This window comes from Lontra canadensis, unplaced genomic scaffold (genome assembly GCF_010015895.1).
Source record: "Lontra canadensis isolate GAN:19392208 unplaced genomic scaffold, GSC_riverotter_1.0 scaffold218, whole genome shotgun sequence".
In the NCBI taxonomy this organism is placed as follows: Eukaryota; Metazoa; Chordata; class Mammalia; order Carnivora; family Mustelidae; genus Lontra; species Lontra canadensis.
The window spans coordinates 641067-711229 of record NW_022631212.1 but is presented as its reverse complement, the minus strand read 5'-3'; the positions used below and the strand labels follow the sequence as shown (position 1 = coordinate 711229).

The 70163-nt window shown below is 52.1% G+C and overlaps 1 protein-coding gene and 1 long non-coding RNA gene across 2 annotated transcripts; one reads left to right on the top strand and one right to left on the bottom strand.

The window, feature by feature from the left end:
- The first annotated feature begins 34316 nt into the window (after nt 1-34316).
- On the top strand, nt 34317-36692 carry LOC116862031. Its single transcript, XR_004381582.1, has 4 exons — nt 34317-34379; nt 34577-34679; nt 35513-35867; nt 36428-36692. It is a non-coding gene; the product is annotated as an uncharacterized LOC116862031 (long non-coding RNA).
- A 198-nt stretch (nt 36693-36890) lies between these two features.
- On the bottom strand, nt 36891-56929 carry MEOX1 (mesenchyme homeobox 1). Its single transcript, XM_032849052.1, has 3 exons — nt 55996-56929; nt 40249-40421; nt 36891-38874 (listed from the first exon to the last, which is right to left on the bottom strand). The coding sequence occupies exons 1-3, from the start codon at nt 56462-56464 to the stop codon at nt 38752-38754; spliced, it is 765 nt and encodes a 254-aa protein (XP_032704943.1). The 5' UTR covers nt 56465-56929; the 3' UTR covers nt 36891-38751.
- Between the last annotated feature and the right edge of the window lie 13234 nt (nt 56930-70163).

Here is a 70163-nt window from a genome sequence, read left to right as displayed (position 1 = left end):
TTGAACGGAATTCAAGGTCCTGCTCTGCAACGCACGCCCCACCCCCAACCGCGGAAATTCCCGTATTCCTTTGTTTCTAAAGAGCACGCCTCATTCTGTATTGCCGTCCTTTTTCTGTCTGCCGGACCGTTAGGTTGTAAGGATCTGGAGGCCAGGGATCGTGTCCGAGGCAAACAATGCCTGACAGCAGCTAGCATAAACAACTCTGCAGTGCCTGCCTATTATTGAATGAAAGAATGAATAAATGGACACATGAATGAATGATTTGGGTCTCGGTTTGGGCCTAGCTCTTTCAAATCTGCATATAAACTACAGTGGCGGGCGCCTGGGTGGCTCAATCGGTTAGGCGTCTGCCTTCAGCTCAGGTCATGATCTCAGGGTCCTGGGATCGAGCCCGGTGTAGTCCTGTAGTCAGGCTCCCTGCTCAGTGGGAGGGGTCTGCTTCTTCCTCTCCCTCTGCCCTTCCCCCCCACCTCATGCTCTCTCCCAAATAAATAAAATAAAATCTTAAAAGAAAAGAAAGTTTGCACAAGCCTTCCCAGCTGCCCGGTAGCATGGGATTTCCCAAAAGACAGCATGCCCAGATCTGATAGACCTTTTGGTCGGAGTTGCTTGTTGGAGTTGCGGGTCAGCATGGAGCCCTCGGCGCACGTGAACTCAGACGGCTCTCAAGCAGAATTCAAGTGGGCATGTGGATCTCTGTGGGCTGGAGGGCCCCTCACTGGGGCTCGTAGTCCCAGTAGGAGCTCTCTTTGGCCACCCCAGGTCTAGGGTGAGGGGAATGAGGCTCAAAATGCAGTGGGGCACCAAAAAATTTCAGTCACCTGGAGCAATTCAGTGTGACACATTGTTTTAAAAAACCAGGCCGGCATCCTATTTTTTATTTTTTACTTTTTTTTTTTTTAAGATTTTATTTATTTATTTGACAGACAGAGATCACAGTAGGCAGAGAAGCAGGCAGAGAGAGAAGGGGGGAGAAGCAGGCTCCCCGCTGAGCAGAGGGCCCTATGTGGGTCTCGATCCCAGGATCCTGGGATCATGACCTGAGCAGAAGGCAGAGGCTTTAACCCACTGAGCCACCCAGGCTCCCCTATTTTTTACTTTTAAAAAATATTTACTGATTTATTTTTTTAAAGTAAGCTCTACACCCAGGGTGGGGCTCAAACCCCAAGATCGAGCATTGGAAGCTCTATCAACTGAGCCAGCCGGGCACCTGTGGCTGCCAGTTTTTTAAAATTTAGGTTTTTTGGGAACCAGAGTTGGAATTAGGGTGAGGTGGAAGAGGCAGGAGACTGAATAAGAGGTCGGATCTTTATTTAAAATTTTCTTTTCTTTCTTTCTTTTTTTTTTTTTTTAAAGATTTTACTTATTAATTTGACAGAGATCACAAGTAGGCAGAGAGGCAGGCAGAGAGAGAGGGGGAAGGAGGCTCCCTGCTGAGCAGAGAGCCCGATACAGGGCTCGATCCCAGGACCCTGAGACCATGACCCGAGCCGAAGGCAGAGGCTTAACCCACTGAGCCACCCAGGCGCCCCCAAAATTTTCATATTTTTTAATCATAAATTTCTGCATTAATTTTGGTTTTAAAAATACTGCATTCAAATATTGTCTGTCTTGATTTCTGAGTTTTGAGCCTTACAAATGTCATGCCCCAGACGAGTGTCTTACTGGAAACCCTGGGTTCCAGGACAGGTCAGGGCTAGGCCACTGAGATTCACCTCTCCTGGGTCCCTGGTTGCCTGTATGAAGCAGGCTCAGGCCTAGATGCTTTCTGTTCTTTGGACGCTATAGCCTGAGGTTTTGCTCTGGATCCTCTAGGAAGTTAGGTCTCCTCTTGCCCACCCATGTCTGATTGCTGAACTCCCATCTGCCAGACGCTGTGAATATTCTAAATGGGATTGCAAATGTCCTCTAAACCCAGCCCTTCCCCCCATCTCTGCTGTCTTATCAGCCCTCAGGCCCTCTACCTCCAGCCTGGCCCCTTTACACCCCAGCTTCCACAGTGCCCCCAAGGTCACCTGGACAAAGCACCCATCTGACCCCAGAGGTCCCCAGCTAAACTCTCCAGCCCCTTTGGCGTAAGTCCCAGCAGCCTGAACAAACCCCCTTCCTGAGCCAGCCCGGCTCTCAGATCCTATCTCTGTCCCAGGCACACCAGACTCCTCGGGATGTGGGCGTGGGTCTGTCCCCTTTCTTTCCTGCGTCTCTGTCTTTGCACATGTGGTTCCTTCCCCTTGGATCTACTTGTCCCCTCATCTTGTCCCTTGCATCTACTTTCAGAGCCAACCGGAGGGACTTCTCCTCTGTGCTTTGACTCTCCGGGCTTACCTGGGTGCTCACATCTGCTTTATCTATCGGGCTATGTCCCCCCCCCCCCAAATGTGAGCGCCTCCAGGGCAGGTCATGCCCATTTTGCATCCTCCCTGTCCCATACCACACCCCATGCCCAGGGCCAGGCACAAGATAGGCTCTCAGGGAATGAAGGAACGCACATGGGCAAAGGACGTAATTTTGTTCGGCCCTTTAAGACTTGCCACACTGCAAGACTTCGAGCAGAGCTCTAATCCCTGCCTTTCCTCTAGGGCTCATCGCACCAGATTTGGGGCCCCAGCACCAGGGAGGACCGATGAAGAGCCTGCTTTGGGCAGCTGGGCCATTTCAGGGGAGGAAATTAAAACTAAATTGAATTAATTAGTGTTCCTATCGAATCCTACTTCTTGAGTGTGCTACATCTGATTAAACAAACAACAAAAAAGAATCACTTTGCTAACTTTGCTATCCTTTTTTTTTTTTTTTTTGGTAAGAGAAAAGGAAAAAAAAAAAAAACAATAACAACAAAGATGTTGATTTAAGATATGGCCCAGGGCTGGGGGCCTGGGGAACCTGGTGAAGGCTCCTGTTGTTTGGGGTCGGAGGTCGCAGGAGCAGCCGTTGCCTGGGGATCAAGCTCAAGGTTCTGGAGTGATGGAAAAACCTGGCCTGACGCTTTTCCTCAGCGGACCCTTAACTCGCTAACAGGAGCCAGCTGAGCGAGCGCAAACAGAGGCGCTGGAACGGGCGCAGATCCCAGCTTCCTCTGAAATTTCCAGGCCTCTTTTTTCCTGTCGGATTCCAGACAGATGAAATTTTCCTGGCCCCAGCCCTGTTCCTGGCGGCATCTCCCCTCTGAATCACCATAAATCAGGGCTAGGGGTGAGCAGAGGGATTTTCCTGATTGACAAGCGGCTGCCCCCGGGGTAAAATGGGGGCTCCCTTACCTAGGCTAAAAATAGCTCTGGGGTGCTTGCCCAAAGCCCTCTTCATCCCAAGGTCCTGCAGGTATCTGCTTTGGATTGGAAATGTTCGTGTCTGCCTATGATTACTATTTCCTCGAGAAGGGCTGTGGACGTGCGGATGGGAACCTCCGGGGGCCTTGGTGGTCTTAAGCGACACCATTGTTCGTGTGATCACAAGGCGGGCTGTGCATTCCTTGAAGCCTTCATCATCCGTGGAGCCCCCAATTAATTTCAATACAAACACCGGATTTGGCTTCCCCTATGCCTTTGCAGCCATAACACATGAGGTCATGCCGTATTCGTTAAGTTTTGGGGAGACGGGTGGGGGAAGCTTCCATGGCCCCAGGGGTATGTGTCCTGCGTGGCTCAGGCTGGAGTGTTTACTGAAGGGGGTCCACCTGCCCATCTCAGTTTCCTTTCTCACCTTCCTTCCATCAGAAGTCCTGAAATCTTTTACTCTTTCTTTTCTCAGTCCCTCCAGTCTCATCAGCAGCTGCTTGACTGCTCACCCACGACTCCCGACTTCTATAAATTCTTCAAAGACCCCCAGAGCCCCCTACCCTTCTGTGAATTATGCATGCACAGCTTCGTCTACCTGGGACAGCTTTTTAACCCCTTCACCTGGCACCCTGTTCTGGAAGGCTCCGCTGAAGGAATTTCTTCTTTCAGGAGGCCTCCCCATCACCCCATTCAGGGCAAAGTACCACTCTCTCTTCCGTATTCCCATAGCTCCTTGATTCTCGAACACTGTAGCCCACATCGGAATCACCCAGAGGGCTTGTTAAACCACAGATTGCTAGGCTCACCCCCAGTTTCTGAATAAATAGATCTGGAGCGGGACCTGCAAATTGGCATTTCCAAAGAGATCCCTGGAGATAGCCGAGCTGCTGTCCAACCCCCCCGCCCCCACCACTGTGACCACCTCTACCGACAGAACCCAGAACCGCTGGGTTGCAATGACCTGTTTGTCCTTTCCTTCCCCAAGGAGGGCTGGGGCTGTCTTTTTCGTCTCTCCATCCCGATGCTCAGCACAGCCCCTGTGCCACAGTGGCTGTTGATTGAATGAACCGTGCAGACGTTTGTGCATAAGAACGACTTGCTGGGCTGCAGAGCTCAGCGGACGGAAGGAGGGCAGCAGACAGAGCCTTCCCTTTCAAGGACTCGGTTCCTGTCTTCCAGTGGGACGTTGCTGGGCAAGACGGCCGGTTACTGGGGCTCTCGGGCTCATGAGTGGGAATCACCAGTCAAGGTAAACGGTGCAACCCCCTTCACCCAGAGAGCGGGAAACAGGCGAGCCACTGATTCAGCTTCGAGCCAGAGATGCCAGAAGGAGGGATGGGGAGTCAGGACATCCATTTCACTTTCTCCCTCTGGGCATGCCCGAATGCAGAAGGATGTCAGGGACTATGTCCCTTCCCTTGAGCTGGGTCAGAATCCCAGCAGTCTTTCCTGTTACTTTATGTTCCAGCCACACAGTGGGCTGAGATCTCACCCTTTTCCTCAGACTCTGAGGACACATCCTATGTCTCAATCACTTCTGTAGCCATCCCTTCCCCTTCTGCACTTAGAACTGTGTTTTGTGCAATTTCTTTAATGCACCCTTTCTTCTTATTTATTTATCCATTTGAGAGAGAGAGAGAGAGAGAGAGACAGCCAGGGAGAGCATGCACAGGAGGAAGGGTCAGAGGGAGGAGGGAGAAGAAGACTCCTGGCTGAGCAGAGCCCGGAGAGCCCAATGTAGGACTCGATCCCAGGACCCTTGGATCATGACCTGAGCCGAAGTCAGACTTAACCAACAGCCACCCAGGTGTACCTTGAATGCACCCTTTCTTTCCGATGCCCACACCTTTGCTCATGCTGTCACCCTGCTCAGTGCTCCCTTTGTTTCTTCTTTGCTAGGGGACATCCAATGCAGTCAAGGCTAAGTCAAGGCTAAGTCCAAACGTGGCCACCTGTGTGCAGGTCAGAAGCTCACTGTCTCCCCTGGGCTCGCACACGGCAGCAACCTGGTGCCTCTTGTGCTAGTTCAGATGGGTTTGGTTTCAGCCCCATGTGGGGAGTCTTGCCGGTGCCTCTGCCTCTGTCCTCCCGCCTGGGGTTCCAGCGGGTGCTCAGGGCACATTGAATCAGATTGCATCTGCTCATCTTGGAGAAGATGTGGGAGTGCAGGAGGATCAGCTTGGGGCATCACTCATGCTTTCACTGCCAGGGCCGCTTGGCTGATCAAGGCGTCTCCATTTCATGGGCATCCGTGTCTAGACATGTGCTCAGCTGAAAGGGATAACAGATTTGGATGGAGGGGGAGCTAGGGTCCCACAGCTGGTGTGTCTCAGAGAGCAGGCATGCCGAGTCCAGTGGGAGAGGGTTGGAAACTTGGTTCTGCTTCTTACCACCTCTGTCAACTTGAACATGTTGCTTGTTGTTGAGCCTCAGTTTCTCCTTCTGTAAAATGGGGACAACAACCCTCACTTTCAAGGCTGTGGCAAGGAATAAAGAGGATAACGTACGCCAGGCTTTAGGCATAGGCCTTGGCATGGGTGCCTTCCCCCTTCTTCAGGATAGGGTCCCTAAGCTTTCTCTTGGTATGTCCCAGAAGTGGGCAGCTTTCCTCAGATCCCTTCTTTCATTTTCATGTGGTAATAGAGGACAGCAGTCTGAGAAGGGCTGGGAGCAAGCGGTTTCACCCAGCTGATTTCAGCTGGAAAACCAGCCCTTAGATAGGAGGGAGGAAAAATTATTAAAGGATTAAATCCCAAATAATCCTATAAGCCCCAGGAGGCTCAGAAAGCAATAAGCCACAGACTTAAAATCTGATCTGTGAAGTCACGGGGGCGGAATCAGCATCCGAAGGCTGGGAGTGGGTTTCAAGTGCGCAACGTGCGCGGTCAGACCTCTTCTAAAAAGCGGCCTCATTTTCGTTGCTCGGACAGCATTTTTCTTTTTCTTTTTCTTTTTTTCTCATCTTGTCATGGTTTTTAATAACAATGGGTGAGCTGTAGGAGTAAGGGAACTTTAGCTAAAATTGCATAAAAATAAAAATTTAATTAAAATACACAAGTCGTGAAATTCCATCCTTGTAAAGTGAGATGTCTTGGGACTCTGCCCCAGCAGATCTTGCTCCCTGGGCCCCAGGTTCACACTGGCTCCTCCTCGACCCCTTCGAGGAGGAGAGGCTGAGAGACTGAGAGGCCGGCAGCCTGGCCTCCCACAGCCAGAGGAGCTGGAGGAACTTCTGGTCCCTCCTCCCCCACGTCTCCCAGGTGAAGGAGATCTCGACTGGCCAGAGAGGCTGGCGGGTGGGCGCTGGAGTGGGGGCCATTTTTCAGGACTGAAGGCAGTCCGCTGTGTGTGGGCTGTGGGAGGGACTGACCACCCTGACCTTTTGGGGCAGAAAGTATGTTTTTCATATTTTCCCAGGCAGACAGAAGAGCATAGACCCAGCCACTGGAGCCCAGGTGTCATACATTCTAGTCCCAGTGATGTCATAACTCGGTGGACCACTTGAGCAACTCACTCCTTTGTGGGCCTCAGTTTCCTCATCTGTAAAATGAATTGATTAGGCTAGACCAGGGATTTTCCAAAGTGCAGACTGAGAAGTCTTAAGGATTTCACAAAACCTCTCTGGGTTCTTGGAGGATTTCCCTCGATGGCTTCCCACTTTTGTCTGTCTCACAAACTGGGTTTTTATTTCTCCCTTTCTCTCTCCCTCCCGCCCTCCCTTCTTTTCTTTATTATTATTATTTTTAAAGGTTTTATTTATTTATGACAGAGAGATGGAGAGCTCAAGTAGGCAGAGCAGCTGGCAGAGGCGGAACCAGGCTCCCCACTGAGCAGGGAGCCCAATGCGGGACTTGATCCCAGGACCCTGGGATCATGACCTGACCTGAAGACAGACGCTTAACCTACTGAGCCACCTAGGCGTCTCTCTTTCTTTCTTTCTAAGATTTTCATTTATTTATTTTAGAGGGAGAGAAGGCACGTGTGTGAGAAGGGGTGCAGAGGGAGAGACAGAATCTCAAGCAGACTCCCTGCAGAGTGCAGAGCCCACCCGGAGCTCAATCTCACGACTCTGAGATCATAACCTGAGCCAAAACTGAGAGTTGGAAGCTTAACTGACTGAGCCACCCGGTGCCCCACGGATTAGGTTTCCTTGTTAAGATTTAGTTTGAACAAAGAGTGCTGAGCCTGAAAATGTTGAAACACATCTGTCTCAGGGCTCTTCTGATTGGAACAGCCTGTGATGTGCCCATTAGGGCCTGAGCCCAGCTTTCTTTGCCTGGCAGTGTGCTCCTCCCTCCTGCGCCTGTGCGTGAGGCCTCCCAATCCCCCGCTCCCCACTCCCATCTCCTTTCCCACCCCATCTTGTTTTCTGAGTCATGGGATTCTTCGAGAATTAAATGAAAACTACCAATGCTCCCCCCAGAAAAATACACATAGAAAAAATATATACGTGCTATGAAAATATAACTATTTTACCATCCAGGCTCCTTTTTTTCTTTAAGATTTTATTTATTTCTTTGTCAGAGAGACAGAGAGAGCACAAGCAAGGGGAGCGTCAGGCAGAGGGAGGAGAAGGCTCCTCGCCGAGCAAGGAGCCCGATGTGGGTCTTGATCCCAGGACCCTGGGATTTCAGACCTGAGCTGGGAGCAGATGCCCAATGGACTGAGCCACCCAGGCGTCCCCAGATTCCTTTGGAGGAAGAAAACACCTTTATTCAAGATTAGCTGATGGGGTTGTAGGCCCCAGGTCAGGGTATGAAAGATGGGAGTGAGCAAAGAATCAACTATCTTGCATGAGAGAATGGCTCAGTCTGTGAGCCTCTCACCATCCGGCAGGTACCTCCCTCTTTCTGCTCTGGTTGGCCTAGACATGGAATCAGCCCTTCCCCATGACCTCAGTACCAAAAAATGTGTTGCAGACTTGGCTAAAGGTTTGAGGACCAGCAAAGTAGAGTAGACGGAAACCCTTCCTGTACTCAGCCTTTTGGTAGCAAGTGATGAAACATCAACTCAAATTTCTTTAGGGAAAAAAAAACCCCAAAAACCCAGGAGAAATGAAATATATTGGCTCACTTGACTGGGAAGTTGGCAGTGGAACCCATATCCCACTGAGTTACAAAACTCCAGGGAACACCATTAACCCTGTGGCTGTTCTCACATTGGCTCAAGGGGATCCAGGACACATCGTTTCTCATCTCCTTGTCTTTCTTGGCTTGGCTTCTCTTGGAATTGGCTTCATTCTCTTTCCTGGAAAAAGGCCTCTTCCATACAGTTGGGAAGATGGTCCCGGTATTCCCAGGCCTACCTCACGCCAGCTAAGGCACCTCAGTATCTGGGGATGGGTGTCTTAATTGGATTGGGGTGGGCCTGGTCAGGGGCTTACCCCTGGCTGATGGCTGGGACACTATATTGAGCGACATTTCCAGAAACATGGAATTAGGGAAAAGTAGTTCTCTGGGGATTTTTTGTTTGTTTGTTTTGATTTTTTTTAGATTTTATTTATCTATTTGACAGACAGAGATCACAAGTAGGCAGAGAGGCAGGCAGAGAGAGAGAGAGAGAGAGGAGGAAGCAGGCTCCCTGCTGAGCAGAGAGCCCAATGTGGGGCTCGATCCCGGGATCCTGGGATCATGACCTGAGCCGAAGGCAGAGGCTTTAACCCACTGAGCCACCCAGGTGCCCCTGGATTCTATTTTTGTATGTAATCTCTGCACCCCACGTGGGGCTCGAACCCACAACTCTGAGATTAAGAGTTGCATGCTCCACCGACTGGGCCAGCCAGGCGTCCCAGCAGTTTCTTGTTTTTACTGGGTGGTGGAAGGGACACTGGGCAGATAAAACAGACACACACACACACACACACATACAACAACATCAAAACAAAACAAATGTCTCATCTACCTTTCTGGTCCTTGAGACTTTACCCATATAACATTCTTCGTATGGGGGCGCCTGGGTGGCTCTGTTGGTTAAGCATCTGCCTTCAGCTCACGTCATGATCCCAGGGTTCTGGGATCGAGTCCCGAATTGGGCTCCTTGTTCAGCAGGGAGCCTGCTTCTCCCTCTCCTGACGCTTCCTGCTGCTTGGGGTCTCTCTCTCCCTCTCTCTCTCAAATAAATAAATAAAATCTTAAAAAAAACCCAACCATGCTGTGTATGAATGATTCCGTGTGTGTACTGAAGTCATGGAAGGAGGCTGATTTCGACCTCTGGGTGAGTCCAGTTCCAGCAGGGTGATGAGATGATCCACAAACCAAACTAATTTGGAAGAGGGAAGATTCTTGGGAAAGTCATAGGCAACATCCCAGTGTCCCTGGTGGGGCTGGGAGGAGTGCATGTGGGAGGGGCAGATACTGACTTTAGTCAGACTCAGGGGACTGGGGGGTCTTAGCTGGAGACACCGGGATCACACACACTAACTATTGCCTACAGTCCTGGGGACTTGGGATGCCTTGAAACCCATCCGGTGGTGAGCCCCCATCTTGGACCCTGCTTCCTTCTGGCTGTTATCTTTTTTCTTCATGCTCATTCATTCACTTAAAAAAAAAAAAGATTTATTTATCTATTTGATAAATAAGAGGGAGCATGTTTCTCCGAGCACCAGTGGAAGGAAGGGCAGGGGGAGAGAAGTTTCAAGCAGACACCCTGGCTGACATCTGGGCCAGACTCAGAGCATGACCTGAGCCGAAATCAGGAGTCAGATGCTCGACCCGCTGAGCCATGCAGGTGCCCCATCCATGCGTTTTTTCTCAGGCAGCAGATTCCGAGTCTGTAGCCCCAACCTCACTTGGTTGCCTCTAACTCCGCACTGAGTTGTGATACCTACACTCCCACGAGAATTTTCTAGGCGGTTCTCAAAGGACGACTCAGCAAGCCCACCTGCTGCATTTGTACCAGATTTCCTGGGGCTCAGGATGAGGTACTAGTCCCAGGAGATTAAAAGCATCCCGATATCCCATCCCTCCCACCCCCACGGCTGTGAACCTGTCCTTCCCGATGATGTCTTCTCTGGCCCCCGGAGGCGCCAGCTGGAATGAGCAGCTACAGATGATCTGTGACAGGCAGCGCCAGGCAGGAGAGCTGCCACAACGTGGTCTGGGACCTCGGGGTTTACTGCTACCTGTTTTCTTTGGGACCAGGCAACTGGTCCCAAAGGATTAGAGACAAGACTTTGCATTTGTCACAAGGAAATAATTCAAAAGACACAGGCAAGAAGGGGTCCACTGGTATGATAGTGACATTGACAAGTGACGTGCTGAAGGTCCAGTAATGAGGGGAGCCCAATTTTGCCCTGCCGGTCACGTTTCTCCACCTGCCCTCCCAGTTACGTCACGTGCTAGGTAGGCACTCAGCCCAGGCTTCTACAGTGAGTGAGAGGCAGAGCTAGACTTTAAGCCTGAGCTCTTTCAGCTGCCTGTGATGTGGGAATCAAAGACTAAAGAAAAATTAAATTTCTGTACTATTCACAGCCCATCAACAGGTCCTTGAGACAGACAGACTGACCTTCCCTTGGGAACTCAGGGCAAAAGGCAATCTTAGCCCAACACCCAGGATCCTGTAAGTCTAGTTTAACATGTAAAAATTCCTTTGGAAACTCCCTTTATCTCCCCCCGCCCAAGATATATGTTGGTAATCATCCTCCAAGCAAATGACCCATCGATATACATCAGAAGGGTCTTGTGACTACGGTTTTATTGGACAGTAATAAATGACATTTTCCTAACAATAGCTAGCCCCCTCAAGGTCCTGGAAACCTTGATCCCAAATTTCCTTAGAGACTTATGCTCTCCCTAACCCCCTCCCAATAATGGGCCTTTCCAGCTCTTTCTGCCCACAGGTTCTGTCCCCAAACTTTCATAAACCCACCTTTTCCCACCAAAGACCTCTCAAGAATTCTTCCTTGGTCGTCGGCTCTGAACCTCACCATCTTTCCTACATCACCTGCTCCAGTTAGATTCCCTCTGTCCGGTTTTACACTTGCCTTGCACAGTGCAGGTGAGCTAAGAATGTCTTCGATTTAAATTTTTTTTTTTAATTTTAAAAAGATTTTATTTATTTATTTGTCAAAAAGGGAGAGAGAGGCTGTGCAAGCAGGGGGAGCAGCAGGAGAGGGAGAAGCAGGCTCCCCACTGAGCAAGGAGTCTGAGGCAGGGCTCCATCCCGGGACTCTGGGATCATGACCTGAGTCAAAGGTAGACACTTAACCGACTGAGCCACCCAAGCATTCCAAGAATGCCTTCAATAGATCATGTTTTACTTGGTGCCAGACACTGTACCAGACACACTGCATATGTGCTCCCATCACATCTTCTCCAGACCTTGTGGGATGGATGTTATTTTAAAGATGATGAAACAGCCTCAGAGTGGGTAAGCCATTTGCCCAGCATCACAGCTGTCTCTGTAGCACTTTCCGGAATCTAGCACTCACTCTGAGCCAGGCCTCAAGTTTCTGGTTGTCTTGGAGGGCTGTGGGTAGAGGCTGAAAGCACAAGGAAATGGGGAGAGCTGATCTGGTTCTCCTGGTCTGCAGAGCCCTGTGCTGAGCTGCCCCTCGCCCAGCCGCAGCCACCAGCATAGACTGACTACGATGTAATGCTTACTGTAGGGCCCTATTTAGCCAGAGCTATTCCATCCGGTTAAACAGTGATTTTGTTGTTTATACAGTAAAACTTAAACTGTCCCTGCCCCCCTCCCCCCCAGGGGACTCACTTAAAAACAAGTCCTAAAAACCAGTCCCAGGTAACAAAGCCCAAATACAAGGGCGGGTCAGGCCAGGTGGAGGTATCCAATCAGGGGGGCGCATACTGTCTCCCTAGTTACCAAGGATATGGGCCCTGCCCTTTGGGCGCCTTTTGGGTGCCAATTCTGACCAAGGTGATAGGCTAGTTTAAATATCTACTATAGGGTAAATTGTAATTCAATTGGTCACTTATGTGTGACATAGCATGACTGTGCAGCTTTCTCTGTGCGTTACAATCTCATTGACCACCTGTGTGTGGCCAGGCCTAACCACGTGGCCTTTGCTCTATAAAAGTTAGTCTGTAAGGCAGAGAGAGGTTCCCTCTTTGTAAGGGGTGGCCCCGGCCAGTCGGTTTGATTCTCGATGCTTGGTGTGAAATAAAGCTTTGGTTGACCTTCCCTTTGTATCAGTCTCGCTCCTTTGATTACGGACCCAACACTTACCATTCCGTTACATTGCCACACCTCTCAACAACACAGTTCTCCACGGGCACTGAGCGGGCGTCCCCCGGATAAGCCTCAGTTCTGACACTGTGCATCTGGAGATAGCATCAGATCCCAAAGGGTAAGGGCCCAGTCCCACGAGACGGTGGCTCCCACATCCACCCCCATGCCAGACCCCAACAGCAAGTCTTCCTGCGCTTCTGACTTAATAGATCAGAGGTTCCCGTCACTCCCTCCTTGGGTTCAATTAATCTGCTACAGCGGCTCCCGGAACTCAGGGAAACATTTTACTTACTAGATTACTGGTTTATTATAAAAGGATATATCATGTAGGAACAGCCAGCTGGGAGAGGTGCATAGGGCTCAGTATGGGGGAGGGATTGTGGACCTTCCCTGCCCTCTGAGTGAGCCAGTTTCCGGGATTGATTCAATCATTGGTTTTTGGTGACTGAACTCAATCTCCCACCGCCCCCCTCAGATCCTCCCCAGATGTCAGGAGAGGAGGGACCAAAAGTTCCGACCCTCTATACCTGTGGTTGGTTCCTCTGGTGACTGGTGATGAGTCCCCTGTCCTCAAGAGGCCCAGGTGTTTCCTCAAAGTAGCTTGTTAACATCACAAAAAAACATGCTGATCACTCTGGGAGCTTAAGAAATTCTAAAGGTTTCAGGAGCTCTGAGTCAGGAAGGGGACAGAGACCCTGTATGTTTCTTCTTAGAAATCACAGTATCATACCATGTCATAGTGTCATCATTTATTTATGTATCTGTCCCCCTCCTTAGACTGGAAGTGCCTCGAAGTTTCTGGAGCCCAGCACTTGGACCAGCGCCTGGCACATGACAGGTGGCTAGTAAATGACTACTGATTAAATAAATGAGTTAATCGGAGGAAGTGTGGGTAAGAGGAAGGATGGGGACAGGATCACGGATGAGAGGGAACCAGAGCCTTTGGGCTGGTTGGTTTTGCTGCAGTAACACCCCAGAATAAGCCAACCCCACACAACTAGCGTTCGCATATTTCCAGGCTCACAGCTGTACTCAATCCAGGCTGAGGGTCATCTTCTTGGGCAAGCTGCTATTTGGGACATGCCCTTTTTGTAGCGAACAGCAGGAGGAGAAATTGTGCCTGGAGGCTGTTGCTTGGCACTGGCTTGTCACTTCTGCTCATATTCCACTGGCCCAGACTGGTCGTACGTCCAAACCCAACATTACCACGGTGGACAAATATATATACATACATTTTTAAAGACTTTATTTATTTATTTGACAGACAGAAGTCACAAGTAGGCAGAGAAGCAGGCAGAGAGAGAGGAAAGGAAGCAGGCTCCCGCTGAGTAGAGAGCCGGACGCGGGGCTCCATCCCAGGACCCTGGGATCATGACCTGAGCCGAAGGCAGAGGCTTAACACACTGAGCCACCCAGGAGCCCCGGAGAAATATATTCTGCCTGCAGGTCACAAGGAGGGTGAGAGCAGAGCTGAGAACAGTCTACTGCACCCTCCCTTCAAACCAAACCCAGAACCTTCCTTATGCCTTCAGTGAGAATCTAGAAGTGTGCCCGCTGATACCAGAGTTCCACTTGAGTTCCACGTAATGCCCCCCCCCGCCCCATTTCTCTTCAGGTTTATGGCAGAAAGTGACAATTGCCCCCATCATCCATTGCCCCTTTCTTGTTTTTAGTGATAGAACACCAGATTTTATGTAGATGAGCACATGGTGCTCACTGGAGGCCATGCTTCCCAGCCTTCTTTGCGGCTAAATGTGGCCACATAAAGGTGTGGCCAATGGGTGAGCGGAGAAGCTGCAGGCACCTTCTGTCGCCACCGGTGTGAGGAGGCTGTCTGTCCTCCCCTCCTCTCTCCCCCATGCCTTGGTGAATCACAGATGGAAAATCAACATCAGTTGGCGAGTATTCCAAGACTTTGCCCGTGGCAGTGCCAGTTGGAGCTCTGTCCTACCATAGGTGACTCACCCCATGGGCCCCTCCCCTTCTCACCCTCACCTTTCAGACTTTCCAACTGGTACAGCTCTGTGGCCACTTTGTGGAACTTCTTGATCCCCGGCTGTCAGCCTGCTTCTAGCCAAGCAGCACCATCTTGCTTCCTGCCCTCTCAGGCCTGGGGTCCTGGCCACACTCCTCTTTCTTTCTTGGCCAAGACTGGGGAGGTTCCTTTTAGCCCCCCGAACCCTTCTTCTCCTTCTTCTTCTTTTTAAGATTTTATTTATTTACTTGACAGAGAGATAGAGATCACAAGTAGGCAGAGAGGCAGGCAGAGAGAGAGGAAGGGAAGCGGGCTCCCTGTTGAGCAGAGAGCCTGATACAGGACTTGATCCCAGGACCCTGAGATCATGACCTGAGCTGAAGGCAGAGGCTTAACCCATTGAGCCACCCAGATGCCCCGCCGAACCCCTCTTCTAAATTCCGGCTTCAGTTCACAGTGACTTGTGTCAGCCCTGGGCCATGTCAAGACTCTGATGATGAAGACAGCGGGTAAGCTGTGACCCAGAGTCCTGTGCGAATTTGACATTTGGAAATCCCAGGAGCTCACAATTCCTTCAGCACACAATAGCCTTTGCTTCCACAAGAAGGAATGGAGAAAGGAAATACCGAATGAGCATCTACTCTGCCCTAGGCATTTCCCGATTTGCTTTCTCCTCTAGCTGCCAGATAATACGGAGACAGCAGAGGCCCAGAGAGTTGAAGGCACTTGGCCTGCACCACCCAACCAGTAACTGGAAGGGCTGGGATTTGAACTGAGGTCTCTCAGACTCCAAAGTGTGGGCTCTTCCTCTGTGGAATCCCCAAACAAGAATGTGCCCAGACACTCAGGGGTGCGGAGGGGGAGTGTTTGGCCAGAGATGCAAGAAGATAGAGGGATCAAATGGGACCTGGGGGCCAGATAATGGAGGACCGAGATGATGGAGAAGGAAGGTGACAGACAAATGGGGGAGCGAGGTGACGGGAGGGTCAAAGGGTTCTGCTTTGACAAGGGACTTAGGATTCAAAGCATGAAGCCTTTTTCCACGCTTGCTTTGCTGGAAACTCCTTCTCTCTCCACATGCGATGAGCTCACCCTATTGCTGGCACCGACCCACCTCTCTTCCTGGCCCCGGCGCGGACACACCAACATTTCTGCAGGAGGGATAAAGCAATAACAGGAATCTCATTTTTCTCCCTAAAATAATACTTCTCAGTTCTGCCAGCAAGCCGGGAGCCACTCCTGCCAGCAGTCCTGTGGGAAGCCCATTCCCAGTCCTACGGGCTTATTCCGCTGCTGGCTTCCCAGGGGTCCTCAGCAAGCGAGGCAGCCCTCGGGCCTCCTGAGCTCCTGGTGACACATCCCTGCCACCTTCCTTAGCCCTGGAGGATCACTCACCTCTGTGACCCTGGGCCAGGTTCTCCAGGGCCAAGGGACATGGCTCTCACGAGCGTGGGCCTCAGGCTCCAGTAGCTGGTGGTTTCTTAGGCATCTCTTTAGGATCTAAGCAATTTCCTACAAGGAAAGGATCATTGGAAAAACCATTTTGAACAGGAAGAATTTAATTTTTCTGCAACAGGCTTTTTTTCCTCTTAAAAAAAAAAAAAAGAGTCCTCATTTACCTAAAGGTCTGAACGCCTGGAAATTTCTTCCCTATGTGCACATTATCCACTTCCTGGCTTCAGGGATGGAAGGACTCGCAGAATTTGGAGGATATTAAACAGATTCATAATGGGCCTGGCAATATAAACATGTCTCAAGTGCAGACAGAAATGCCACAAGCTCCTAGTCGGTTTAATGTAAAACATACACCAGTTGTGTCTGCGTTCCCATTTTACTAATAAACAAGGTGAGGAGATGGACTCGAAATTGTCCCCAGGGATCCAGGTGCCTCCATTCCTTGCAATTTCCAGGCTGCTTCTGCCCACAAACAACTCAGAAAAGAACGCTTAATGTAGCCTGGGGCACCACTGCCAAAAGGCAGAGCAAATGGGAGGGGCCCAGCCAAATGGTCTACAACCCTTCCTATCCTTTGCAGGGATACCCCAGTGGCTGGGGGGCTCCGAGCCCCTGAGAGCCTATTACCAGCAGGATGGGCCGAGCCGCCGGTAAGGAGCAGGTGCATCAGGGGACCTGGGTTCAAATGTCGCCTCTGTCCCCTCCGCCAGCAGGCTGGGAGATCCCAGGCAGGGGACTGTCCTCCTCCACTTCCCCCTGTGAAATGGGGAACAGTCCCCCACCTGTGTACCTCACTTAGCAATGGTGAGTGCCTCCTGAGACAAAGTGGGTCAAAGTCCTTAGTCAAGAGGTAAATGATCCTGGCCATTTTCCCATTTTAATTCAAAAGCAGTATTTCCTACCACTGATTCTTTCAAACCCAGAGGTGGAGGGACGTGTCATTGTCAGAAAGTCTAAACACATCGAGGCAGGATCATTGACTCAGGGGCCAAAATGACTAATTTGGCTCCGTGACTAGCTCGGCGTGGGGAAGAAGAGCCAAACCAATGAGCCGGCTGGATTGACCAGAGGTTCTGTCCGATCGCGCTGCCCCGGGGCTCCGGCGGGGGCGTGGCCCACATCTGGACAGGGAAGGATAGTAGATGAGACATTGGAAGGATGGACTGTGGAGCCAGGCTGTCTGGGTCTTGCTGGGTGGCACAGGGCAAAGTCTCTAACCCTCCTAGGTCCCGGGTTCCTCATCTGCCAAATGGGGAATAATCAAAGGGCCCTCAAAGGCCCCCGAAGGAGAGGGTGGGATGACGTCGTGTGGCTGAAGTGTTTGAGAGGGTGCCAGGCCTCCAGCAGGTGCTCTGCAAACGTTAGCTATGACTTGTGTCAGGAGAATTCTGGACATTAATAGTGAGATGTGTGTTTTTTTTTTTTAAGGTTTTATTTATTTATCTGACAGAGAGATGGAGAGAGGTCACAAGTAGGCAGCACGGCAGGCAGAGGGAAAGGGATAAGCAGGCTCCCCACTGAGCAGGGAGCCCATCGCAAGCCTTGATTCCACAACCTTGGGATCATGACCTGAGCCAAAGGCAGACACTCAGCCGACTGAGCCACCCAGGCATCCCTGCTTTTAGAGAATAAAATAAATTCAGATGAGGCAACCAGGGCGTATCAATGGGACATGATCTGCTGAAAGTCATATAAGGTCAACCACCATGTGACAGACATTTCCCAGGCCTTGTGATCATGGTAACAAGCATGTGGTTAAGCTTTATTGATCCTTTGCTCCATTCCAGGCACAGAGCTAAGCACATCTTGGGCTTTACCTGATTAAATCTGCACCAGCATTCTGTGCGGAATACATCACTATCTCATTTTATAGATGAAGAAATTGAGGCTCAGAGAGGGATAGGACTTTACCTGAGCTTGAACAGCTGGTAGCTGGGATTAGGAGAGCTGGGTGTAGGTCTGGGGTCTCAGAGTCCATGTTCTTCCTCTTCTTCTTTAAAAAGATTTTTTTTTAAATTTAGTTGAGAGAGAGAGAGCATGCAAGCAGGGGAAGGGGCAGAAGGGGAGGGAGAAAGAATCCTTGAGCAGACTCCCCCTGAGCACAGAGCCCGACATGGGGTTCCATTTCACAACCCTGAGACCATGACCTGAGCCGAAATCAAGAGTCTGCTGCCTAACTGACCGAGCCACCCAGGCACCCAGAGTCTGTGTTCCTCTTCCCCAGAAGGCTCACCAGCCCTTCAGCCAGACCCAGGCACGTGGTTCTTGAGTCTTGATGCAGACTGTGGTCCTCTCTGAATTGCCCCTGTGACCTCTTCTTATCTCACCTAACGGAGGGGTTTGAGACAGGAAGTCTTCATGCCCAGCCTTGGGCCTGGATCTCCTCTCTGGGGTGGGGGAGGACATGTGTCACCATGTCCCCAAGTGTCCTTGTCCAGCACTGCATTTTCCACTGTGCTCCGTGAGTGCTTGGAGTAACCCTCTCCCTCCAGGTTTTGCTCTGCTCTTATCTAAGGCTCTAAAGATTCTCTGTTTTCAGACAATCCATTAGAAGCCTCAAAGCCTTTCAGAGATGTGGGAAGGGAGATGTTAGCAGCTCTGAGGCCTGAGGAGGCCTTAGACCTCACCCAAGAGTTCCTGGCCTTCTGGTTCATACATCCCCAAGGACGTCTAATCTCCCACTTCTCTGACTGGGTCGTGTGTGAATTATCCCCAAATTTGTCCCGAGGAAAATAGAAGAGAGAGGAGCAGAGAATGAGAGCGAGAAAGTGAGGTGAGAAATCTCAAAATCTTGGGGAGAGAAGAGGGATCCGTCCACCTTACTATCACTTTGGAGCAGTACCTTCTGCCTTCATTGGGCAAAGGGGCCCTTGACTTGATGGCCGGTTCCTCCAACCACACCTGGATCCAGGGGGTGAGCTGTGGGCAGGGTCAAGCGAAGGTGTCTGCCTCGAGCCAACAGCCCCTTCCTCCACCACGCTGGATGTCCCTGGGGCCTGGGGGCCTCTTCCAGGATCTGCACGAGGTTCTTCCCAGAATCCATTGTTGCCAGCCATGCTCTACTTCTAGCTCTACAGCCGTTTGGGTGTGTGTGTGCGTGTGCACGTGAGTGTGCATGCTCGCGTGTGCATGGGTTAGATCTGACAGCTGGGCTATGCTCATGGGTCTGCATGACGCCCTTACACAGCGGTGGGAAGAGGAGGGAGCTCTGGGTGGTGGGCCAAGGGGGGCAGGAGGCCGCCTTTCCCATGCCATGGTGTTTCCTGTTGAGCTCCAAGGAGTCTAGGAGCCCCAAAGCCAGACCAGGCCTTCCGGTTTCTTACGACAGAATATATATTTTTAAAATTTTATTTATTTATTTGACAGAGAGAGAGATCACAAGTAGGCAGAGAGGCAGGCAGAGAGAGGGGGGAAGCCCGCTCCCTGCTGAGCAGAGAACGAGATACGGGGCTCTATCCCAGGACCCTGAGACCATGACCTGAAAGCAGAGGCTTAACCCACTGAGCCACCCAGGTGCCCCTTACGACAGAATATTTATCAAAGTTGGAGGCTACGAGGTATTTCATCTAAGAGCCCGTTAGTGTCGAGTTCCCCAGGATTCAGATACATGCAAGTGAGCCTCCCTCTGTACTCTGGCTCCAGGCCCTGCACTGCTGGGGTGGCCCTGGTTTCCAGAGCCCCTCTCGTGCCCCTTCCCACCTGTTTCGTCACCACAGCAAACCCATAAGCTGGGTCCAATCATCTTCGCTTCCGAGTGAAGACTCCGGAGGCGCGGAGGTCTGGGACACTTGAGAGCACCCGCAAAGCTGGGCAGCGGCCCCTCCAGCTCCACGTCTGGCTCTTCCTCCTCCCTGGACCCCCTTCCTGCATGGGGACCTGAGCTGCGCTCCTCTGTGGGCACACAGGCCCCGTGGTCAGCCAGGCAGAAGGGGGCACCCGCAGGCTGCCTGGCCATCTCACAGGACAGATGCCCCCGCGGCAGGGGAGGCTCTAACCTGGGGTCAACCAAGAAGAGCACCTACTTAGAAGAAAGAAAAACGGAGCCTCGTCGTCCTTCAGATTGGCAGTTCCTGACAGCAACTATCTCAAAACCATAACCTCATCAGATTTCCCCCCCATCGGCCCTCAAGGCCCCCCTCTCCCAACTTAGAGTTTTCCATTGTAGAAAAGGGAAGAAATGCGGCTCTAATCCTCTTTGTTCCATGATTTCATCTCCTTCTCTGTCTTCCCAGGGGAGTCCCGGCAAACAGTCAGGGGAGGGAAGGTGGGGCAGGGAGGGTAGCCAGCACTCTTTTCGTGGTCTGGGGGTGTTCCCTCAGACCTGCAGGGTGGGGGTTTGGGGAGCAGGAGGGGATAATCTACCTCGCCCCCAACAGCCAAATGGGACTGGAAACCTGGGAGGCTTCCTTGGGCCACCCTCCCCTTCCCTCTGCCCCAGTTCACACACCACTGATTTCACCTCCTTGACTCTGTCCCCAATGATCCATCATGAATACGTTTGCTGCCTGAGTGCAGGCGTCATCATTTCTCACTGGATTTTGCAACAGCTGCCTAAGTGGTCTCCCAGACTCCAGCGTTGTCTGCCTTGGGCCCCTCCTCCACCCAGCTGCCCAAATGAGCCACCAGGCCACCGCTCAGCGGCTCAAGCCGGGGGATAAAGTCCAAGCTCCCTGTGTGGCGCTCTCGGTCCTCCTGTCCTCTCCTTGCCTGCTCCCCAACCGCAGCTATCCCAGCATCCTCTTGGCTCTGGGCTAGTCAGCAACCCTGCAACCCTTATGGTGCTGTCCTTCCCCTCTGAAATGTGGCTCCTGCTGCTTTTCCTCCTCCAGGACGCCCACACACACACACACATGCATGCATAGACACGCACACTCACTCACTCACTCTGGCTGCACCGACCCATTTACAGGGGCTCCTGTAACCCGGTGCTTGTCTCATGTACACTAACCACTTAACAAAAAACTCATGCACTTCTCTTTCACCCACTAAGCACCTTGAGGGGAGGATCTTCTCCAGGTTTGTACATTTTGGCTTTCCCAGCCCTTAGCAGAGCTCTTGGTCAATCAGTCCGCACCCTCCACCCCCACTTGTGCTTCAGGGAAACCAGGCAAGCGACCAGCTCCCTAGCCCTCCGCTGCCTCTCATTTACCTCCAACCAGTCTCTCCTGCTATCTGACACAACCCCACCCTAGAGCCCTTCTTTTCTCCCTTTGAAAGAGGGCAGATGAGGGGGTCCTGGCTGGTTCAGTTGGTGGAGCATGCGACTCTTGATCGGGTGGTTTTAAGTTCGAACCCTATGTTGGGTGTAGAGATTACATAAAAAAAAATAATAATAATAAAAGAAGACAGATGAATGTGCACCCGTCAACTTTGGCTCCCTCCCAAACCCAAATCACACTAAAACAACAACAACAACAACAACAACAACAATTTTTTTAAAGGCATGAGCCCACAAGAACAAAGAGACCAGGAGAGGAAACAAGCCACAGCTGAAGAAAACTCAGTCTTATATCAGCCACAGGGAAAGCTGAGAACCAATCTGATTTTCACTGCCTGGATTTTAGCGCGGGGAACCGTGACACTGAGAACCCCCCCGGAACCTGTGAGGAATATGAGTGTGTGCTCCACTAAAGGAGATTGGTTGGCAATCTGAGAAACAGTGTCAGATTCCTGCCACACTCTGAACGGCTGGTGGTGCAGGACTTCTCAGGGCCTTTAATAAGCTGCCATGCAGTGTATGTTGAGACTGTCCAGAAAGGGGATTCACTAGGTAGCATATTATAAACATTCTGATCCTTGAAATATTTTGTTTTCCACCTTTTAATGTCTTGAGGGACACAGCTCGGGCAATGCTGTAAAAATTACCCCGTGACTGGGAAGGCGTTGGGGACACCTGTCAGAGGTTAGTCCAAGTCACCATTTGAGAAACCTGGAGACTCAGGTCAGCTATGTCCAGTAATTCATTCCTTCCTTTTCCCCTTCCTACCTTCTTCCTTCCTTCCTCCATCAATGTTTATTAAATGCCAGGTTGGGCACTCTGTGGAAACAAAGGTGAATAAGACATCGTTTCCACCCTCAGGGGGCTGACTTCCTGGTTGGGGAAGTCATTCTGTGCTCCCATAGGGCCCCATCCAGATAACAGAAAGATCCAGCCTTTTCTGTTCCTTTCCTGAGAACCACCTTCTAGAATATTCAGAGGCGTGTTGCCTCTGTGGGCTCCCAGATCATAGCCCTCTGTGTGCCTTCCCTCCTCCCTGGCTCCCCCTCTTAGAACCTGCCCAGTTCCGTCTGGGGCCTCCTCCCCCAGCTGCTGGTTCTCCTGAGGTCCATTAACAGAGCTGGAGGCTCTTACAAGCTTTCACTCGAGACTTGAGCTAATATGAGGTTTTCAGACAGAAAGCCACTCGAGATTGAAAATCACCCATTGCTAGACCAGGGGTCAGCACACTTTTTCTATAAAGGCCCAAAAATGAACTTGTCCGGCTTTGCAGACCAAGAGGCAAAAGCAAGCACATTAGGTGTGTCCTTACATACCAATAGAGAGAGCGTATTTTCCACAAATTTTTAATTAATGAAATGCAAAGCATAGTGATAATTGAGTAAATTTCTTTGTAATACAGGTCTACTAATGAGAGGAATGGAATCTTCTTGGGGGGGGTAGTAAAACATTTTGTTTAATCAGTGTTCAAATTCAGTGTTTCCTATCAAACTAATTGCAAATGATCACCTGTAAAACCCACTTTTAGCTCACAGGCCTCACGAAAACAGGTGGCAGGTGGATTTGGCCTGTGGACCATGGGTTGCAAGCTCTGGCTTAGACATTCATCAGCCATTCCCTGCCTCCCTCGCTAGCTCTCAAGCTGGGCTGTCATCAAATTGTCTTCTTCTGGCCTTTCTTCCCATCTTTTCTCTGTCTACCCCTCCCCCACCGCACATCATTTCTTTATTATGGGAAGCATTTAAATCTGGTTAGGCAAAATGTTTCCTCTCTAGGCTGGGGGTCAGTAAGCTACTGTCTGTTCTGTGGGCTAAGAATGGTTTCTTTTTTAAAAGAGTTTATTTATTTATTTGAGACAGAGAGAGAAAATGACTGAGCGGGGAGGGACAGAGGGAGAAGCAGTCTCTCCGTAGAGCAGGGAGCCTGATGCAGGGTGATCCCAGGACCCTGGGATCATGACCTAAGCCAAAGGCAGATGCTTAACCCACTGAGCCACCCAGGCACCCCAGAATATTTTCTTCTAAAACAGCTTTATTGGGGCGCCTGGGTGGATCAGTGGGTTAAAATCTCTGCCTTCAGCTCAGGTCATGATCTCAGGGTCCTGGTATCAAGCCCCACATCAGGCTCTCTGCTCAGCAGGGAGCCTGCTTCCTCCTCTCTCTCTGCCTGCCTCTCTGCCTACTACTTGTGCTCTCTGTCAAGTAAATAAATAAAATCTTAAAAAAAATTAAAAAAAATTAAAACAGCTTTATTGAGATACCATTCACACACCATATAATTAAAGTGTACATTTCAATGGTTGTTAATATTTACACAGATATGTGCAACCATCACCACAATCAATTTTAGGATATTTTCATCACTCCAAAAAGAAACTCTGTACCTTTTACCAGACATTTCCCTACTTCCCTCGTCCCCCAGTCTTAAACCGTTACTAGTCTACTTTCTGTGTCTATTAAGAATAGTTTTTATGTTTTTAAGTGTTTTTTTATTTTTTATTTCACTTTTTATTTTTATTTAAAGATTTTACTTATTTATTTATCTGAGAGAGTGCGTAAGAGAGAGATCACAAGCAGGGAGGAGGAGTAGAGGGAGAGGCAGGCTCCCTACTGAGCAGAGAGCCCGATGCGGGGCTCGATCCCAGGACCCTGAGACCATGACCTGAGCTGAAGGCAGAGGCTTTAACCCACTGAGACACCCAGGCGCCCCTTACACAACAACTTCTTGACAGTGTGGCAGGTGCAAGAGGTTGAGCCCAAGGCAGAAGGCTGGCTGTTGTAGGTAGACTGGGAAGCTCATGGACACAGAGATGAGAGATCCCAGGGCCCCAGACTGCCATGGGCACAGCAGGGACTAGAGAATGGGCCTTCCATAAAGTCCCCCGGAGGACTGAGCACTCAAAGTCCACATATCCCCCATGTCTCTGGGGAAGAAGCTGGCTCTGTGGCACAAACCCTGGGCACATGGGGAAGAAAACAGAAACACTGAGGTTACCGTTTTCTGCAGCCTCTCAGGATCAAGTCTGAACAGAGACAGTTGAGCTCTAGAAAACACAGCTTTCGTTCTCAGCTTCTGAAGTCTGTGATCTGACACTTATGCCTCCTGCAAAGGTAGATGGTGGAATTGGGACTGGAAGCCAGGTGTTTTGACTCCCAAAGCACAGCTGTTCTCCTGCACCTGTTGCCACTTGTGTTAGAGATCTCTGCCCTGTGTCTCCTTCCTCAGTAGCTGGGAAGCCTCCAAGGGCAGGGTCCGGGCTATGTTCAGCTTCACAGGCTAAAGTCTGGCACATGGCAGGTGTTTCATAAAAGTGTATTGATTTGGTCCAAAAGGGACTGGGCAGGGAGGGGTGTCTTGATGACTTTTGGTCCTCAGGCAGCATGGTGGCCCCTTGGTTACTGATCCGCTAATGTTCTGTAGGGAGATTACAACAGCTGAATTGGGAGCCAGGGTGGGAAGGATGGGTTGGTCTCTGCTTGGCCACTGTGCTCTGTGTGGCCCCTGCTCATGTTTGGGTCTCTGTTCCCCAGAAGTGATATCTCAGGGCTTTTGTCTCCAACACCTTAAATCTGTGGGTGCGCTGTGGGGCTTGTGGAGTTGGGGTGAGGGGCTTAGGAACAGCCTTCTCATTTCCCTTTGCAGTCCTGGATTGAGGGGTGTTACTCCAAGGAGGAAGAGGGGGAAGAGGAGGAGGGGAAGGGAATGGGTAAGGACTGTGGGTGGTTCATCCTTGCAGACTCATGGAGCCAGGGGGAAGGGACCTGATTTTATAGAGAAGTCAGAGAGAACCAGAAAGACGAGGTTACTGGACCCAAGATCACGGAGCTCAAGTTGGCCAGCCAGCTTCAGAGAAGATCTAGTGACTTCCAGGTCAGGGATCAATCAGCAACACCTCACAGTTCCACTGGGCTCCAACTCTATTCCTGGAATTCGGTGGCAGTAAGATTAGCCCCAGGATGGCAATGGGAGTGTCCACTGATGACCACATATTCACCCCAGGAAACCGGCCTCCAGCCTCAGCTAAGGGAAGGCAAGTGAAGGGAAGGATGTTGCATTTCTCTGAGCATTTTTGTTGCCTAAATACTGCTTTCTATGAACACCCACCTCTTTTCTTTCAGACCTCACATCTTCAGGTCTGGCCACAGAAAATCTCTGGTGGTAGAGCACGGATGTGATGCTTTCAGAATCCTGGGTTCTTAAACATACCCCAGCACTCCGTTTCGTGAAAGGGAAGAGTCTCGTGGCCCCAGTCACTCTGGGGCTAGGGTCCCTGTGTGTTGGGGTGGCCTAGTACAGTTGTCCCGAGCTGGGGTCTCACACAGCTGGCTTTGATGCCCACCCCGCCCCTTGGGTGCCACATTTCCATCCCTTGTCACCCTGTGGCTCGGTATACTGATCTGCAAAATGGGGATTATGGTTACATCTTTTTCGTGGTGTTACTGTGACAATTAAGTGAAACGAGGCACAGCACCTAACCCAGAGGGAGCATTTGATGAATGTTGACGTTTTTTTTTCTTTCAGTTTTATTGAGATATAATTGACCCCCAGCACTGTTAAATGTGTACAACATAATAGCTCGACTGACATATATTGTGAAATGATCACAATAAATTTAGTTAATGCCCAGCATCTTGTATAGATACAAAAAAAAAAAAAAGAAAAAATATTTTGGGGATGCCTGGGTGGCTCAGTTGGTTAAGCATCGACTATTGGTGTCGGCTCAGGTCATGATCTCAGGGTCCTGGGATGGAGCCCTGCATGGGGCTTCGTGCTCAGCAGGGAGTCTGCTTGTCCCTCTCCCTCTGCCCCTCCCCCTGCTCACTCTCTGTCTCTCTCTTATAAAGAAATCTTTAAGATTTTTTTATTATTATTATTTTTAATGTATTTGACAGACAGAGATCACAAGTAGGCAGAGAGGCAGGCAGAGAGAGAGGAGGAAGCAGACTCCCCACTGAGCAGAGAGCCCTATGCGGGCTCGATCCCAGGATCCCGAGACCATGTCCTGAGCCGAAGGCAGAGGCTTTAACCCACTGAGCCACCCAGGCGCCCCAAGAAATCTTTTAAAAAAACGTTTTTTTCCTTGTGACAAGAACTTCTAGGACCTACTCTCTTAGCACCTTTCAAATACACCATACAATAGTGTTAACTACAGTTATCATATGCGTTTTGACATTCTTCTTATTAGATTTATTACTATTTTTAGAAACAGCTCTGAATGGGAGTTCATGGGGGATAGCCCCGTGGCGTGGTCTGTACCAGCTCTGAGCACCAGAAGTAGAGCCGTGCGTCATTCTAAACCGTCTAGTAGTCATGTTAAAAAAAGGCAAAGCTGAAGTGGTAAAATTAACTTTCATAATATATTTTATTGAACCCAATATATCTAAAATATTATCATTTTGATGTGTAAACAGTAAAACAGACGACTCAGTGATATATTAGGTATTGTTTTCATATTAAATCTTTTTTCCTTGTTTTCATATTAAATCCTTGTTCCTGTTTTCCTATTAAATCTTTGAATAAGTGTGTATTTCACACAGTTTTTTTTTTTTTTAGATTTTATTTATTTATTTGACAGAGAGAGACACAGCTAAGAGAAGGAACACAAGCAGCAGGGGAGTGGGAGAAGCAGGCTTCCCACTGAGCAGGGAGCCCGATGCGGGGCTCGACCCCAGGACCCTGGGACCATGACCCAAGCTGAAGGCAAATGCTTAACCAACTGAGCCACCCAGTCCCCCAACACACAGTGAGTGCATCCTGATGCAGACTTAGGCACAGTTAAACACCCAGGAGTTACCATGCGGCCAACGGGACCACACTGGACAGCACTGTGTGTCTCCTAGCTCCCCATGTCCTGATTGCCCAGTTCAGGCAACCAGCTATGACACCCCCTTCACTGAGCTCTTTTCCTTCCCTGCCCCAGTCCCCACTTCCCTATTGACATTTCCTGGCCATTTCCTCCCCCCAATAAACCATGTGCCCTTGAAGACTTGTTCCAGGGTCTGCTTCTGCGAGAATGTGGCCCCGAACAGGGGGTTGGGGGGGCGGCTCTTTTATCCTCCCGCTGCTTCAGGGAAGCCGGGAAGAAAAGTCTCTTTTTCTTTAGAAGGAGTGCTGGGGTGCACAGAGGGCCTGAGGGTTGATGACTGTCCCGTAGCAGGCTTGTGACCCAACCACGTGCAGAAGGTAAGTGTTCTCTCTTCCTGCTTGCACCTACACTGGACAAAATATTTTCTAAACCAGGAGAACAGTGTTTGTTTGCTGCCTGTGCCCCACGAAGGTAGCTTGCCCTGTAGACAGTCCTGCCTGGCTGGCAGTGAGATCCCAATGGAAGCTGTGGACACAGCCCGAGACATCCGTGAGGGCCAGTGGCAGCTGGAGGGGACTTGGGCTCCCTCGAAGGGCATGATGGTAAGATTGCCCTTGGGTCCCCTAACCTCATATATCCAGCAAGGGTAGCAGACAAGATCTCCTGGAACGGAGGGTGGGGGAGTGTGGGGGGGGGGGGGGGGGGAGGCAGGGAAGGAAGGAAAAAAAAAAAAATCTCCCATCTGTTGAGTATTAACCTCTGAACCATTTAACCAAACATTGGCTTCTTCTGTCATTTGATAAGGTGTATCCAGCGAAGGGAGATGAGAAAATTGGGGGGTTATTCTTTTAAATGACATCAGCAGGGAGTTTGTTCCTGCCACAGAGCTTGGAGGGTCCCGCCTGAGCCATCACATCACCACCAGCACACTCAAGGACAGATCTGAGTGCTTTCCTCTGCCTGGGCGTTCAGGCATTTGCAGGGATATTTAAAAAAAAAGAAAAAGAAAAAAAGGAAGAGAAAAGAAAGAGCAAGAGGGATTTGAAAATAAAGCCCATGCACGGCAGGCTGTCTGCCCTGGGCCAGTGCTGCAGGAAGGGTGATTATGGAGGAAGGAATGGTTTGTGTCACCGTCACATGGAAATGTCCGACGGCTTTTCTGAAGAGACAACACCTCTTAGTCTTCCAGAGACTCTGTGTGCAGACTTCCGGAGCTGTCGGGGACCTCCGAGGCCATCTTGCCCGTCCCGGCCCCCTTGAGTGGAGTTTCTTGGTGGGATGGGCCAATAAGCAGTCTAGACAGATAGGGACCTCCAGGGCTGGCCAGCTGGCTTCTGCTGGCAGATCTGACCTGTTGAGAGGACATTGGGTCCTGGACTGAAGCCGGGGAGCCCAGGCTTTGGCTGCTGTCTCTGGTCCAGCTCTCCCTCTCCTGACCTCCAACTGATGGGAGCAGGTCATCTCCCCAGGCCACACCCAGGCCTCCTGGGAGGTGAACTGTCCTGGAGGGAGTCAGGAATCTGTTATAAGTGCCTTGTATGACCCTGAACTAGCTCCTTCTCTGTGGGCCTCAGTTTCTCTGTGGGTCAAAGGAGCTGGATGAGGTGGTCTCCACCATCTTGTCTCCGCTGCTTGGCAGGTTTGTTCATAGCCTTCCTTCAATGGGGAGGAAGCTGCGCTCTCTGCTTCTGCCGGGTGGCCAGAAGCTGGGTGTCGGAAGTCTTTTCTGCCCTCTTTTCTCGACCTGTCTCCCTGAAGCTTTACTCTGTTTCTCAGGCCCTCCCTCCCCAGTTGCCAGAACTGACAGGGTCTCACTTTTCACCTGTCTCCTCCCCCGGACTCACTAGTCTTGTATGTCCTACGTCACTTCTCTGGGGGAAGAGAAGGGCAATCTGCTCTTCCTAAGCCCTGACGAGCCCCAGGCTCCGGGCTGGGCTCTTTCATACACGTTAGCTCATTTAACCTTCCCAGCCCTTCAGAGACAAGGATGAGTCTCACTTCAGGGGAAACTGAGGCTCAGAAAAACCATGGCTTGGCTAAACTCCCACACTAGGAAGAGGTAAGCCAGGACTCAGACCAGATCAGTTTGATTCTAAAGGCCAGATTCTTTCCGCTGCATCATAGAACACCTTCCCTGTGTCACTTAGCCTTCTGGAGTCTTCCTGGGTGAGGCTCCAGGCTCCCTCAGGGCAGAATGGTAGAACAGGCCAGGCCTGGAATCTTCCTCCAAAGACCTACCTCCTCACAGACAGGGGAAGAGGGAGCTAAGTAATAAGTCTCCGAAACTGGTCGGGACATGAAAATAATTAACTTGAGCCCAGGGTTCCCCTGTGTGTGACCTCATGCCAGTTCCATTTTCCACCTCAGGCCATGCCCAGTTTCACCCACCAACCTGGCTCCCTAGAGTTGACTTCTGTGAGTCCCACACAGCAGCCCAAAGGGGCATAAGGCAAGGTGCCATCACTTCCCACACAGTATAGCTGTGTGACCTTGGGTTAAGTCGCTCCAACTCTTAGAACTTGGTTTCCTCATCTGCATAATGGCCATAATCACCCACCCGCCTTAACAGACAGTGACCGTGAAGGGACTTCATTGGCTCTGATGTAAAAAAAGCTCTTTTCCCTCCTCTGTCATAGTGCCTATCCAGAGGGTCACTGGTAATGCAGGCCTGGAGGACATTTGTTGGATGCATACGAGTCACGAACCTTCGGACAGCCCTTTAAAGTTTACCAAATGCCCCTACACTCTAGAGTCGTCACTTCTCCCAACAGACCTTTCAGAAGGCAGGGCTGCCCTTACTCTTGGTCTTAGTTTACAGTCAAGGAAACTGAGGCCCATCTTTTATGGCTCCCAGTGGGCCAAGGGGTTGGGGCGCTTTCCGCTGACAGCTCTCTGTCTTCTTGTCATTTGGAGAGAGCAGGCCTGGAAGGGCAGCTCCGCCGCCAGCTGCGGCCCAGATGTGGAGGCCTGGCCGGCCACAAAGGAGGTGGGTGGGTGGGAACATCCTGCCATTTCCTCCCTCGAAGACAAATGGCTCAGGGGCCACTGGAGGCTCTGGAGGTTGTGGCTGGATTAGGAGGCTCCCCAGAGCCTCAGTGAGGCGGGAGCCATGCTCGTCCTGAAAACAGCTCCTCTGTGTGAGGTGGCCACTGGGAGGATGTGGTCCGAGGTCCGTAAGCGGCCTCCCCTCTCCTCAGAGCATGACTCTCTAAATAAGTCTGTTAAGGCCTTCAGTCCTGAAGGCCCTCCTGCTGGTTTCAGTTGGTTTTGGCGGGGCGGGGGGGGGTACGGACAGCATTTTGAACTCTTTCTGATGGCTGTGGAGTGAACAGACACACATTCACACACAGAGAACCCATACACATGGTGTATACACTCATGCACCCGTACACACGTACACACACACACCATGCTTGTGTGCGCACACGCGCGTTCATCCACACCTCCCAAGACCAGAAGTGAGCTCCCTGGAGCCCTCGGAGCTCCCTTAAGCCCCTCAGGGGAGGAGGGAAGGAAGCCGGGTGTCATATATCATTTCTCTCCAAACAGGCGGTGTCCTCTCTGCCCAAAGTGGGGGTGGGGATGGTCGGCAACCAGGAACGGGTCTCGGGAAAGAGCCCCTCTGACCCATATTTCACAGACACCCCAGACAGAGCCTGCTGTCAGGAGCGCTGTCTAATTTCCTCCCCTGACTGCCGGCCCAGATCCCCCCAACAAAGAGGGGCATTGTGTCCTCCTCACTGCCCCTGGCATCTGCTCCACAGAGATCCGTCAGGGGACGCGCAGAGGGGATTTGGGGGATGAAGGCGCTGTATCCCCCAGAAGGGCCACAAATTCTTGAGCAGAAAGAGCTTGGTCTGGGCCGAGGGGTCCAGCCTCCCAGCAGTCCTCTGGGCCCCCCTCCTCCACGCCCTGGAAGAGTTTCTCCTCAGGTCTTTCAGGGAAGAGGTGGGTGAGGAAAACATTTACAGGGTAGTGGCTGCTGACCAGAAAGCATTTGAAGGGGGCTGGGTCTCCCCACCCTCTCTCGGAAGAAACGCAGCCTTTAGCCCTTGGTCTCCCCTTCTGGGGGGGACTTGCCGGCCTGTGGGGGCAGCCTTCAGGGAAGTAGTACTTGGTTTTTGCTGCTCGACATCTTTCGCAGGTTGGGCATTCTGGGAAGGGCATGGGGGTCCCGGGAGGAAATGCTGAGCTTGGACAGAACCAAGGGAGAGTAGCTGGCGAGGGGGAGGCTCTGGGACCAAGAGCCATTGAAAGACTTCCAAGAATGCGGGCCAGCCCTGCTCTGGGTGTCCACTTTCTGATTCCCTCCTGGGGACACCTACCGAGAGGCTGCTCCTCTCCAGGTGCCAGGCCACTGGGTCAAGTCCTCAGGATGGCCTCCCGTGGGGACTGTATGTGTATTGGCTGGGGGTGGGGGGGGCGGTGCTTCAATAGCTGAATCACGAGCACAGGGTGCACTTGGATGGTGGGGGAAAATGTTTGCAGTCACAGCGTGGAAGTGGACAGGGCTTTGCACTGGGTCAGCAAATCCAAGGCGAACATGGAGCCGGCATCCTCCACGCCCTTGACCTCCATCACTATCCCCTGGGTCTTCTCAGCAGGGCTTCTTATCTGGACAGCTTCGTGCTTTGAAAACATTTTGTCCCAAGTGTCTGTTCATCTTTTGAACTCAAGGCAGAGCAGGCTCTTAGAATGCTCAGGAAATTGGCCCCCAGAGGGTAAATGGCTTGCTTAAAGTCACACGGCAAACAAGTAGGAATGCAGAGCAGAGCCCAAGACACAGGCCTCCTTCTCTTTATTTTGTACTTTGTTGTCACTGGGTTGCAGCCTTCCTGTAGAAGAAGAAAACTCTGTCTAGAACATAGTGTGTGTGTGTGTGTGTGTGCGTGTGAGAGAGAGAGAGAGAGAGAAGAGACAGAGAGAGTGGGGGACAGAACAGACAGACAAGAGACAGAGGGGTTTCTCTGAACCAGGCCCTGTGCTAGGTTCTCTGTAGACCGGACCCCATTGTCCTGGGGACAGGCTGCCTCTATCTCCACTCACCATGCCCAGGACTTCGCACATAACTGGCACTCAAGAAATGTTTTCATGGAATGAATGAATGAATGAATGAATGAAGTCAACCCTCCCATCAACCGGTGAGCAAAACACCATCTCTATAGAAGCACTTTTCAGCAGATGTTTTCAAGCACAAGTTCTGCAAGTCCCTGGGATGAGAAAATGAGGTTCAGAGAAGTGAAGTCACTTCATGAAAGTCACACAGCCAGGCAGTAGCAGAGCCTGTGTGGGAGCTGAATTCAGTGTGCTAGTCTTTACAGCCCGTGGTGGGGGGGGGGAGGGGGTGCAGAGGAGGGAAGGGGGTTGGAGGAAGGGATTCCTCCTCCAGCAATGCAGAGGGCAGGAAAGGAAAGCAATGTGAAAGGAGCAAGGTCCCAGAGGCAGGCGGCCCGCTCTGCTCTCTAGCCAGGTGTGCTGGGTGCTTTAGACAGGATTTGTGTTCCTGGAAAACCGGTTTTAAATCACTTTTAAAAACACAAATAAACCCATCCTTTTCAGCCACCGGGGAAGCCTGCAGCTTGACGGAAGTCTCCAGCACGTTTTCTTTTACACCACAAGGGACTCTGTAGAGACTGGGGAGTTTGCCCTCCTGGATTTTCTCAAAGCGTGGTCAGTCTGCAGGATGGTAGAGAAATCCCACCGTGGGGCTCTGGCCCAGATGAGCACAGCTCTTCAGGGGGGCCTGCAGACCCAGCTGAGCCTGCTGCCTTCCCAATAATGCTGGAGTTAAGCCCAGCCATGGGCCCCAGCTCCGGGGACAGGCTGGAGTCCTGAGCCAGCAGCTCCGGTTAGGAAATTAATAAAGAAAGAGAAGCTCTTGCAGCCAGGCCCACGGTGAGAGACGAGTTAGGTCATGTCTCTTTCTGTTCAATCGGATATTAGTCCCGACCCTGATGTCACCTTCAAGCTATTAAACATCACCCTCAGAAATTCAGCGTGAATTGCTCAAGGCTCTTATCAGGCGTGCCTCTGAGCTTGCTGTCATCAGGGGCCAGGCCGTGATCCTGCTTTTGTGCCAACTGCAGGTCAAAGGGGAGATGTTCCTTTAGAATTCAGGCAAGACTCGGGCTGGGTGTGGGGGAGTGAGTGACAGAGAATCTTGGTCCTTTGGCCAGAATCAGAGATCATTTCCTTGGGCCACAAAAACAGGGTGGGTGGCCAGTGTCTCTCTTTCGGCGTGGCATGGCGGACCTGGTGGACTCAAGAGACCTGGATGGCATGAAGCCAGCCAGCCTAACCAGCTTCTGGACCACAGCCTCCCCTACGTCGTGGGCTGTGTGGCCAGCAATGGGCACTTGCAAGCTGGGAAGCTAGGCGATGCCCATAGGTTAGCAATTCCCTCTTCCATCCATCCGTCTATGGCTCCGTGCACATGGATGGACATCCAGTGCAATAATTATTTTTTGAGCACTTACTGTGTACCGGGCATCATGCTAACATCTGGAAGGAAAACAGTCAGGGAAACACAACCCCCTTTCCCTCCTCTGGCTTGGAGATCAGACCACAAATGAACACGCAAACAACAAAGACAAGAATTATAAATTATGGCACTAGCCGTCAAGAAAGAAACACAGGTGGGAAGACAGAGATCAAAGGGTAGGAGTGGCCTAGGGAGGATGTGGCAGTAGAGAAGGGTGTCAAGATATTTTTGAAGGTGTCTGTTCAGGTTTTACAGTGAAGGGGACTGAAAGGGTACAACCAGGAAGAGAAGGAACATGGTGAGAGCCCAGAGCCGTGGTGGCCAAGAGCTGATGTGATTGGCGATTGCTGTGCTGGTAACTATAAGAGATTAGCTGGTGGAGAATATATAGCTTTCAAGGCAAGGAAAGAAAGCCACCCACCCCAAGCTCTCCTGGTCACTGGAACTAGGGTGCTTTGGGGTTACAGATAGGAATGCGTGGATCCTTGCCTGACACCCATTCTTTCCTTAGACTAGAGTCACTATCAGAAATGCATGCATTCTTCGCAGGGCCCCAGCCCAGGCAGGTAGATTTCTGAAGCCCTGAGCCTCACTGAAGCCCTTTTACTGGGAAATGGATCCCCTATTCGCTTTGCTTCCTCTCTGCCTCTCTCTGAAGGGCAGTCGCACACTTGCTTGTCCTTGATGTCCTCTCAAGGATGGAGAAACCCATTACTGAAAAGTTACTATATGGGAATTCTTGGCTGTTTGGATTCCTACCAAGCCCCCCTTTGTGTCACTGTCACTGGTTCACATCGGGGAGTCGTCAGTGGGTGGTCTTGCTTCTCTCGTACAGCTTGGCACCCGAGATGAGGCAGAGGATTCTCACTCATTTGAGGAGCGGTCTGTTCTAGCTACCGTTCACTGGTCAACCAGATGCTGGTGCTGCAGCATGGGCGGAGCGCAGGGACTGCTCCAGAGAAACCAGAAAACATCTGATGGACGTGCGTGTGCACCTCTCGTTTCTCCATGAGACTCCCCACAACAGAGTTCTTAACTGTGTTTATTGGGGGAATTTATTTTCTCACATTGAAAGAGACTTTTTTTTTCTATTGGTTTTAGAAATTAATGTTGCTGCTTGATGTTGAAAATTAGTTGGGTCATATTCGTACATTAAAATGTGCTCTGTGTTCCTTTCCAGGAGTCCCTTCAAGTGCTCCTAGATGCCTAAGTCCTTGGAAAGGGAATGAACCAGGAATGTAGGAGAGAAATCACATGGGGGGCCCATGTGTGTATGCAGAAGGGTGAGTGGTTTGGTGTTGCTGGAGCACAGAATTGTGTGGCCGGGGTGGTGAGACAAAGTGGTAGAGGTAGGCAGGGGCGAGGGCAGGGGAATTTTGGAATCCGGCGAAGAGTTTTGAACTTTATTTTGTAGATGATGGGATGCCATTGACCAATTTTAAATCTGGGGTGATCAAAGTTGGATTTTGTGTGTGTGTGTGTGTATGTGACTGTTCTAGGGGATGGACTTTGCGGAGTCTCAGATCAGAAGGAAGGAGAGCTCCTGGAGGGTTTCATTCAAGTGAAAGATGTTGACAGTCTGGACAAAGACAATGGCGTTGGAGAGACAAAGATCACAGTGGGAATGAGGAGAACCTGCACAGGAAGTGAAATGAGCAAGACTTGGTAATTGATTGGCTCTGCGCTGCAAAGCAGTATCAACAATGTGTCCTCAGTCTCCAGGATGCATGAATGGGTAGGTTGTGGTGTCGCCAGCTAATATAGAGAATTCAGAATACAGAATATGAGGTTTAGAATCTCGGGGTAATGGAGATTTTCTCTTAAATATTTTGAGTTTGAGATGCCTGTAGTCACCCAGGTGGTAGGAGCAGTAGGGAGCGGAATATGAAAACTTAAGCTCCCAGGTCCTGGGTGGGGAGCTTTGGGCTGGGGTCAGAATGCCTAGATTGAAATCCCAGCTTTATCACTGGTGGTCAGTGTTCACACAGTGGTGCAACAGTAACAAATGATCCCCACATAACGGCTTACGGCAAACTTCTCTGTCCTCAACTGATATACATGAAGGTTGTGGGTTTGGTTTTGGCTTCGTTCTACACTTTCTTATTCCGGATCGCAGGCTCATGGTGGAATCCTCATCCCAGCCTTGTGCAGAGGGAAAAGCGCCATGGCAGAGACATGAGGACTCTAAATCTTTCGCTAGCTGGGTCGCTCAGCTCTTCTATTCACATTCTATTGGCCAAAGCCAAGCACACGGACAAGCCTGGGGTCAATGAAGTGGGGAAGTACACTCCTCCCATGGGAGATACAGCATATGGCAATGATCAGGGAGCCATATTGCCCCAGTGGGGAAGGGAGGAAGTTGTTGGGCCAAATCGTATGCTCTACCACAACCACTAAACAGCTGTAAAACCTCGGTGGTTTACTCAACTTTTCCCTGCCTTGGTCACCTCATCAGTAAAACAGGAATTCTGGTACTCACTCTTGGGATTGTTATGTAAAGCACTTAGAATAGTGCCCAACACAGTACAGAGTAAACAGTATATGAATGTAGGTGGATGGAAGGGACGAGGGGAGGAGGAGTTCTCTCTCCATGGGTACAGCGTTTCAGTTTGGGAAGATGAAAAAGTTCTGGAAAGGGATAGTGACCACAGTTGTACAACAGTGGGACAGTACTTAACGACACAGAACTGTATGCTTAAAAATGGTTAAAATTCTACGTTATGCATATTTTACCCCAATAAAAAACATGTAGGTAGATGGAATCATCTGGGCAGAGCGTGAAGAGTAGGGAAGGCAGTAGGAAGAAGGCAGAAATTCGGGAACTAGCAGTGGGGGCAAAAGCATGGGAGACAGAGAAGGAATATTTTGGATAGACAAGGAAAAAAAGCAGGAGAGGCCGATATCCTCTGAAGCCAGGGGAGTAGAGTTAAGAAGGAGTGTTGGAATGCTCGAGGGTGTCTGTTTTGCTTGTCTTTGAACCTGAACCTTCTCTTCAGCACCTTGATTTTGTGGGTCTGCTTTCCTCTGCCAGCTCCTGATGATGTCATTTCTGGTCAGTGCCCACGCTGTGCCCCGACTGCCTCAAGGCCGAATCCTGGCCTGGTCTCCTCTCTGGGCTCCCTCCCTCCCCACTCTGTAGCCAGTTCTCTTTTGTCTGTGGCTAACATCTTGGTGAGACCAATCTTTTTAAAGTAAAAAGACATAGGATTGAGGACATTTCTTCTTTTTTATTTTTTATTACTATTTGTGGGTACTGTTCTATTCTGAGACCACAAAACCTCCAAATTCTGAACTTTAAAATTAGGCGGGGACGGGGGGCACCTGGGTCACTCAGTCTATTGAGCATCTGATTTTTTATTTTGGCTCAGGTCATGATCCCAGGGTCATGAGATCGAGCCCCGCGTCAAGTTCTGTGCTCGGTGTGGGAGTCTGTTTGAGATTCTCTCTCTCCCTCTTCCTCTGCCTCCCACTACCCCTCAATTAGGGGTGATTAGTTTATGGTCAAGATTCCTTTATTAACAAAAGAATTCATCTTCTGTTTACAGAACTTTAGTGCTTTGATAAGCCATAGGTGAGGCAACCCGACAGCTAACATTTTATAAGGGGAAAGGAGCACAACACAATTGCAAAGGGAGGAAAACATAGTTTTTCCAATGATAATGTTTGCACCCCCACATTTTGAAGAACCTAAAGGGGGATACCTTGGTCCAAATGATTTCTTCCCTTTTTTTCTTTGTTTTTAGACATCGTCCAGGTGATCATCACACGAACCTCAGACAGCTACACACAGAAAGAATGCGCTTCTTAGCACTGCAAAGAAAAAGGCCCGAGAACTATCCTCTTCTATTGATTTTATTTCTCCAAGAGTTTTCTTACTAAGTGAATTAACCTTGCACTGTTAACTTGATGTAATCTTAAGAAAATATATGAAATATGCTTTAGAAAAAAAATGACACGTGCTCTAACCAGCCATCTCATTTGGCAATCATTTTCCAGAACTGTTGTCCTTTCGGGATGGGGACCTGGGGTTCTTTTTACATCTGAGTGACTGAATCTACACACAAGAGATCCAAACTCTTGCTGACCTCCCTCTGCAACCCCAGTTGGTATCGGAAGACACAGCACTGAGGCCGACGGGGGTCTCTCTCCAAGGCCCAGGTCACCCCAGGCTGTCTGGCCATCTGTCCTGGAGCGTCACCCCAAAAGATCTGGGCGGTCCCCGTACATAAACTTAGCAGCTCCTCCCATCCTAACAGCAATCATGGAACACACTGGAAGGATTCAGATGCATTCTGTGAAGAAAGGGGATTGTTTTTTTTGTCCCCATTTGCAGACAGAGTCTGTTGAAAGCACAGGCTACTTCCACAGCAAGGTTCCACATTTCCAGGCTGTCACTCACGGGGCTTAGTACGATCTCTTCATCCTCGGAACATGGGGGACACTTTCCATCCCTCAACTCAATAATGCGAGCATCTGGATAGGTGTTCAATCCCCAAACTGTGGCCTTAAGAAGAACAGCTGTTCCGTGGCTCAGGGGCGCTGCTCAGCAGTCCCAGCTGTGTCCCCAATTTGACTCCGAAGAGGCAGGAGCTGTCCTGGGTCTGTTCTCAGCCACGCAGTCAAGCCCGTTTGAACAGGCCCGCATGGGGACCACCCACACCAGCTGTTTTTCCGACAGTCTTCCTCCAGCCCATGTTACAAACTTACTCACTTAGCCAACAACTTTGGACTGGGTTTCTGATGAGCAGCAGCTGAGTTTCTCTTCTCAACTCTCCTCATACTGATTCTCCCTGGGGTTTTGGGACACCTGAGGGCTCCCCAAAGCCTCAGATACAGAACCCAGAAAGGAAGGGTGGTCTAGAGTGTGTGTGTGTGTTCTAGTCATTTCCTTCCTTTGGAGCATTTGCTTTCCCAGGTCACTAGCTGGTCCTAAGGCTCCTCTCCCAGCAGATCAGGTGGTATCCAGGCCTGAAGGAGGGCTCGCTGGTGTCAGAGGGAGGTGGTAGCAGGAGAGGGGGCAGCAGCCGAGACAGCCCGAGCAGCAGTGTGCCTGGAGCTGTTCCCCAGATTTGCATGGGTCCAGTCGGGCTGCTGTATGATTCCATGAGAATTGTGAGAAGCAACGGCCTTGGGGAAGGGGCTGCTAAGACAGAGCAAAACTGGATAGAACTTTCTGGGAAACTTCCAGGCTCCCAGGGATGCTGGACAGCTTCGTGCTTAAGAGTTATTGCAAGACGTAGAGAGGTTGCCCTGGGGTGGGTGGGAGAAGGTGAAGGTGGGATTGGGGTGAGGACAGGGGTGTTGGTAGTTGGGTAGGGGGCTCGGTCCTCAGTCTTTCTTTCTCCGTGGAGAATCTCACTCTGAACTTGGAGAGGCGGCAGAGTCCCCATCCTCGGGGTCCTGCCCATTGGGGGAGATAGGCTGACCCCCTTTCACACGCTTCCACTTCATCCTCCGGTTCTGGAACCACACTTTGACCTGACAGAGGAAGCAAAGGTACCTGGTCACTTCAAGGGAGGTGTAATTACCTTCCCACATTGACGCTCAAGACAGAAGGTTGCCTTCCACGGACCCCAGCTTGAACCTCCGCTTGTCCTCCTCCACCCCTCCAAAGACACCAGGAATGGAGACAAAAGGGAGGACACATCAATCAGAGACACATCAATCACACCCAGAGGTCTGTCTTGTGTCTCCCTAGCTTTGTGTCAGAAAGACTGCTGGTCTGGGGACAGGGTCTAAAAGTCACCTTGGCATTTGGCCCCACCCCCTTTCATATGCCCCGCCCCTCCAGTGCCAACACCTCCTCCCTCTAGCTTCTGTTACCCGAGGGTCTGGGAGCAGAGGCTCACCAGCCTTATCCGCAAGCACATTCATAAAGCACTTGTCAGTTTAGATAGCTCTGGTCCGCATATTTTCTCATCTCAGCTTCAGCATTACCTGCCAGGTGGGGTCATGACCCTGAGACCTGGAGAGGTTAGGAGATGTGTCCCAGAGGTCACAGGGCGAGGAAGTGGTAGAGGCAGGATCTGAGTTTTAGTTTTAGTTAAGCCACTGAGCCACCTAGATGCCCCGGAGTCTTAGTTTTCTAAACCAAGCACTCTGGCAGAGCTCCTCATCAACTGAAAGCTGCAATCAAATATTATTATTATTATTATTATTATTACAATACTTTATTCCATGTTAGAGCATGGGTGTGGGTTGAATGCTCTGAGGGAAAGCCCCAAACAAAGGGGCTAGGAAGTTTTTTTAGAGGTGTCCAGGAACCACCTGGCGAACTTACTAGAAATGCATATTCCCAGGCCCACTTATTGTTCCTACAAAGTCGGTCTTCAGAGTTATGGAATCTGCATTTTCTTTTTCTTCTTCCTCTTCTTTTTTTTTTTTTTTTAGTTTTTTATTTTATCTTTGAAGTGACCTCTACACCCAGCACGAGGCTTGAACCCATGACCCCAAGATCAAGAGTCACCTGTTCCACTGACTGAGCCAGCCAGGCACCCCTTCGAACCTGAATTTTAAACAAGGCTTGAGGTGATTCCAGTGCACATTCAAGTTTGGGAATAACCAGATCAGAGGTTCCAACCCTGGCTGCACTTAGGGGCCCTGTGAAAAATGCGGACGTCTGGTCTCCATCCCAGACCAATGCAAACAATCTCCAATGCCAGACATCTGTGTTATTAATCTCTCTGCCCGTGATTCTCAGGCAGAGCCACATTTGAGAACCACCGGACTGGGCCGAGGGAGAAGACACAGGAGAAGGTTCAAGGAGGAGTGGTGGGAAGGGAGGGGGGTTGAGAGAGCAGAGGGAAGGAGGGATGGCCAGAGGAGGGGGACCGCCCCCACGCCAGACAGCACCTGCCGCTCAGAGAGGTCCAGGTTCACGGCAATCTCGTATCTCCGGAGCCGGGTCAGGTAGTTATGGTGAGCAAACTCGGCCTCAAGCTCCCGAAGCTGCTCCTTGGTGAAGGCTGTCCTCTCCTTGCGAGCCTTGCTGCCGCCCTCAGGTTTCCCTCGGTTCTCCTGGTTGTCTGGGGAGAAAGCATCCCAAACAGGAAGATGAAGCCGCAGAGGTTCCCTGTTTTGTCCTTAAAAGCCAGGGCAGCCTTTCCTTGTCTCTCTTGTTTTTATTTTTATTTTATAGTAAAGATTTTATTTGAGAGAGAGAGAGAGAGAGCATGCACGAATGGGGTGAGGGACAGAGGGAGAAGCAGACTCCCTGCCGAGCAGGGAGCCCCATGTGGGGCTCGATCCTGGGACTTGATTCCAGGACCCTTGGATCATGACTCCAGCTGAATGCAGACACTTAAGGGCTGAGCCACCCAGGTGGCCCGACCCCAGACTGTTTTTTCATCCCCAAAGCACGAGAAGCTGTTCTTGGCTATTTAATGATTTCTACTATCCAGCTTCCACCCCCCCTCCCCTGGCCCCGCCGTTAGACATTAGTAGTGGCTATAAATCTGTGGGGCAAGAGGTTCTAAAACTTAGGCTCTCTGTCCTCAGTGACATCACCATCACCGGAGACCTGTCAGAAATGCATATCCTGGGGCCTCATCCCAGACCTACTGAATCAGACACTCTGGGGGTGGGGCCCAGCAGTCTGTTTTAACAAGCTTTTGAGGTGATTGGGACACACGGTCAAGTTTACAAACCACTGCTCTAAAGACCTCACTTCTTCGCAGCAGCAGGGCCCGGAAGTTGGTCAGACTTGCAGGATCTCAGGCCCTGACCATGACCTGCTGAATCAGAATCACATTTTAGCCAGATCCCCAGGGGAGCCGTGTGCACATGTAAATTGAGAAGTGCTGCCTTAAGCCTCTTTCCCCCTTTGATACCGGGAGGGGCCAAGTCTGGAAAGTTCTGGGCTCTGCTTAGACACAGCAGGGGCTCAATGGCTCAATCGCCGCGGAGGAGCTAGCACCATACAGGTATCGGCCACTTACTCCTCCCAATAACTCAGCCAGGTGAGTTCTTGTACTAGCCCCACGCTGTGTAGACCAGAAAACTAAACACAGAGACATTTAAGCAAGTTGTTCAAGTTCATCCAGTTCGTCCTGCTGGTGACTGGCAGAGGCAGAAATCAGTTTGACTCATGTGATGTTCAAGTAAAATCCACGCAGGAAGGGTTTACAAACTGTAGAGTGCTGTACAGCCCACGGGGACTCTATGTTCTTTCCCGCCCTGAGCAAGCTGGGAGGCGGCTCCTCCTTCACGTGGGCCCGCGGAGCTGGTTGGGGAGGCACGCGGGAAGGAGACCAAGACACCGACACAATTAACAATGCGGGCCACGTGTCCGGTAAACGGCTACAGGAACCACTTTTCCTGCCGGGCTCTAAAGTTTGGAAGTCTTTCATTTCATTGTCCTTTCACAGACCTGCAGGCCCGTGACTCAGAGTTAGGCGCTTTACTGAAAGCGGCGCCCCACCCTCTGCCCCCCTAAGGACCCCATGCCCGCCCTGGTGTGTGTGTGTGGGGGGGGGGGCAGAATCCCTGTTGTCGGGAGGCTGGTCTGGGGGTGGGGGCCGCTGGGAGCGCTGTGTGGGGGCTTTTAGACGGGGTGGGGGAGGGCAGGGAAGCCGCCCCCACTCTCCCCTTCCCCCCACCCCCACCCCAAGCAGCCACATTGCTTAGCCGGTGGGGGAACCTCAGCCCGCCGGATCACTTCTCCGAAGTTCCCTCTCTTGCTTGCCATTCAGTCCCTTGAGTTCCAGTTTCCAGGGTCTCCATCCCCGTCGCCCGGAGCCGGGGAGAAGGGCGGGGGTGGTGGCTCCCGGCGCGCTGTGGATGGGGGGGCGCGCGGTAAAGCGATCGCGGGGCCCCCGCGGGAAACAGAGAAAGCGGAGGTGCGTGGCTGCACGGTCGTGGTTGGCTGCCCCCGGGGCGCGCCCGGGGCAGGAAGGGGGCGCGTCCGAGAGCCCCGGTTGCCTGTCCCGCGGGCTCGGGAGAAGGCTGGCCCAGACCCCTCCGGAAGCAGGAGCGGGAGCGTGGGCTGGAGGAAAGGACGCGCAGCCTTCCCCCCCAAACCCCCCCCCCGGGGGGGGCCCCCCCCCCCCCCCCGAGTTCGCCGGCCTTGGCCACCAACGGCCCGGGGAGGGAGAGCAGCCTTCCCGGAGCCCATCCTGGCTGTCAGAGACCCGGCTCATTTCCCACCCACTCCTGTCCCAGGGCTCAGGGTGGTTCGCAACCCTTCCCTTTCACCACCGAGCGGGTGTAAAACCAAGATGACTCGTGTCAGGGTTTGAGGCCTTGGATCTCCTCACTGGGGGCCTTTGAGGAGGTCACTTAACCTCTCTGGGCTTCAGTCGCCTCATCAAGAAATTGGGGAAAATAAAGCACCTACTTCCCCGGCTTACTGGGAAGCCTGGACCAGCTCTTGGGTGTGGAAAATGCTTTAAAGCTCTTGAACAAAAACATATTCTTCCAATTCTTCCACTCTGCACGATGCCATCTGTGGGGCCCGGGTAGTACCCGCTGTGCTTTCTTGAAGGCTTCTATGTCCTCAGATCCATCTAATCCTTTCCACAAAACACCCCTAGGAGGAGGTACTATTATTGTCCCCTTTAGCATCCGTTGTGTGGATTTGGGTGATAATTTGATTAAAGCCCTCTCTTTCTCCCCCCTGGACGAAACTGCTTTCTCTCACTTGCTACTGTACCTGGCACAGTACTTGCTCAATGTTTGCTAGATTCTACTCAGTATCCAGAGGAGGAAGCAGGCTCAGAGAGGCTCAGGAACTTGCCTGGTGCGCACAGCAGTTTGGGCGGGGGTGTAGCACTGAGATTCATCCGACTAGAGGAGGTGTGGTGGTCAGCGCTGGCCTCAGGTCCTCCTGCATCTGGCAGGCTTAGAGCTGGCCCTGGGGTCTCCACACCCAGGGCTCCTGGAGGCTCTGTCCTGGGTTGATGCCCACACCCCCACTCCTCTTCTCCCAGGCCTGTTTAGGTGCACACGCGTGCCTATGGAATCCCAGAAAACACCCTCCTCCCCAGTTCTCCACATTAGCCTCCCAAGAGAGACAAGGGGAGGTAGGGAGAGGACCCCTTTGAGCTGGTCTTGGACTGGTAACTGGGCCCCTCCCTGCCCACCTCCCCGCTCCTCCTATTGGGGGCTTCAGGATGGGAAAGAAGAGGAAATGGGACAGAGAAGCTGGAGCTGGGAAGTCAGTGAACCTGGGGCATCACCCAGGAAAGGGGATGGGAGAGTGGCATGCAGAGAACACTTGTTCCTCATCAGCTTCTCAGGGAAGAAGCCCTCTCCTCAACTGTTAGAAATGAACAAGAGGGCCTGCAGTATGGGAGGCCGGCAATGACAATGGAAATGGACGTTCTGGTTTTCTTTGTTCTGCAACAAAATCAAGATAGGAAAAGAAGGATAAAGACAAACCAGGAGTCATTTCTGGCTGGGAGGAGGGCAGGGGTTAGTCTTCTCGCTGACATGCACGCTACCCTCCCAGGAGATCCCAGGAGAGTACACCTTGGCTGGGGTGCCTGCCTCCTACTCTGGGCCTCAGTTTCCCCATGGGTAGGAGCACGGGGGTTAGGGTGTGTCAGAGTCCTCTCCCAGTATGCAGCCTTGACATCCTCTTCTCCTCTCCCTACTCTCTTTTCTGTTAAGAACCCCTGGCCTTGAACTTGAGGCCCCGCCAGTTGCAAATATTCTTGTTTGGGTCCCTAGTTCCTCCCTTCAGTCAGGCCTGGGGTCTCGCTGTGTGCTCTGTCCCAGGTCCTCTCCGGCCTTCCCAAGGTCTTCAGCTCAAAGGTCAGGGCTATGCCCGGGAGTTTCTGTCTTTGACTGATGTGCAAATCTTCCCGGCCCCAAGCTGAATGGAGGAGATGGGTCTGAGCAGGCTCCAAGAAAGAGCTCCCTGACCTTGGGCAGATCTCGCAAGCTCTCTGAACTTCAGTTTCCTCCTTTGCAAAACAAGAACAGCTACACACGCTGTGCTCGGAAGGCTGCCGAGAAGGTAAAAGGCCATGGGTAACGTGTGCTGGTGAGGCTCTGTCTGGAAGAACCGTAAGGAGAGGTTCTCCTGGAGACGACCTTGCAGAGGTGGTTCATGGTGGAGGTTAGAGATGCTGCTTGTCCTGTGCCACCAGTGTTGTGTGAAAGGGATGCCTCTTCAACGTCTGGCCTTTTAACTATTTTCCCTTCTCTGCTGCTTCTTGGTATCTCTGCTTGGGTCTGTGTCTGGTCACTACGATATCAGCCTCCCAGTGGGGGCATAGTTCCAGGCACAGTCACCAGCGCGGACCAGAGTCCCATCCCAGCCATCCTAGCCCTGCTACTCTCTCAGGAGGCCGGGGTGTCTCTTCCAGGAAGATGGAGGGAGGAGGCTGGTGCTCAGCGGGCGGGCTCTGGAGCCCCGTCCCGCCCCAGACCCTGCATGACCCTCCCTCCATGCCAGAGCCGGCCAGCGGGGCTGTGTTGGGAAACATATGCCCAGAGCAATGCAAACAGGACGTATGCGTGATTGTGGTCTGCACCACGAGCTTTGACACCATCCAAGGTAAACGATTTCATAAATAGCTGTTAGCTTTGGCGGGCCTTCCTAAAGTCAGCAGACAGCTTTATCGGAGCTACGAGGAAGTTCAGACAGACTCGGGGGACATGCCTTTTTGGAGGCCTGTCTCCTTACTCCCCAATTGTCACAGAGTTTAACATAAATGTCTCTCCAAGACCAGATAGAAAGCCACATGCTGTTGACAATGGATCTCTTTTCCCCAGGGGTAAACATCTTTGGGGGCTTTCATGTATGCTACGGAATCAGAACAGTAGGCATCATAGAACAGTAAGTACCACTGGAAGAGACTTAGAGCGGATCTCTGGGCACCTCTCCATTTTACAGGGGAGCCTGGAGTAGGCGAGAGGGGACCTCAAGACCGGGCTGGACCGCAAACCCAGATTTCCGTGACCGGAAGCCATTTCCACGAATTAGGTTGCTTCCTGTTGCGTCCTCTTAAGTATAATGCGGGGGAGGTAAGGTCCACATCAGCCCATTGAACAGAGGAAATGAAGACTCAGACACTAAGGGGCTTGCGGGACTTCCCTGGGACCAGTCCGGGGCTGCAGCCACTATGTCACACTGCCCTGGGAGGGGGGTGGCCAGCATGGAGGCTGTGCTCGCCCCAGGGGTGTGCCTGTGTGTGCATCCAGGGCGGGGAGGGGGAGGGGAATCCCTGGGGCATAATGTCAGCAGGGGAGACCGTGGCAAACCCTCTGAAAACGGTGTCTGTGGCTTCCTGGGCTGTCACAGTGCTGGCCTTTGACATCCTTGTTAGTTCTAATACTTTCAGCTTCAGGAGCAGTGAAACCCATCGAAATAGACAGGACCCAGATGGAACCAGCCCGAGACAGTTGGCCATTTGCCCCCAGGACCTCCCCGGCTTCCTTTCTCACTGGGTCCCAGTGAGGCCCACAAACCCTTGTGTCTGGGCCCTTTGTCTCTCCTGTAGGTGCTCGAAGAGCCATTGGGGAGGGCTCCCAGCCTCTTCAAGGAGCCCAGCCGTGGGCTGGGGAATTCAAAGTATGTTTTCTAGGAGAGAAGCTGATTCTTCTGGAAAGGAAATGCCTGGTGCTACAGTAGACTTTGCTGAGAGTCTCCTGCGGGATGGGGCAGTGCAGCTAGGTGGTACTGAGGGAGAGTGGAGTGGATGGGCGATGAGATGGGGTGTGGGGGGCCGTGGAATGGGGGAGCAGAGAGGTGAAGGCCAAGAGAGGCAGTGGAAATGGTGGGGGACAGCAGCCAGCTTCTGAGCTGGGTTGGGGGGAGGTATGGGCAGCTCTGGACTTTGTTTGTGTTATACGTTCCAGATGTCGCCCTCAGCTGTCACCAAAGGAAGCGTGGGCTTCGGGACCAGGCCTCACTGCTCGAGTTCCTCCACCACTGAGTTCAAGGAAAACAGGGAAAACATGAACTAGCAAAGCCTGGGGTTGGGGTTGGGGGTGGGGGAGGAATCCTGGCCAGAGGCCAGGGAAGGCCAGCTCCGAGAACAGAGAGGGCACTAGGGGAAAGGGGCTGATTCCCGGGGTCTGCAGGGGCCTTGAGTCCTGCCCTCAGAAAGAAAGAGCTACTCTGCCTCTGGGATCATCCCCACCTCCCTGAGCCCAGATGCCCTGACTTGCTCAAGCCAGAGGAAAAGGCAAGTAGGGCAGGACTCCTGAGTCCCCAGCTTGGCAGGGCAGTAGGCAGGGCTGAGGCTCCCTCTCCCTTGACCTCCTTAGAGCCCAAGGGTATCTTCGGTGCTGGTCAGAATTTTGCTGCTTTGGTGGATACTGACTTCCTGCAGGACTTCCAGACTGTATCTGGGTGGGGCCTGAGTGGGCTTGGGTGCAGGTTTTGCACTGATGCCTCTGAGTTTAGACAGTGGCCAAGGCCTAGGTCCTGATGGGGCTCCCAGTTTCTGCCTGACAGCGAGGGGCAGGAATTCTCACCGGGAGGCAGGAGGAATGTGGAGTTCCTGCCTCTCCTTCCACACTGGCCACTCCGGCTTCTTCCTCGCTGGGAGTTCTGGGGTTGGAGTTGGAATGAGAGGGGCTGCCGCTACTGTGGGCCCCTCCGACCACACCCCGGAGGGCACTGCAGGGACTCTGGATTGGTGAACCTGCAGACACACAGGCCCGCCTGGCTGGTAGCAGGCTTCCAAGGCTCCCTCTGTGCTGGGGTCCCTGCCTTGCCAGGTTTGAGCACAGGCCACCTGGGATGCTGCCAGGACCAGAGAAGAATTTGAAAGGAAGAGGGCTCCTTTGTGGGTTTGGGAACAACGGATTGAGGGGCTACCAAGTGCTGGCTGTGCCTTTACATCTATGATCCCATCTCGTCCCATAGCAACCCTGTGGGGTAGGCACTGCAATCATTGTTCAGAGAATGGGACTCCGAGGTGTGGGACTCTCCAGAGCTCACACAGAATGGAAGCCGCACATGGGGACAGGACCCGGTCTGGGTCTGCCCTGACAGTGCACTTGACTTTAGTCCCTGAACCCCACCCCCTGCCCCACCCCCTTTACGAGGCTGCAGCCCAGCAAGGGGGGTGGGCATGGGTAGGAGTCACCCAGCATGGTACTCTGTGTCCCTCCGCTGACCCAAGTGACACGGACGTTGTCTGTGTATTTCATTATCACCTCCGTTCGTCCTTCCTCTGCCGAACACCCCACTTCTAAACCAGAAAGTGTTTCTCCCTGTAGGTATAAGATAAGCATGCAGGGGTCTGTTTGTAGCCAGAAACGATGCTCTAAGTGGGGAAGCTGGAGTGGCCAGAGGGACCCAGGAACAGGAAAACCCTGAGGTCACGCACCCCTGTGAGATGCTATTTCACGAAGGAGTTTTTAACTGGAGCATTGGTGCCACTGCTAGGACCTTGTCCTTGTCCCTGTGCCTCTCGTTTATGGGCTGAATTGCCTCCCCCGTGAATATGTTGAAGTCCTAACCCCCAGGACCTCAGAATGTGACTGTGTCTGGAGATAGTGTCATCCAAGAGATGATTGGGTTAAAATAAAGCACTGGTTAGGGTGGGCCCTGATCCAAGCCCACTGGTGTCTTTATACGGAGAGGAGATCAGGACACATAGGAAGACACCAGGGATGCCCACATGCAGAGGAAAGACCGCAAGAGGACATGACAAGGATATGACCCTTTGCAAGCCCAAGAGAGAAGCCTTTAGAGAAACTAAACCTGCTGACATCTTGAGCTTTGACTTCTAGTTTCCAGAACTCTGAGAAGATAAATGTCTGTTGTTTAAGCTGCCCGGTCTACGGTATTTTGTTACAGCAACCTGGGTGGACTAAGACGCAAACCCCCACCTCCCAGAAATTTTCATAGCCGGTGCTTACCACTAAGGAGAGGGAGCAAGGCCAGGAGGGGTGCTTGGCAAGGCTGATGCTCACCCACAGGAGACCTCTCTGCAAATTAGAAAAAGGTGCCCTTTCCTCTAGCCCTGAAACACAGCCACGTGTCCCTAGGACAGCTGGGCCCTCTAGCCGCCCAGCCACACAGCACCCCCTAACTGCCCGACCAAGGTGGGTCTCCACCTCACTGCTCAGCCACAGCTGCTGTGGTGGCCCTGGTACCTGGGAACTGACCTTAGTACCCCGTGGAGTTTCCTGCAGGAGTCAGCCCAGCCTGCCTATGCAGCTGTTTATGTGTCTTTCCAACCCCAGCGCTAGCCCAGACACTGGCTGGCTTTATGATCGAAGTCGGGCTCCCTGCACACGGTTTCATGAGCGAGACTAGAAAAGTCTTGATGCACTTTACAGAAGTGCATCACACGTCGGGGGAACCCTCAGGCCAGCCGGTGGAGCCCCTCTCGGAAAGAAGGGGAGACAATGAATGAATGAACCCCAGGCTGTCATGGAGACTGTTGAGCAGACAGTGAATGAGCTCCTTCTGGGGTAAATGTCCCAGTAGGTGCAAGGGAAGGGAGATTGCAAAGGCAAATCATATACCATCCTGGCCCCCAGACACTACAATTTTAGGGAAAAGGCAGCCATAGGCTCTAACACTGGATGAAAGGCAAACTCATACTCAATGATGCAAGACTGAAAGCTTTTCCTTGAAGATCAGGAACAAGCAAGGAAGATCCCTGTTGCTACTTCTCTTCAACATAATACTGGAGGTCTTGGCCAGAGCAATCAGGTGAAAGAATTAATAAATAAATAAATAAATAAAAAGCATCTAGATTGGAAAGGAAGGAGTAAAATGATCTCTGTTTGCAAATGACATGGTCTTGTATATGGAAACCCCTGAAGAGTCCAACAAAACAAAACAAAACAAAACAAAACCCTCTCAGAGCTAATGAATGAATTCAGCAAAGCTGCAGGATAGAACATCTTCACACAAAGACCAGTGGTGTTTCAATCCATGAACAATGAACAATCTGAAAAGGAAATTACAAAAACATTACATTGACAGTGGCATCAAAAAGAAAAAAAAAACCACTTAGGAATAAATTTAACTAAGGAGGTAAAAGACTTGTACGCTAAGAACTCCAGAACATTTTGAAAGAAAAGAAAGAAGACACTACAAAGTGGAAAGACATCCTATGTTTACAGATTGGAAGACTTCATAATGTTAAAATGTCCTTACGACTCCAAGTGATCTACAGATTCAGTGTAATTCCCATCAAAATCCCAATGGCATTTTTGGCCAAAATAGAAAAAAACATCCTAAAATTCATATGGAATCTCAGAGGACCTTGAGCAGCCAAAACAATCTTGAGAAAGAGAAACAAAGATGGAGGGCTCACACTTTCTGATTTTTAAAAAATATTTTAAAAAAATTTATTTGACAGAGAGAGAGAGATCACAAGTAGGCAGAGAGGCAGGGAGAGACAGGGGGAGGGGAAGAAGTCTCCCCACTGGGCAGAGAGCCCAATGTGGGGATCCATCCCAGGACCCTGAGATCATGACGTGAGCTGAAGGCAGAGGCTTAATTCACTGAGCCACCTAGGCACCCGCACTTTCTGATTTTAAAACACATTACAAAGCTGCAATAATCACAACAGGATGACATTGGCATAAAGTCAGACATAGAGAACGATGGAACAGCATACTTATGAAGTAAACCCTCACATATATGGTCAAATGATCTTCAACAAATGTGGTAAAGCTACATGGGGGTGGGGGGGTAAGGACGACCTTCAATAAATAGTGTGGGGAAAACTGGATATCTACATGCAAAAGAATAAAGTTGGACCCTCACCTTACAGCATATAAAAAAATTAACTCAAGATAGTTTAAAGGGGCACCTGGGTGGCTCAGTCCGTTAAGCATCTGACTTGTTATTGGTGCAGGTCATTGTCTCAGGATCATGAGATTGAGCCCCGCATCGGGCTCCTTGCTGGGCCTGGAGTCTGCTTAAGATTCTCTCTCTCCCTCTGCCCCCGCCCCCACCATGCAGGTTCTCTCTCTCTTTAAAAAAAATAAATAAAACAGCTTAAAGACCTAAGCATAAGATCTAAAACTATAAAACTCCTAGAAGAAAACATAGGGAAGAAATCTTCATGACATTAGGTTTGGCAATGATTTTGTGAATATAACACCAGAGGCACAGGCAACAAAAGCAAAAACAGAGAAATGGGACTACATTAAACTTAATCTATGCAGCAAAGGGACCAACCAGCAGAATCCAAAGGCAACCTACAGAGTGGGAGAAAAATACTTGCAACCCATTTACTGATGAGGGATTAATATCCAGAATATATAAAGAACTCCTACAAGTCAACAACAAAAGTCAAACAATCCAACTGAAAAATGAGCAAAGGACTTGAACAGACATTTCTCCAATGAAGATCTATAATGGGCCAACAAGCGTATGCAAAAATGCTCAACATCACCAAGCATTAGGGAAATGCAGATCAAAACCACGATGAGATATCACCTCATATGGAAAAGAGTAGGGGAGTTCCTCAAAAAATTACAAATAGAATTACCACAGGATCCAGCAATTCCACTTCTGGGTATATGCCCAAAAGAACTCAAAAGCCCAATCTTGAAGAGATATTGGCACACCCATGTTCATTGCAGAATTATTCATAATAACCAACTTGGAAGCAACCCAAGTGTCTGTCCATCAACAGATGAATGGATAAAGAAAATGTGGTCTGTGCTAACCATGGAATATTATTCGGCCTTAAAGAAGGAACACCTGTTCTCTGCTACAGCACAGATGAACCTGGAGGACATTGTGCTAAGTAAAATAATTCAATCACAGAAAGACAAATACTGCATGATTCCACTTGTCTGAAAAATTGAAAGTAGTCTCAGTCTTTTCTTACGTTGGTCTTTAATAATACTTGCTATTAAAAGGCAAAGCGAGCTGGTTATTTATTCCTCATCCAGTATAATGGTACTGTCCTGCATTAGCCCTACTCTGGCCACCACCCCTGCAAAGCCTCAGGCAGACTAAAAACCTAGAGTAGTCTAACTCTAAGAAACTTCTAGAACATAGATTGTTATTTGTTAGGCCTGGGGGAGAGGGAAAAGGTGGGTTATTTTCCAATGGATATAGGGTTTCAGTTTTTTTTTTTAAATTTTATTTATTCATTTGACAGAGATCACAAGTAGGCAGAGGGGCAGGCAGAGAGAGAGGAAGGGAAACAGGCTCCCTGCTGAGCAGAGAGCCTGATGTGGGGCTCGATCCTAGGACCTGAGATCATGACCTGAGCCGAAGGCAGAGGCTTAACCCACTGAGTCACCCAGGCGTCCCGGGCTTCAGTTTTATAAGATGAAAAAGTTTTAGAGATCTGTTGCAGGACAGTGTGCTTATAGTTCATACTATTATACTACATACTTAAAAATGATCATGATGGTAAATTTTGTGTCATGTTTTTTATCACAATTTTTATTCACTTATTTACTTTTCTCAAAGATCTTATTTCTCAGGACTCTCTGTACCCAACATGCGGCTCAAACTCATGACCCCAAGATCAGGAGTCACACAGTCCACCGACTGAGCCATCATTTTAAAAGAGGAGATTTCGCATACAAGATGTTCCATGGTAAGAAATCTCAGAAGAGCTCCGTTATGAAGTTATCTATTTAGGAGCTATCTATTTAGAAAATCAGGACAGGTTCTAGTGGAAACTAAAACTTGCAACTTTTTCAACAGCTTTCACTGAAATGATGTTAGAGACAAGCGGAGCCATACATTTAAAAAAAAGAGAGGAGAGATTCTTGGAGGGGGGTGGCTTTTGGGCTGGATAAAATGAGGGCTTCCATAGGCAGAGGAGTAGAAGGACGGGAAGGAAGCCTGAAGCAAGGCAGGACGGGTGGAGGTGGGGGTGGGGACGCTGTAGGCAGCAGGTGGGAGAAAGAGGCCGATTTGGGGAGAGTTTATAAACCTCAGGAGCAATTGCAGGTTCGTGTGGCTCCGCAGAGGCAGATGGGGAATCATATCTCACAGGGGAGAAATCGAGAAAGGGTAAAGGGTAAAATCGAGAAAGGGTAAGCCTGGGAAGGCACCCATGTGGAGGCGAAGGGGCCAGGACAAAGCGAGTCTGAGGAAGGCAGGGAGAGTACAGTGAGAGCACCGGAGGCGAGCAGGGCTGAGCCCAAGCACGGGGGCTCTCCCAGGTGGGCGATCGGATTCACCTACAGCCAGGCGGATCACGCGCGACCTTCCCTTGAACCCCGCCAGGAAATCACCGCGAAATCCCACATTCCCATAAATTAAAGATAACCACGGTAGCGAGATGGATCAACAGATCGGGGGCAAACAACAGTGGCCTTGCAGCTGTCCCTGCCAGCAGGGGTCTTTAACACCCAAGGGCCTGGGGCTGGTCGTGTTTGTGGTGATGGTCTCCTAAATCAGTTCTGTGCTGTGAACCCACAGAAGGTCTCTGAGTGGGAGCCAGGGACCCCCGCTTTCCTAGTCACTTGAGCAAATCAGCTCCACTTCGAGTGGGAATGACAGGGGAGCAGCTGGGGCTGGCAGAAGGAGAGGGGAGAAGAAAGAATGTTCCTCTTGAATCGAACTTCCAGTAACTTTCTGTAGCTGGAGCTTCCTCTGCCAGCCAGCACGGGAGCCTTTCAGCACACCTCACCCCGCCAGCTTCTCCAGCAGATCTCTGGGCTCCAATCTCCTAAATGATAACTGGATTTGAGGACCAACAATGCTTGCAAGGAGTTCCAAGGTCTTATACCCCAGATTCAGGAATTCCTGAGTCAGTGTATTTGAAATATTCAGTTCACTGATCGCCCCCTCCCTGCTTCTGTTCTGAAGGCTAGTTCTGGAATCACGGGCCTAATCACACTCAGAGCTGCCCCTTATGGAATCCACGTGCCAGGCACAGCGCTAATTTCACGGGTCACTGCTTTCAAACCTCACAGTGACTCTGTAGGGAAGGTGCTTTTGTTAGGATCCCATTTTACAGCTGGGAAAATGGAGGCTCCAAAAATTTAAGAAGTTTTCCAAAGTCCTGCAGCCCAAGGTTGTGGTGCTGACAGGCCCACCGGCCGACCTGCCCGTGAAGAACTATGGGAAACACATTTCTGATGGATGGCTGGTCAACCTTCAGAGACAGCGTAGCACGGGCCACGGTGAGGCACGAGAGGCACTCACGTTGGGCGGCAAGATGCGAGTGGTGTCAACACCCCTCAGTCATCAAGACAAATAATATTTTTAATGCAATGTTTTAAGAGATCAAAATGAATGCAAACCAATCCGTGAGGAACAAAACATCGAAAGTTTAAACTGAGACTCCACGCGGTGGCTCGGGATTGGTGGAGTGGGATGCGGGTTCTCTGTGGGTTTGTCTCTTGGATTCCAGAAGCCTAGAGTTGGTTGGGGGCCTTGCCTCCTCCCCCCACCCGGCTTTTCCCTCCCTTCAGGCTCTTACGAAGCTGATCTTTCCTACCTCTTTCCCCTCTGGGTCAGTTCCAAAGGAAACTCAGGCAGCAGGCGGGGACAGAAAGATGTCCATGCTGAACACAGAGTGGGTCTGGAATCCCAGAGAATGAATGAAACCCAGCTTTCCGTGCCCTGCCCGACTCCTGCCATTGCCGCTGCTCCCTAACCCTAACCCCCACCCCACCTCACCCCAAGAGTTGCAGGACATTCAGTGGAAGGTGTCCATGTGCTCTTGGGATGTCCAGCTGTTTGGCATGTACGCTCCCTCCCTAATGCGGTACCATGGACCACCGGCCCAAAGGACAGAAGGCCCATGTGAGGCTTGCTGGAATGCAGAATGATTGTGCCTGAGCCCAACCCTTTGCCTGTGCCTTCCAGTGCCTCGGCTCCCAGGCCCCTGGAAAGGGGCTAGATGCGACCAACGGAGGTGTGGGCAGAGATGGAGGGGCTACGGGGGGTAGGAGCCTGGGTGGGGAGAGATCTTCAGCCAGGCACACAGCCAAGTCACTGAGAGCCCCTTGGCGAGGAGAAGCAGAAAGTGCCCCATCTCCAGCTGGGGCTAGGAAGAGTTGAGGATTTAACCAGCCGGGGATTTAAAGGGCCCTCCTCTTAGGCTGTGGCCCTCCCCGGTGAGCACGGGGAGGGGCTTCTTGAAGCATGGAGACCAAATATTTCAAAATGAGGACTATGCCTGAAATCTGCTAAAGGGTGTGGGATTTGGGCTCTGAGGTCCAAGCTTGAACTTGATTCCAGGGCTGCCAGCTATCCTGATTGGCTCTGGGGCTGAGGGGTTTCCTGGGACCCTGGACTTTCCGTGCTAGACTCAGACAAGTCCTGGGCCAATCCAGATGAGGGGGGCGCTCTCTAGACCCTGTTCTGGCAGTATCCTCCTCAAACTCTCTGTCCCCCCTCTTCCACACATACAGGGCAGAGATACTGGTGAGACCTGCTGGGCTTACTTCGCGCACTCGAGGGACTGCGAGGAGCTAACGTGTGTTTTCTGCAGCACCTTCAACCCCTCCCTGATTGTACCTGTAGCACCTTGAACCCATCCCTGAGCCTAGCACAGCCGCTGCCAACAGGCATCTGCAGGCCTCTCCTCCCTCTCAGTCTGAGCCCTCTGGGGGTGAGACCTCCGTATTCATCTCTGCACCATCCCCACCCCCACCCCGTCCCCTGCCCAGCCTTGGCCAGTGTTCGGCAAGAAGATGCTGCTTGGGACATCTGTGTCACATGCTGCAAAGCCCAGCGTGTTCTCGCTGGTTGGTTGGCACTCTCGTTTTCTGCCTGCCGCTGGTTAGCCCTGCGAAGAAAGCCCTCTCCGGGTTCAGACAGACAGACTCTGCTCCGGGGGCAGCTGTCAGGAGGACACCAGACAGAAAGTGAATGGGCAACGTGAGAAGGCAGGAGGGCCCCATGGAGAGATGAGGACACACGTCCCCACCACAGGGAGGAGAGGGACAGGAGTGGGATCTTAACAAGCAGGCCGGCTCCATACTCTGGCCTCTGGGGCTCTGGCAACGAGCTGGCACCGCCTGCTTTCTGAGGTCCAGGCCTAGCCCTTGGCTGCCTGCCTCCCTGACTTTCCCAAGGCTGGTGATCCCTCAGGAGGACCCCCTGGGGGTTGCCCAGACCTTAGCATGCTGAGCTGCCCTCTTGGCCCAGGTACCTCATGGGCAGTCTGTCCCAAAACTCTGCACTCCATCTCCTCCCCCGCTTGCCTCTCCCATCTCAGCCCTAGGCCTGCTTCTCTGCCTCTAGGCTCCTGGAGACAGAGGGTCCTGACTCTGACACTGCGGGGTTCCAGCCTTGGTCCTCCTAGCCCTCCCAGCTCCCATCTCAGCGGACTCCCCCACCCCGTGAGCAAACCCTTTGGCTCCGGGACCATTTGGAGCCTGCCAGGGGGACTTGGGGTGGGGGCAGGGGGAGAAGCATGACTCAGAGGCAGCCCGAAATCAGGAAAGCCCTCTCCAGCCCTTGCCAACCCGCACCGAGGCTCCATCCCACATATCCTCCCAATCTCTGTGGATCTTATTTCATTCACTTGCTGGCATAATCTTCCTGGGGTCCGGGAGTGCTGGGAGCCCAGATACAACCCCCGTGACCAGAGAGTCCTACAGCTCTGAGTAGAAGAAATCCCAAAGGCATCTCTTATCTTTGGATAGATTAGATAATACTGTTTGCAATTCATGGTCAGAGCAGCTCGGCTCAGAGAGGGCCAGCCACTTAGCAAAGGAACGCTCAGCGGCTCCTCAGCCACATACCTGAACTCTCTTTTTTCCGTCTGGTTGACTTCTTCTCCGTCTCCTGGGCAGTGCTCCCGAGGACCTCGTAGTCCTCGCCAGGGCCTCCCGTGGTGTCCACCAGGCCTGGGCTGCTGGCCCCCATCTCCCTGGAGCCCCCAGCTGGGCCCGGGTTGAGCCTGCGCCGGGCCTCTGAAATGGGGAAGTTCCAGTCGGGGGGCTGTGGGAAAGCGGGGTGCTGCTCAGTGAAGATGCGCTCCTCCCGGGGAAGGCTGTGTGGGGTGGCGGCCAGGCAGGAGGCTGAGAAGTCGGGGTACGCTGCCGCCGCTGTCGCCGGGAAGTCGGGTTTCTGGTGGAAGGAGAACGGCGTTGGCGGATAGTGGGGCAGCCCTGAACCCCCACTGGCTTCAGCGTGAGGATTTCGAAGGCAGCCCCAGCCCGGGGCCTGGGGGTGGGGGTGCCTCAGACAGCTGCTGGCCACGGGATCCATCTGCCGTCCACGGCTGTGCGTCTCGGTCTTTTCAAAGTTTGGATTCTCACACTTTTTTATATTCAGATTTGTTTAAAAACGCAAAAAAAAAAAAAAAAAGATAAATAAATAAATAAGAAGGGGGAAACGTTCAGCAGAAAATTCACCCCAGGAACCAAAACAAAAACCAAAACTCAAGTCTCTCCTTCAAGTACACACACGTGTGGTCAGCTGTTCGGACGTGTGCGCACACACACACCTAGGTCAGACCTCGCTCCAGGCTTCCTGCCCCCGCCCCCGACACACCAGCCTGCGTTAGTGGGGTTCCCTGGATGTGTATGGGTCGCCGATGACACTAAACATTTTCACTGTGGCAGCCCAGACGCACCCGCTGATGAGTGCTTGTCTTGGAGCCTGCAGCAAGTGGCTGCAGAGGGCTGGCCCGGGGGCTGCGAGACACACTTTTAAATCCTGCGGTGGGGAGAGAGTGACAAATTTCTGAAGTGAAACGTGAGAGAGGAGAGGGAGGGGTTAACCAGCACACACACGATCCCCTCCAACCAAAACCCGAGCAGGGAACTATTAATCATCAGAAACCTTATATGCACATCTAATGGGATTTGCAGATGGAGACTTTTAAAGAAACATTGTCTGTATTTCTTTTTTTAATTTTAAGGAGAGAGAGAGAGCGCAGCACACACACACCACGTCTTTAATGTGCCTCCCGTATGCTATGAAGTTATTTTATTGCGCTGTTAACAAAATTCCCCAAGTCGTGGATTTGGAAAAAGCCTTAAGTCAGATCCAGAATCCGTCAAGTGCCAAATTCCGGGGAGTGAGGCGGGAACTAAGTGCAAGAGACAAGTTTGCTGATTGCATTTGATTTAAAGGCCCTTCTGCTGCTGCTAGCAAAGAGGAAGGAGGATTAAAAGAAATCTTTTTTTGCAAGTCTCAGCGGCCCACTAGTGTCCATAGCATAAAGACACAGTCCGGAAAAAAATTATTTCTCTCTGCCCAAAGTGACATTCTCACTTTCTCGGTAACTTAAAAAAACAATCAGATTCTTCCTTCCGTTCTTTAACCCCGACTTACATGCCAATTAGCCACACTCTTCGCTAGGGGGGTTTCAAGTCATTTTTCTCCATGGCAAAGAGAAGGCTCCTAGATAAGGTTCTGGAAGTTTCTCCAGGGCCCCCTCACTTCCACCCACCTGCTTCCCCTACCCCGGCCCCCGAGGCTACAGCTTCTATGGAATCTGGGGCGTGGAAATAGGAATCAGGGGGATGCTCATTCCCAAAGGAGTTCTCTTTGGAGAACAATCACGTGGTTTTCCTGGCCCGTGCCTGTCACAGAAGGACCAACTCCGCTTTCAACTGGTTCCAGTCTACTTGATCCCCATGCCCTGCTGGTTGCATAGGAGGGTTAATATAATTTCTGGGAGGTTGATATTCCAAGCACACGGGCCAGAGCTCCCCTCCCACTGAATCTTTCCACGGCCCAGAGCAGCGGGATTAGGGCTGAAATGGGCACAGACATCACTGCGTGCTGGTTGGTTCCAAAGATGCCAGGAGGGCCCAAGGGCCTCAGCCCCGCAGCCTAGAGGCCGCGCACGCACTCTTCATGAAATTGGCATTAGGCTTCTGGAATGGGCATGGTGTTGGAGACCAGGAGAGGAGATGGGATCTCTGCCACGAATCAGAATCATCTCTCTGCTTGGCCCGGGGACTTAGCTGTTACACACACATTTCTCCTCTGGACTTCATGACTCTCCTATTATGGGTCAATTAAGAATTATGTTCAATATTTTACAAATGAAAATGAGGCTTAGTCAGAGGGACACAGCGAAGAAAAGGCAGAACTGGGAGTTGTCCTCAGGCATCCCGTCTGGGGCAGCTTGACGCAGAGGGAGGAGCGTGGACTGTGGATTTCAACAGGTGCGGGTTCAAATCCTGGGTCTGCCGCTTCCCAGCGACGTGCCCTGAGACAAGTCACCGCTTCTCTCCGAGCTTCTATTTCTTCTGCTGACATTCGCCCAGAGACCTCAGCACCACACAATATTCCCCCAAGGAATCCTCATAAAAGCACTGTGAGACAGGTGCTTTTCTCATCAGCCCCACGTTTCAGAAGAAGACTTGGGGGCACAGACAGGCTGTGTAACAAGCCTGGGGACACACAGCCGGGAGGTTGGAGGACCCAGGATTCTGAACCCCACTGAATTCTGGCCCTGCTGAATGCCCACCCCACAAACACCTGAGAATCTAAAGGAGTCATTTCTGGGAAGTGGAGCTCTGAGAAGGTGATAGATAATCACGGTCCCTTATTCACCTATCTCTTTGTCCTTAACTCGAAGATTCCAAAAAGAGACTGTGAGGGAGGAGCGCTGAGGAGATTGTACCACACAGCCTCGTGCAGTCCCTCAAGGGGCTCCTGGCTGTGGGGACTCTAGAAGAATCCACAGGAGGCTGGGAGGAAGCCCTGGCCTGTTAGCTTCCCCAGGAAAACCTCCCAGCGGTTGTAACTGGACTCCTGGGCCTCTGCAGCTGGCCTGGGGAGCCTAGCCCAGGGAGGCCCAGCCCAGAGAAGCCCAGCCACGGCCTTTGGCCTCTAGGAAGGGGTGGGCCGAGGGGTCAGGGGTGCAGTTAGAGGGGCACGGCAGGGGTGCAGTGCATTCGGCTAGGCCCGGCAACCCCCTGCACCCCGGCGCCCGAGCAGCTGCCTGCGTCTGTCAGCCACCCCGCGGGGCGCGGCCAGGGGCCCCCGTAGGCCTCTACATCTTCCTGACAGGCCTCTCTTCAGAGGCCAGGAAAAAACAACAGTCCCTCCCCTCACGGCAGCCCATTTGTTAGATGAAGGCCGGGAACCAGCACCTTTAACCTCCTCCAAGTCAGCATTTCCCCCTCCGGGCCCCGCAGGCCCCCAGACAGAGATGGATGGAAGTGGCTGTTTGTGGAAAAAAGGCCCCGTGACTGTGCGGCCAAGGGGAGCAGGGTTTTCAGGAAGGGAGGGGACCCCGCTTCTGGTTGTTGTTGGGGTGGCAGGAGGAGGAAGAGGAAGAACGTGCGTCAGGAGGATGGTCGGCCACACCTGAGCCATCCCAAGGAACTTTTGGAATTTCCCCCATTGTGCGCAACAAGCAGGCTTGTCCTTGGCGCCAAGGACCGGGCCTGCTTCCCCGTGTGCTAGGCCACCCCACCCACCTGTGCCTGGAGCCGCAGGGTGTCTGGGGAGGGAGCCTGGGGTCTGGGGGCGGAAGGCTGGGCATGAGGTGGGGCCTGGCCTTTCAACAGCTCAGCGGTTTCAGGCAGGTCACATCCTTCTTCTGAGCCTCAGTTTCCCCACTGGCAAGAGGGAGATGACAGTTCCAGCCTCGTGTGGCCGTTTGGGGGCTACATGAACGATGTCTGTGACCAGAGTTGGCTGATGGTAATGGGTGAGGCAGGTGAGGCTCATCGTGCCTTCTCTGTCCTTACTCTGCCAGAGCGCTGGGCAGGTCACGTCTTCTTGGAGGGTGAAGATGGCCCAGCCTAGCCCCTCAATACCTACCCCCGCTTCTTCCTCCTCTTTTTCTTCCTCTTCCTCTTCTTCTTCTTCAGAATGATTTTATTTATTTTGAGACAGAGAAAGAAAGCAGGCAGAGGGGCAGAGGAAGAGGGAGAAAAATCCCCAAGCAGACTCCCCACTGAACGTGGAGCCCAACGCAGGGCACCTGAGATCATGATCTGAGCGGAAACCAAGTCTCAGAGGCTCAACTCACTGAGCGGCCCAGGCACCCCTCAATACCTTCTTCTGTGGCAACCCAACAGAAGGTCATGATCTTGGCCTTGGGAACCAGGAGAGTCTGGGTTCAAGTCTCAGCTCAGCCATGAGTAAGTGGCATGGTTTTGAGCAGCTCACTTTATTACTTGAGCCTCAGTTTCCTCATCTGTAAAGTGGGGAGAAACTTTTCCTTCCTCCTCCATTAAGGATGGGACAGGAGACAGACAAGTTCTGAATATGGCAGAAATGTTTCTGAATCAGGGTGTTTATTCCTGGGCCTGGGATTTATCTGGAATGTGTATACCCTTGGCTTCTTGCAAGGCCTTTTTAATTTTAAGATTTTATATATTTGAGAGAGAGAGTGCCTGGGAGTAGGGTGGAGGGGCAGAGGGAGAGGGAGAGAGAGAATCTCAAGTAGACTCCCCACTGAGGGCAGAGCCCACCCTGAGCTCACGCCCTGAGCCAAAATCAAGAGTTGGACGCTCAACCCACTGAGCCAGCCAGGTGCCCTGCTTCTTGGGTTTGAGGCAGCACGATTGTTACTGCTCTATGGGGCTTTTGTGAGATTCAGATAATAGGATGGTCAGGAGAGAAGGGAATAAAGCCCAGAATACAGTTCTCATGATGGTCACAGATGCCTCTGCAAAGCCTGCAAGGTGGGACCGGGGCGTACTGCCCTTGGGAATCAATGACGGGGTCTTTCCCTATGGCCTCGAAAACACCGAGTTCAACAGAGCTAGCCACCTTGGATGAAAGTTTTCTCTTGTGCGCTTATCTCTGGTGCTGCCCGTCACTTGTCTGCTCCCAAGATTGTGGGCGGGAGGACTGGAAAACCCAACAATGCACTCAGGGGCCTGCGTCAGAGCCCTGGCTCTTGGAGGATGGGTGACCTCAGTTTCCCCAACTGAACAGCGGCAGCTCACTGAAGACAGGAGGTACAGACATTCAGGATGTGCTCCGGAAACAGGGCCCTTTCTGGGCTTCTGAAGGAGCTGGGGTGCCTGTTGACTTGCACAGGGGCAGGACGGTGTCCCTGATGGGGAGGGGCCCTGCACAGGGAAGGAACAGGGGAACTTGGGTCACGTAGGGAGAACCAAGTTTATCAGAATAACAGAAGGGGAAACGCACACAGAGTCTGTTATTCTCGCCAAGAAAAGGAGTCCGAGGTGGCTGTCCAACCGGGGATAGCCATTCACCCACGTCATCAGGGCCACATGCACTGTCACTCTCTCTGCCTCCTGCCTCCAAGGGTCTCCTCATCCAGCTGGTGGTTTGAGCTCCGCTGTCCCGTCGGCATTTCAAGTGGCAGGAAGGGGGAAGGACCAACAAGAGTTCCCCATCTCTCTACCCCATTCAAGGGGGCTTTCTGGAAGTGCTGGTCAACAACTGATCTTAGCCCCATTGGTCAGCACCTGTCACCTGTCACCTGGCCACCCGTAGCCTCGAGGGAGGCTGGCCCCCACAAACCCGGCCTCATCTTCCCTGGCAGAACCCCTTCTCCTCAGAGAAAGTCACTAAAGTAGGGCAGCTGGAGAAAATACAGGGTGCCCAGTGGGTATTTTCCACATAATATTTGGGACATACTTGGGCTAAACATTATTTGTTGCTTCCCTGAAATTTTAATTTCACTGGGGATCATTCCCGCGCCCCCTCCCTGCCCCACCCAAATCCAGCAACCCTCATCTGAGGCAAAACTCATCTTTGAGCCAGAGAGGACCAGGGCCTTAACTTTCTTCTTTTTTAAAGAGTTTTTTTTTTTTTTTAAGATTTTATTTATTTGTTTATTTGACAGAGAGAGAGATCACAAGTAGGCAGAGAGAGAGGGGGGAAGCAGGCTCCTTGCTAAGCAGAGAGCCCAATGTGGGCCTTGATCCCAGGACCCTGAGATCATGACCTGAGCCAAAGGCAGAGGCTTAACGCACAGAGCCACCCAGATGGCCTTAACCTTCTGAGCCAAGATATGTGCACTTTGATCCAGGGCTCTGGAAGGAAGGAGCCTTCTGGGGAGCCTGCCAGGGGGAGGGGTGGCAGGCCATCAGGTAGGTCTGCCTCTGGGGGTGGCTATCTAGGAGTTAGAGTTCAGGGTCCCCCAGTAAGGTCTCCCTTGGAGGCCTTTTGAAATGAGACAAAGCAGCAGGGAGGAGGAAGGGCACGCAGGTGGAGGGAGTGAGGACAAAGGTGAGCACCCCCGGGGCAGTGAGTGCTGAACGAGAGAAGCAGGGTGGCCATGGGGCTGGTTGGGGCTCAAGTCTGGGAGACCCTGGAGCCGCCCCCCACTTCCCAGGGGTACACTTTTGTAGCCTTCCCCTGTGAGGCGGCAGTGCCATTATTTGAGGGTGGGGGGAACCAGCTAACCAGATAGGACAGCAAACCAGGGATTTATGTGGTGTGGGAAGAGCTCGGGTTTCCCTCACTGTTTATCCAGCAGTATTTTTTAAAGCAGAAATCAGCGCGGGTAACCACAGCTGTGAGTGACTGGCTCTGGCTGTGAGGGCTGTGTGGGTGGGGGTGGTGGGGGTCTCCTCCACAGTGCTCTGCTCTGCCTGGGCCCGGAGGTTGCTGAAGAAATGTGCCTCTCCCCAGCCAGGGTCCAGGTGGGAAGGTGGCTCTGGGCAGGTCCCCGATGGCTCTCCCTTCCCTGGGATGAAGGCCAGCCTCCCTGGGGCAGCTGGGATGAGTCAAGGCCTAAAGCCTTACAGATCACGGAGTCTGGGGTCACAAACCCATTTGGGGCCAGGCAAGTAGACACATGCTAGGGGAGCCAGCCGAGGGGGACGGGAGCAGGGTGTAGTGAGAGACGGAGGGGCCCCCACAGTGACTTGGCACAGCCTGTTTTGTCTGGCAAGAGCGTAGTCCGAGTTTTGCCATTACAAAAAAAAAAAAAAAAGAGAGAGAGAGAGAGGGCCATGATTCTAGATTTTTACAGGTAACCTCTCTATTCTTAAATGTTGCCAATAAATTTCAAACCCTACTAGTCAATTAAGAAAGGCCTTTGGGCAAAGTTTAGTTCTCGAACTGCCAGGCTCTGGTCCTCTCCAAATCTGCCTGCTTCCCATTGTACGGATGATAAAACCGAGGTCCAGGGTGGCCTAGTGGCTCACCCAAGGCTGCCCTGGTTGCCATGGGAAAAACCACGGGTCCAGGAAACCTATCCAGTGCTCTTTGCTTGAGCTCGCAGGCTTGCTGGCCAAGCCCTCAGCCTTCCCAAGCAGTTCTTAAGTGCTTCCTGAACACCTCTCATTTGTACAGACATGCCATTTACATACACACCCATAACCTACTTGAGTCTGGCAATGACCCCAAGGGAGCAGGTCTGGCATTAATTCCATGTTTTACAGGTGAGGAGCCCGAGGCCGGAGAAACTAGGGGGCAGGCAGAGTCATCCTGTCAGGCAGGCCTGGAGCCAGAGCCTCCAATTCCAGATCTGCTGTTTCCCACCCCCAAACTCTGACATCCTTGGGGGATATGGCCAGAGATGGATAATAAACTCCTCCTACAAGGAACAGAAAATGGATGGGGTACTTGGGTAAACGGAGGATTCTTCGTAACTTAAAGTTAATTGAAAATCCATAGGTTATCAATTTTCCAAGCAAGAGAATAGGAGGTATTTCAAAGAGCAATTAAACGAGGCATGGTTTAATCTTTCTTTGATGATTCTGACGGAATGTAATGCCTCAGGGCATCGTTATGAACACCAATAATTACTGCGTAGGGCTGGGAGACAAGCTCTCATCCATTCCCCCTGGCTGTTTGGGGCAGAGAGGACGGAGAGCACATGTCTGTTTCACACGGCTTGCTCTGTCTTTGTCTGTTTCAGGGAAAGTGCCGTGTCCCCGCAGGGATTTTGCCAGCCTTCCTCTTCTTCTCCTGTACAACGGGGCTAATGCCAACTTCCCTCTGTATTCACTGCGCCGGCTTCTACCTAACAAAGGGCCTCCGATCTCACTCAGCAGCGCGGGAAGGAGCCTCCCATCATTGTGTGTACTAGCTTTATTTAACTGCAGAGGAGGCTGAGGCCCAGAGAAGTGAGGGTCTTGTCCAAGGTCACTGCTAGAATCTGGGTTTTCGGCTTCCTAGACTTTCCCGAACACCACGCGGAGGCCAAAGAGACCTTTGAGAGCGGAAAGATGAACATGGTGACGGATGTCAACGGAGACGCCCGAGAGCTCTCTGGCCGCACAGAGGCAAAGGTCAGAGCACCCCAGGCCTCAGGAGAGGGCCTGCTCAAGTCCAGAAAGGAGGCGAACCCACCATGAGGTTTATGGTTTCATGAATGTCACAGCATTTTAAAATGTGGTAATTTCGAGTGTGCAGCCTCCCAGGGCCTCTCTTCTTTTAATTGAAGAAATAAACAATCCCCCCTAAGGCATGCTCGGCCACAGAGAAAGGCAGGTGCAGTGTTCACCAAGGAGAGCAGCAGCCTGGCAGGACTCTGTGTCACGGAGGAGGAAAGAGAGAACAAGCTGGCTTTGCCTGAGCCCCAGGACAGGCAGGTCGCAAGGGGTACACCGCACACCTAAGCACATACACACACATACACACACAGAGCACAGTCACAGATGCTCCATAGAGGTCCTCCCAGCCACATGCACATGCAGCTAGATGTGCTAGGAGGCACAGCAGGACAGAAGTGTCCCTACATCCTTCTCCCTCTACACAAGGGAAGGTTTGCTGTCACCAGCCGCCGTGGGGTACCGTTTCATGAGTCCAAACGCTCAGACCGTGGGACACAGAGACGAGTTCTGAATCTCTGAGGTGCATGGGCTCTCTGGTCTGTCACACGCGCGTGCACACACACGTGTGCACACACCGATGCATGTCCTCAGCTTTGGCTTAGTCTGAGTGCTGATGGGAGGTGACATTTTCCAGCTGCAACCATGTTTGTCTGCTTAACTCCCCATCATTGCTCCCGCATTTGGTGCCCAAACAGTCAGTGCCCCAGTTCTTGGACCTTCGAAGCTTCTCACACCCTGGTCCAAAGGGTCTTCCCTTGGACCATCTGGAAGAGCTTTCACCTACGCTGAGAGGAAGAAGACGAAAGAAAAACTGATTCCAGGATTTAAGGCTGAAACAGTTTAGCGCTAGGAACAAGACGATGAGCCCTGGGGCGCCACCTGGTGGTATGAAGCAAAATGGCAACACATTCTGCAATGGGCCTCCACCTAAGCTTCTACCTCCCGCAGTGCGGGTGGTGGGGAACGGGGACGGGGTGTCAAGCTTCTATATTCACCTTGCAAACAGCTGCATGAAGACATGGAGGGCGGGAAGAGAGCTACCTGCAGGTTACTGAGCCCCTCCCTTCCAACACAGCCTCAGACTTCTGTCTGCCCTGACTTCTCTTTTTTGGATTTTAAATGGAAGACCTGTGAAAGTCGGTGGGGTGGACTGGCTGTGCTCACTACAGGAATTTGATGTCCCCTGCCAGTGAGACCCAGTAGCACAGCTGGAAGGCAGATGCAATTAGAGCCTGCCTTTGCCTTGTTCATGCCTATAGAAGCTTTCGTAAGTAGGCCATCAAAGGTGGCCACATCTTCCCCCCAGATCTCGTGGTGATGGCTGCCCAGGGCAGACTCTTGGGCTGGAGAAAGTCCTGGTCTTCCCTGGGTACAGGGTTGGCTTGGCCAGGGACCCCCAATCCATGCAGACAGGTTGAAATTCTCTGACTCCTCCTTCCTTGATTCCACAGCTCCTCACTGACAGCCTTCCTCACTGCAGACAGGGGATGATGGGCAGTGGTGTGGCCTGTACGGGGTATTGGGGTGGGGGGGGCAGGACTCCGACCATAGAGAGCTCCTGGAGGGCTGTCAGGATGGGCGTGGTACGATCAGATCTCCATGCTGGAAAAATCTGGTAGTATTCCAAGACCACCTTCCTGTTGGCAAGTTGATCGTGACTGATACCGCTGAGAGTCCACACGCGCTGAGTTCCGTGCATCAGGGTGTAGAAGTCTCAGGGCCCTTTTCAGCTCAGAGTCTGAAAGTCTCCAGCGGCTAGATTCCCTACGCAGTGAAGACCTGGAAGGTCCTGGGAGGGTGGGGCTGGAGCAGGGCGAGGAAGGAGGGGTAGGACTCCAGAGGCCCAAAGGCTGGAGGGAAATATGTGAGCTCTAGGTGGTAGGGGTGTGTGTTGGGGGAGGGATGGGAAAGAACAAAGCAAGAATGCACACGGGGCAGACCAAAGTCAGGGCGGTGGGGGAACGGGAACAAAACCAGAAGGGAAGGTTCAGCGTCCTCCTGGAGAGCCAGAGTGCAGGATGGGGAATTGGGATAAGGAGTCTGGAGGACAAGGGAAGGGGCCAAGGTTATGGGGGTGGGGGTGTGAGTGTCTTCACCAGGGCACTGGGCTGCCCCAGGGTGAGCTAGGGGAGGCAGGGCCTGCAGGGGGCAGGGGAAGAGGGGCCTCCCAGGCAAGGAGGCCACGGGGGAATCAGGGAGAGAAATGGCCTGAGGCGGGCTGCTGCAGGTGGGGAGCAGAAGGCAGCAGGGTCGAAAGAGGCTCATGCTTCCTGGGGCTACGAGTTCAACAGGTCCCTAGGGTTTGACCCTGGAATGCCCCTGGGCTGGCAGCAAGCTCCTTAAATTACTACCAGACCTGGATTATCTGGGTCTCAGGGTCTTCTATAAACTCAGGGGTTGGGGAGGCATCTGTATTTAGGCCAGAGGAGGCCAGCCTGCCCTGAACAGAGTCACTGAGCCGCACACTGAACTTGAAAACCAATCAAATCCAGGTAGAGGGAGGGGCTGGAGGGCAGAGTCAACCCCCCTCACTCCCAGCGTGAGACGGAAGATTCTCCAAGGAGCAGTGGGTGTTCCTTGGGCCTCTAACAGGTCTGGCATTTCTTTCTTCACTATTTCCCTCCCTCCTCCTTTCTTGACTTGGAAATCAGCAAAGAAAGTTCAAAGCCTGGGGCGCCTGGGTGGTGACCGACTCTTGATTTCGGCTCCGGTCCTCATCTCAGGGCTGTGATCTCAGGCTTTGCACTCAGCCAACGGAGTCTGCTTGAGATTTGCTCTCCCTTGCCCTCTGCCCCTACCTCCCCCCCCCCAAGTAAATAAATCTTAAAGGGGAAAAAAAAAGGCAAGAAAAGAAAGTGTGAAGCCTGGCTTTGCCCATCACTGGCTGTGTGACCAGGGTCAGGTCCTGCGACATTGTGGGGCACCCCGGGAGCCTCGCAGGCTGGGGCTGGGGCACAAATCTGAGAGGGCTGTTACCACGTTCCGGGGCTCTTCACCTCCCTTGTTTAAAAATATTTTCTCCTCTGAGAGCCCTCTTCTCCTTTGTGCTTCCGTGCTCACGCTGGCCTCAACGGGGCTTAGGCTGCAGTGAAAGGCCAAGATGAAAGGTCACACTGCTCCCGCTTTCCTGGGGGTGAGACAGAGTCCCAGGCAGCTCCCGTGGGAGGCTCAGAGGCCCCTGGGCAGCCCAGGCAGAGGCTGTCCCTGGGTGTGGCAGGGGCTGCTTGAAGGGACCAGAGCATCTGCCTCTTTCTTCCCCAGAAAAGGGCATTGTGGCCCTGCTCCTGCATCCCAGGACACGTTAAATCTCTCTATTGGAGGAGAGTTTGGGCTGTGGGTCCCTCCTCGACCAACCGCGCGAGGCTGGTGAAAGGCCATTCCTGGGGGGGCCTCGCTGGCACAACCATCCTGATTGCCCTCTAGTGGAGGCCACGTCTGAGGGACCCCAGCCTCCAGCCCCATCTTGTTCTTCTTGGAACAAAGCCCTGTTTCCAGTAATTAGATTTGATGGCTTAGGCAGTGGGGAGGAGGACCCAGAACCCCGAGGCTTAGGAGACTCATGCCAATTCCTCCTTAGGGGAGAGAGAAGACAGCCGGGACAAAGACTGGCAAAGTTGGGGGGGGGTTGGAAGGAAACCTCACCTCTACTGACCACCAAGCCCAACCCCATCTCCCATGGACTCTGACTTGGTATTATTTACCACAGAAGCTGCACACACTGGCCTCTGATTTCTTCCTCCATATTGGGCACCTGTGACGTTTCTTAGTTTTGGATCAGAGACCCCCAGTGTCTGCATGGTGGCCAACCTTTGGCCCCTCAGTTACTCTGGGCAGACTTCTAGAGGGGAGATGTTCCCTTCCCGCTTGGGTTTTCTGAAATGGCAGAGGACGACCCCTCCTCTCCTCCATACATACTGCCTGCAGGGACTCAGGGATCCGGGGCGCCCTCTGCGATTTTAGCAGAGGCACCGAGAAATCCTCAGCCTTTCCATCACCAACCGGAGCAGAAGCTGGGAGCCAGGCGCGTGTTGGGGGGGGGCGGGGGAGGAGGGAAAGGCACCTCAGGTTTGCTACGGGGCGGGGGGGGGGGCCTGATAATGCCCAGGGGCCGCGGGCGTCGCTGTCCAGGGCACTTCTAGTTTCTGGGTGCAAGAGAAACGCCCTGGCAGGGTAGGACTCCCACGACTGGCTCCAGGGTGACCTCCGAGAGAGGAGTCGCGGGTCCCAGCGATCTGGGCTCCAGGCAAAGCCGCCTTTAGGGCGAGTCCGCCGCCGGCTCCGGGGCCCCAAGGCCGCCCGCAGCCGGGGATCGCCCTCTGTCGGCCGAGCCTAGAACTGCAGCCCCACCGGGCCACGGTCTGTGGCCAAACACAGCAGGAATCAGGGAACAGCCCTGCAACACGGGAGTGAGGACCCACCTGGACCATTGCTCCCTTTTAGCTGCATGACCTGGGGCAAGCCGGCTGACCTCTCAGAGTCCTCCCTGTGACGTGGGAATAATAGTTGCACCTTTTCAGGGTCGACCTGAGGATTACATGGAACATATGGAAAGCACCTCACACACAGTAGGTGATTTTTTTAAAAAAGATCTTATTTATTTATTTGACAGCCAGAAATCACAAGTAGGCAGAGAGGCAGGCAGAGAGAGAGAGGGGGAAGCAGACTCCCGGGACTTGATCCCAGGACCCTGGGATCATGACCTGAGCCGAAGGCAGAGGCTTTAACCCACTGAGCCACCCAGGAATCCCACACAGTAGGTGATTTTTAATGGTAGTTATTCGGAATAATGTCCATCTCACATGCTGGCTGTGAAGGAGATGAGGTTCCAGAAGGCTCCTTATAAAGGTCAAATAATCAGCAAATGCTGAGGTGAGGCAGCCGGTGTGTTACTAATACTTCCTGCAGCAGTGGGCCCCCCTGGGGGCTGTCAGGAGTCACCCTCTGCTTTATTATGGACACCGGCCTGTTCTTGTTTTCTTCCTTTTATTTACTGCTTATTCTGGGGATGGAAGGTGTGGGGATGGGGTACAAATGCATCTCACCTCCCAGGGAGGGTTTGAAGACTGGCCCTCCCAGCTTGGGGAGGGGCAACTATCTGCTGCGAATGATTTGCACTGGGCCTTTAATAGGCCATCAAGATATACCAAGAAAGACCCAGAAATGTGGAGGCCGAGAGGGTGTGGGGTGGGACCTTAGGGGAGAATAAGGGGGCGATCAGTAAGCAAGGGGGTGCTGGATTTAGGGACAGTTGTGGTGAGGTGGTTCCCGAGGCCCCTTCCTGAGTCCGGAAGGGCTGGTGAGTGGACAGCAAGAAGGACCAGTGAAATCACTCTTGCCAGTATGCATAGCTGAGATGGTGCCACGGCCGGTGCCCAGGGCCCTGCCATTGGATCGTCCAGTCCGTGCCCAGGATGGGAAGTTGGCTCTGTTTCTTCACCCATTACCTGGACCCCTGGAGCCTTAAAGCAAGCAAGCCACAGGTGTGGAGATGAGTCCCCCCACTTGTACTTGGGACGAGGGCTCCAGGGAACCCAGGGAACCCTCTTACACACAGGTCTTCTTGAGGGTCTTCCTCGAGGGCTGAGCCCCTTGGGGAGGAAGGGCCATGCCTTCATCTGAACTGCTCCAAAAGCTGTCTCATCCCATGGAAGGGCTAGAGGGTGATGGGGGCCAGCTGGGTGAGGCTGAGAGGCGAGGAGGAAAGAGAGGGCATGGCGGGGGAGGGAGGG

Bases quoted from the DNA above. Each gene is read 5' to 3' on its own strand.
- MEOX1 (XM_032849052.1), bottom strand. From the start codon at position 56,464: ATGGATCCCGTGGCCAGCAGCTGTCTGAGGCACCCCCACCCCCAGGCC. The intron at 40,422-55,995 runs GTATGTGGCTGA...CTTTCTCCCCAG, and splicing joins ACGGAAAAAAGAGAGTTCAG to ACAACCAGGAGAACCGAGGG. The intron at 38,875-40,248 runs GTGCTGTCTGGC...TTCCTCTGTCAG, and splicing joins TGGACCTCTCTGAGCGGCAG to GTCAAAGTGTGGTTCCAGAA.